The sequence below is a fragment of the Mesocricetus auratus genome, unplaced genomic scaffold (assembly GCF_017639785.1).
Source record: "Mesocricetus auratus isolate SY011 unplaced genomic scaffold, BCM_Maur_2.0 Super-Scaffold_100004, whole genome shotgun sequence".
NCBI lineage: Eukaryota > Metazoa > Chordata > Mammalia > Rodentia > Cricetidae > Mesocricetus > Mesocricetus auratus.
Genome location: NW_024429189.1, coordinates 55,785,200 through 55,848,037, shown reverse-complemented (window position 1 = coordinate 55,848,037; position 62,838 = coordinate 55,785,200). Strand labels below are relative to the sequence as shown.

General features: G+C 35.7%; 7 protein-coding genes and 1 pseudogene across 7 annotated transcripts; 6 read left to right on the top strand and 2 right to left on the bottom strand.

Annotated features, from left to right (window-relative positions):
* Positions 1–2,192: 2,192 nt before the first annotated feature.
* On the top strand, positions 2,193–3,134 carry LOC101843179 (olfactory receptor 5D18). Its single transcript, XM_005065009.1, has one exon. It carries the CDS (start codon positions 2,193–2,195, stop codon positions 3,132–3,134), a length of 942 nt encoding a protein of 313 aa, XP_005065066.1.
* A 5,977-nt stretch (positions 3,135–9,111) lies between these two features.
* On the bottom strand, positions 9,112–9,929 carry LOC101838012 (annotated as a pseudogene).
* A 6,747-nt stretch (positions 9,930–16,676) lies between these two features.
* LOC101843445 (olfactory receptor 5D18-like) lies at positions 16,677–17,645 on the bottom strand. The gene has a single exon (XM_005065010.2). It carries the CDS (start codon positions 17,643–17,645, stop codon positions 16,677–16,679), a length of 969 nt encoding a protein of 322 aa, XP_005065067.1.
* A 7,553-nt stretch (positions 17,646–25,198) lies between these two features.
* On the top strand, positions 25,199–26,155 carry LOC101843725 (olfactory receptor 5D18-like). Its single transcript, XM_005065011.3, has one exon. It carries the CDS (start codon positions 25,199–25,201, stop codon positions 26,153–26,155), a length of 957 nt encoding a protein of 318 aa, XP_005065068.3.
* Positions 26,156–32,345: 6,190 nt separating this feature from the next.
* Positions 32,346–33,302, top strand: LOC121140276 (olfactory receptor 5L1-like). The gene has a single exon (XM_040744971.1). It carries the CDS (start codon positions 32,346–32,348, stop codon positions 33,300–33,302), a length of 957 nt encoding a protein of 318 aa, XP_040600905.1.
* A 9,389-nt stretch (positions 33,303–42,691) lies between these two features.
* Positions 42,692–43,623, top strand: LOC101843990 (olfactory receptor 5L1-like). Its single transcript, XM_013120874.1, is given in 2 exon segments — positions 42,692–43,370; positions 43,373–43,623. Coding segments are annotated over 2 exon segments (930 nt in total).
* Positions 43,624–49,121: 5,498 nt separating this feature from the next.
* LOC101844247 (olfactory receptor 5L1-like) lies at positions 49,122–50,075 on the top strand. Its single transcript, XM_005065012.2, has one exon. It carries the CDS (start codon positions 49,122–49,124, stop codon positions 50,073–50,075), a length of 954 nt encoding a protein of 317 aa, XP_005065069.1.
* Positions 50,076–53,191: 3,116 nt separating this feature from the next.
* LOC101844512 (olfactory receptor 5D16-like) lies at positions 53,192–54,136 on the top strand. The gene has a single exon (XM_005065013.1). The coding sequence runs from the start codon at positions 53,192–53,194 to the stop codon at positions 54,134–54,136; it is 945 nt and encodes a 314-aa protein (XP_005065070.1).
* The last annotated feature ends 8,702 nt before the right edge of the window (positions 54,137–62,838 follow it).

Below are 62,838 nucleotides of genomic sequence, written 5' to 3'. Positions count from 1 at the left end.
TCTTGTTAAAATTAAATGTAGAAAAACGTCTTTGAAAAAATTAAATGCCCATTCATGATAAAAGCCCTAGAGCTTTGGGACACAAAGGCATACCTCAACATAATAAAGACAGTTTTCATTAAGCCCATAGACAACAGCAACTTAAATGGAGAGCAAATCAAAGTAATTACTCTAAAATCAGGAACAAGACAAGATTACTCACTCTCTCCATGCCTATCCCATAGAGTATCTGAAGTGTTAGCTAGAGCTAAGGACAACTGAAGATCAAGGGGATTTACATAGGAAAGGAAGTAAAAGTATCTTTGTTTGCAAAAGCTGGGATAACATATATAAGTGACCCGAAATTTTTCCACTGGGAAACTCCTACCACTGACACAAATATTTCGGGAAAGTTGATAGACACAAAATTAATTCACAAAAATCAGTAGCTTTCCTATATACAAATAACAAATGTATGGAGAAAGACATCAGGGAAGTGGCTTCTTTCACACAGCCTCAAATAATATAAAGTATTTTGGAGTGACTCTAGTCAATAGAGTGAAAGTCTTGTATTATAAAATTCTTAGAACATTGAAGAAAAACATAATTAAAAATAAACATATTGAATCCAATTTTGTTGTTGAAATGGATTGTCTTCAATGGTGAAAACCATGCATTTAAAAGCAAGGTCACTGATTTTCTCAACTTTGCCTATAATTCCTTATCTTCCTTGAGGGGATGCCTAGGAACTACTGTGTGACTAAAATTATATAACTATAAGTAATCAAGGAAAAAAATCTTCACAGTAATTTATTTGCTGTGTTTTGAATTTAGGAAGTGAAACACAGTGATCATTTTGCATACAGTGCTTGTTTTCTTTATCATCAAATACACTGAGATTTCTCTACTTAGTAAAAATTATAATCTTTCTATATCAAAGGTAACAGAAGGAGAAAGTGAATGGACTAGGTGACAAATTTATAGCATATGGAGACACACATTAAAAATAAAGAATGGAGGAAAGGGTGAGATAGATTCACACATAGTGTGAGATACAGACTGCGTAGAGATTCTGCTAGGTTATGTTACAGTTATTTATTGCTGGGTGAGAAATATATCCTAAGTCACTTTCACTTGGTTTTAACTTTAAAGTTACTTCCCAATATCTCTCTGTACCATGAATACTATCCCTGGGCTTCATTTCATGTGATTAGACTCTCTAGTTTGTTCCCTAGTTTAACATGTAACTTTTTTTGTTTTTTTTCAAGACAGGGTTTCGAGCCTGTCCTGGAACTCGCTCGGTAGACCAGGCTTGGTCTCGAACTCAGAGAGATCCCCGGCCTCTGCCTCCCGAGTGCTCGGATTAAAGGTGTGCGCCACCATCGCCCGGCCTAACATGCAACTTTTAATAAACAAACATGTTAGCCTATAGATCTAGAGTAATGATTATAGCATGGTAATTTGGACATGTGTAACTCGCTAGGAGTCTAACAATAAGAGAGATTCAGATGGAGGTTTAATTTTAGTTTTATCTAGATGTTTTCAGGAACCCACAATTTGATTTATAAAGGAACTTAAACTATCCTCTATGTAATAGTTGTGTTATTCCTGTTATAAAGAGAAATTGAGAACTAGAAATCGAAAGGCAGATAACGTGCTTCCTGAAATAAAGATTCACTTTATTTGAGCAAGAGAAACTGCACTAAATTACTGAAAAAACAAACAAATATAAAACAGTTCAAGATGAAATGTCAGAACTGTTGATATCTCAAATACTGAATACAGAATGCATAATGTAATTCCTTTATATATCCATGGGATTTTGTTGTTGATAGTAAGGCTGAGATAGCCAGTCTTCATAATGTATTAGGCTTATCTTCTGTGAACATGAAAGAATACAATACTACTTTAAGCTGAATGTAAATATTAAATTTGAAATAGCCTTAAGTTCATCCATATCTCTCAGTTTACTTACTCATCAGATTTTGTTTTATTTAAGAGGCTATAATTTTATTCATTAATTCATTTTAATTTTAAGTAATTTTACAACAGTTTATATTTTAATAATACGCAAAAGCTTATTATAAGTCCATGAAATTTGAAATATATTATGCTTTAACCTCCAAGCTTTGTGAAGAGCATGAAATAAGCCAGCTACGTCTTCACACTCTATTTTTACTTCTAGGTATTCTAAATTTTCACAAACAGAAGCCATGTGTCTGATAGATGGAAATAACAGTGGGGCCATTTTCGCTCTCTTGGGCTTCTCAGATTACCCAGAACTGAAAGTCCCTCTCTTCTTGGTGTTTCTCGCCATCTACAGCATCACTGTGGTAGGCAATATTGGCATGATCCTTATAATCAAAATGAACCCTAAACTGCACACTCCTATGTACTTCTTTCTCAGCCACCTCTCCTTTGTGGATTTCTGTTATTCCTCCATTGTTGCCCCAAAGATGCTCATAAATCTATTTGTAATAGACAGAACTATATCCTTTTTAGGATGTTTGGTGCAATTCTTTTTTTTCTGTACTTTTGTGGTAACTGAATCTTTTTTACTAGGAGTGATGGCATATGACAGATTTGTGGCCATCTGTAACCCTCTTCTCTACACAGTAGCCATGTCTCAGAGGCTCTGTGCCATGCTGGTGTTAGGATCCTATGCTTGGGGGTTAGTATGTTCCTTGATACTGACCTGTTCTGCCTTGAATTTATCTTTTCGTGGTTTCAACATGATCAACCACTTTTTCTGTGAGTTCTCCTCTCTTCTTTCACTCTCATGTTCTGATACATTTGTCAGTCAATTGTTGCTTTTCAATTTTGCCACTTTTAATGAGGTCAGCACACTCCTTATTATTCTGTTGTCCTATGTTCTCATTGTTGCTACCATTGTAAAGATGAATTCAGCCAGTGGACGCCGCAAAGCCTTCTCCACTTGTGCTTCCCATCTGACAGCTATCACCATCTTTCATGGCACAATCCTATTCCTATACTGTGTGCCTAACTCCAAGAACTCCAGGCACACGGTCAAAGTGGCTTCTGTGTTTTACACAGTGGTGATCCCCATGCTGAATCCCCTGATCTACAGTCTGAGAAATAAGGATGTCAAGGACACTGTAAGAAAAATATTAGACACTAAAGTCTTTTCATCTTAAGTTCATTATGTCAGTGTGTCCTTTATGTAAAGTTTGTCAATAATGGTTGGCTTAATGGATTATATTAAAATTAATATAGTTAATATTACACATTGGAGTAGAAAATCAGTTTTATTCCAAGACAACAAAATTGACTTTTGTCTTTTATGAAAAATAAAAGAAATCTCTGTCCTTTTATTGTAATAGGTTGAAATATGTCATTTAAGAACATACTTGGAAGGGAGGGAGAGGGAGCTGGGATTGACATGTGAAACAAGATTGTTTCTAATCTAAATTAAAAAAAGAAGAAAACAAAAAACATACTTTGTTTAAAAATTTCAATTTCTTGATTTTTATTACCTTACTCAGTATATGAAGACAATTCATTAGAAAATATTACAGATCTAAAAAGAGCTAGAAGGATAATGTTTAATGCTCTCAGTTTAAAGTAATAGTAGAAGTTTCAGGTAAATTATATGATTTATCCAACATTTATATGAAACAACAGACTATACCTTATAGTTTGCACAGAAGTTTGGATCAAAAGTAAAAAGTACCTTTAAAAAGCTTCATCTATTTATTTCATATGTGATGTCAAAACCTCAATCCTCCATTAAAAATATTTGTTATTCCATCATTGAAAATTTCACGTAATTATACAGTGTATTTTGATCATATCCACTCTAAGACCCAATCCCTAACTACTCTTAGGGTATCCCAAAACATCACCATCCCAACTTCATGCTCCATCCTGATTTTGTAAAGTCCATAGAGCCCAATTAGTAGTCTCATATTGTCAAGGGTGAATAGAGTATGTGCAGTGTACCAGGAACCAGGCACTTGGATAAAAATGTCTCTTCCTATCCCAGGAGTGATTAAAGTCTAATAACTTGTCGATGAAGAGACTTCACATGCTCCCACCACATCCATGTTTAAATGTCAAGTGCTTTAATCTTGTGCATATCTTATTACAGTAACTAGATTTACAGTGAATGCAAGAGCTTAATGTCCCTATCATACTGGGAATAATTCACACAGCACCGCCAAAGAATAGTTACTTGAGTGAGATAATGTTGTACAGCAGTTTATTCTGATTTCCAATATCCCTTCCAGAATTGAGGAGGAGATCCATGAGACTCAGGTAGTAAATAAAAATGTCATATATCTCTAACGAAGAGACTTGGAAGATTCTGGAAGACACAAACTTTATAGAGAAAATTAAACTGTTGTTTGGACATAAGATTCTGAAAATCTGTGAGTAGATTCTTGTGCATTTTTGAGTATAAGACTCTGAAAATCGGTGAGTAAATTTTTGAGCATGTACAGTGAGTTATGAAAGAGAGTGCAGGAGTTGCAGTTTTCATGAGTCCTCCCCCGTACTAGCTTGGGCTTTTCAGTGATGAATCTACCTCTGAGTTATCCCTGTTCCTGTAAGCAGTTCTTCAACTTTTGTTTAGTGACTCAATAAAAATTTACTTACACTCCTAGTTTGACTTTAGGCATTAGTTGTTTTAGTTCTATAGTGGGTTTCCTTTCTGGGATGAGTAACCTGGTTATGGCTGTGCCCCTGGAAAAAAATCTGTCACACACCAGAGAGACTGTCTTAATTTGGGTTTCTATTGCTGTAAAAGGACACCATCACCATGGCAACTCTTACAAAGGAAAATTTTTAATTGGGATAGCTCCCCTAAAGTTCAGATGTTAAGTCAATTATTATCCTGGTGAGGCATGGTGGTGTGCAGGCAGACATGGTGCTACATAATGAGCTGAGAGTCCTACATCTTGCAGGTAATAGGAAGTCAACGATGACACTGGGATTTGCTTGAGCACAGAACTCAAAGCCCACAACAACAAAGTCAAACTCCTTCCAACAAGGACATACCTACTCCAACAAGCCATCCCTTCTAATAGTGCCACTGTCTATGAGTTTATGGAGCCCAGTTACATCCAAACTACTACAGAAGTTTTAAATCCACTTTGTATACTCTATGAGTTTATGGAGCCCAGTTACATCCAAACTACTACAGAGATTATTTGCAAACTAAGTTTAGAACAGAAGTTTTAAATCCACTTTGTATAGTGAACTTCAAAATCTCAGCAACCAAGCAAAAACAAATCAAATTAAACCAAATACATACGTACATACATACATACACGCACGCACACACACACACACACACACACACACACACACACACACACACACATACATAAAGCAATGCCTTCATATATACACACAAGTCCCCACCCCAGCCCTGGGGCCCTTGGTTGTTGGATGTACTATGATGAAGAAATGTGTGATGGAGAAATGAAAAAGATATTATATGTGGTGGAGATTTGGGAGAAAAAGAAAAACTGAGCCATTCTTACTCTGTGGATAAACGTCGAACTGGAGACACATAGGTAGTGAGGAGAAGGCCCATATGAGGAGCTGATTTAGCAAGCTGAGGCAATGGTGAGGTCCTAGATCAGACTGCTGCAGAAGGCAATGCCTAAGTCTGTAGTTCCACTGCAGCTGGGTCTTTGTTGACGTCTGATGCCTGTGTTACCACCAAAAGCCATGCAGATATTTGTGGCCAGTGCAGCTGTTTGAAGCCCTGTGCATGGATGACCAAGAGCTAAGTTGAGTTGGTCTCTCCCCTCACCAACAGCTATGCATCACTATAAGCAGTGAAGTGAGCTTGAGGTTGCTGGACCCACCCCATGCAAGGTGGCTTGTTTCCAGTCACTGAATAGCAGTGGCAGTAGTGGTATGGGGGAAAGCTGCCCTGCCTTTGGGTGAGTTATGGGAGGGGGGCTATCATTTGCCCAGGCTGATCAACTAAGCCACCACCCAGGCCCAGATTCAGGGCCTTGATTTGGCCTACTTCAACATCTTCCCCATCTGTGACCTGCTGAAGGGACTGATCCTGCAGATCCGTAGCCACAGGATCCTGCTGACTCGAGGCAATAGAAGAATATCTGAGAAGAGTTTAAGTGTAGCTCCAGGACTGATGGTGCAGCAGGAGCCAGAAGCCTTGAACCAGACTAACACCTCATTGCAATGAACATTTGCATGTAAATCTGGGCAAAAGTGTATACAGTGTGACACAGCACAGCTGCTCATGCCACCACAATGAAAGGATGTGATGGAGAGGAAGTAAGACAGAGGAGCAGAGTAGTGATGTGACAGCTGTGACTGGTCTGAGAGAAAGTTGCAATTGATAGAGGAGCCCCTCATTGCCCAGATGAGTGAGAGAGATTTTTTTCATTTTAATTTTAGTTTTTTTATTTTATTATGGAAAGGAGGTTATAAGGGTAGAGGACAGATATGCAAGAACTGAGCAATGGGAGTGGCATTGGGGCATATGGTGTGAAATTCACAAAAAATAAGTTGAAATTTATGTTAAATAAATATTGACAGAAGAAAAATAAGTGCTGATAATAAAATAACTGAAAACCCAAATAACCATTCTACATAAGAGGACATGCCACAAGTAAGAAATAAAAATTCAAAGTCAGAGAAATGAAAATGTATCCATAGTGGAAATCATCTCATTGCAATTAGAAAGGTTCTTCTCTAACAGAAGGAAAAAATTGGGAATACTGAGAAATGTATGGAAAAAAGGGAGCTTTATACAATGCTAGTAAAAATGTAAATTAGTAAAATAATTAAGGAAAAAAGGAAGAGCTTTCTCAAAATAACAACAGAAACAAACAAGAGGAAGCTTATTGTTACTAATATGATTTCCTAGTACCAGGACTTGGAAGGCAAAGGCAGGAGGTTTTTTGAGTTTGAGAACATGTTGGGCTACATAATGAGATTCCATTTCAAATAAATTAAACAAAGTAAAAGAAAACTGGTGAAACTAAAAACTACACTGTATTATCCAGAAATCCTAATACAAACTAAACATTCTTAATGAAGTCATCATGTCAATCACCAGAGTCATATGGAAGTTCCAGCTCAGTGGCAGTTGAAGTAATGTTCATATTGTCAAGAATATGGTTACAGTACAGTCCGTAGTTAAACAAATAACATGTGTTAAATATGTTAACACAGTAGTGAACTCAGCATCCATAACAACAAACGAAGTATATTATGTATGACACATAGACTGAACTGGAGAGGATCCTATGAGCCATAGTTAGCCATACCTATAAAGACTGACCACCCAGTATCTCCTTCAGGTTTGATATACACCACTGATCTTTTTGATTTGAGTGTAGAATGACCATTGTTGGGGTGTCAGAATAAAAGGTATCCACTTTCATATTTGCTATTTGTCATTCATGTTGAAATATGAATATAATTTCTCAAATGGGACAGAAATAAAAATAGAGTGTATTATAGTCTAATGGCTGTATATGGTTAAAAAATTAAATGATTTCCAAGTAATACATTTTAAAAGACAAAACTGTGAAAACTTAGTAAAACAGAAATTCATATAAAGAAAAGGGATTCCTTCAGAAAACAAATTCCAAAAATACTTTTTTCTTATTTTATTAATGCATATTCATTAAAAATCTGTTCATTTATTTAAAATGTATGTCAAATAAACATTTTAGTAATTACCATAAATGTAAAATATCTTGATGAAATAACTTTATTGAGCTTTTGTAACATTACGTTCCCAATTATATACTTGTTCATTTTTCCATTTTTGAAATATATAGAAATATATTTGCTCCATCAGATGACAGTCAGTTAAAATTATACACATTAATGTTGGGTTCTGAGAAGGACGCTTGTGGTTCAAAAAGATAATTTCTGGTATTTTTTTTTATCACCATGGAAATAGGATATAATGACTTGTTTTCCTTTTTATTTTGAGTAATATTCTATAAGGAATGAATTTGTAACATTTCAGACCACAATCAACTTTTCATTTTAGATAAAGTATAATTATTTTGACAAAGACTCACATTTCCACACAAATTCAGCAAATATTATTCAGGGGTGATAATTTTTCTGTTGTCCTCTAACTAGAATAGTACTGTTACAGACTAGATAGACAAACATGAAAATACAACCAATGATTTAGAAGGTCTTCAAGATTCTATTATTAATTTTCACACATAATTAATTAAGTATATTTAGGATGATGAAATCATCTCTCACAAGTTGCTATTCAAGTCATCCACATACAGGCATCACAAAACTGTATGCATATAGCAGAAAAACAAAAACATTAAAGTAAATAAAACTGTTAGATTTTGAATTAGCACTACATTCTTACCTCATGTTCTCATAATGAATTTTATCTCCTGAATAAAACATCTCTTTGCCTCAAATGGAACTTTGAAACTCATCTTTCATGCTTGCATAATCATGTTGGTGAGATTTCATGGGTGTGGCTTCTTATATTTGGAGGAGACACAATCTTACAGTGAACTTCCCTATCTGCTGTTCCTTACAATCTTTCTCTCCAATGTTACCTGAGTCTTAGGTTTAAAACTGAGTTATAGATGTACCCATTGAAATTGAGCTCTACAAATATTTTTTATAATTGGTTCTAGTTTTCTGTAATGCCCTCCCTCTGTTGCCAAGCAAATTTTTTATAAGGGGGTTGTCTAATACAAAAAAGAAAGAAAAGAAATTTTAAAAGTCCACATCTCTCTTTTTTCCATTGCCAATTTCAAAAGAAAATATTTTATCATTTAAAACATTCTCCTGTTTTTTATTACTTTTAATTAAAAACCATTGTATTTTACATACTAATCCCACAATCCCTTCTATCTCCCCATCCCATCCCCATCCACTCCTCAGAGAAGGTGAGGCCTCATGGGGAATCATCAAAATCTGACACGTCATTTTCTGAAGTCCAATTTTTTCTCAGTCTTTTTGAGAGTAGTTACTGTGTTCACTACTTCACAATGGGCAGGTACTTCATTTATATAATAGCAATACTAATTCTGCATTCTTGAAGACAATAAATATATCTCTTCTAACTGATATATTTGAGAAATTCATTAGCTTCAAGTATATTATGTATTAAAATATGGAATTAATATTAACCTAATTATACAACATATAATTCTTGGAGTTAGGCACACAGTATAGAAAGAAGATTGTTCCATGGAAGACAGTGATGGCTGTTAGGTGAGAAGCACAGGTAGAGAAGGCCTTGCATCGTCTACTACCTGGATGCTTCTTCAGAATGGTAGTAACAATGAACACATAGGACAAGAGGATGAAGAGAAGTGTGCTTACAGCATTAAAGGTAGAAAAAATTAAAAGGAGCAATTGGCTGACTTCAGTACCAGAGCAAACAAGGGAGAGTAGTGAGGAAAACTCACAGAAGAAATCATCAATTGGGTTGAAACCAATAAAAGATAATTGGACAAAGGTACTGGTCAATATTAAAGAACACGTGAACCCCCATGTATAACATCCTACCACAAGCACAACAAGAGTTGCTGTGACATAGTTACTGTGTAAAGCAGTGGGTTACAGATGGCCACAAGCTGGTCATAGGACATCACTGTTAATAAAAATGATTCAGTAACTGCAAGGGTACAGAAGAAAAAGTATTGCACTATTCATTCTAAAAATGAAATATTTCTGTCTTTTGCAACAAGAATCACCAGCATCTTGGAAGCAATAACAGAGGAATAACAGGAATCCACAAAGGAGAGGTGGCTGAGGAAGAAGTACATGGGGGTGTGCAACTTGGGGTTAATTCTAATGATGAGGATCATGCCAATATTGCCTACCACAGTGATGCTGTAGATGGTGAGACACACAAAGATGAGAGGGACTTTCAGTTCCAGGTAATCTGCAAAGCCCAAGAGAGTGAACATGGCCCCAGTGTTATTTCCATCTATCAGAGGCATGGCTTCTACATTCCAGAGTATGCTGTTTGTTCTGAAAAGGAACATAATGAACTTGAAGCTTCCTTCGAGGAGCTTGTATAGGGCCTGAACAAGTGTCAGATACTGTAGATACTGAATACCTATTATCACATATGTAATCTCCTGATAGAGTTTTGAAATATTATAACCTTCTTGCAAACATCATAAGAGAATTCAACTACTGCATTAAATTTTAATTTCTCAAGTACAAAATTTAATCTTAATAAATATTCTAAATTAAATTATAGTAATTATGTTTATTTTAAAATAATATATACTTCAATTCTGCCACAACTTCATACATATTACAAGAAAAAAGATTAGTTATGATGGATAAATAATATTTCAAAAATATACCAATCTCTAAACTAATTAAAATGGGCATCATATATCTATTAATAACAGTAAATGATAACAGTCATAATCAGGAAGTTGAAGCTTCCTTTATATCACTATTTTCCTTGTTGGGATTCACTTTGTCTTACGCTGTGTCTTTCCCAGTGAAATCTGACACCAAATAAAACTTAATATCTTTTTCATAGCTGTTCTTCAACATATAGGTTCTAATTGCAAATCACTGAACATAGCCCAAATGGGTCACAAGAATTTTACAGGATTATAAAGTGCTAGGATTATAAAGTGATTATATTCCACTTCCTTATTGCGGAGGTGAAAAAGAGAAAGCAGAGGAGGCTACATGCAAAATCCAGATTCTCACAGTGCTTGCCGTATATGCATTTATCATTCATATCGCTCTTATCCTCTAAACTAGCATGTATTCCCTATTATGATTTTTTCTGTGCTTAAGGAGCAAGAATTGAAAAGTAACCCTTTCTGGCTTGATACTTGATTTAAACTGGAAAAATCTGGAAATTGTGGCAATCTACTTTCCTGGGTATCTCTGTCCTTGAAAACTTAGCCATGTGAGAAAACTAGAAATTTTATAAAAATACTCCAATGACAGTAAAACTGTCACAGAGATATTCTAGATTATATCATTAAAGCACATGAACTTATATGTAAAGTAAACCCATAGATCAAAGTATCTATAAACTCATTAGAAAAACTTTCTTCAGTAGAAGGCAATACAGGGACCACTGACTGGTCATTGTTCAGAGAACAAACAACTATAGACTCCCAGACCTAAATTAGGCATTTATATTATACCCTTCATCTCAAGGCTCACGTATTCTTAAGGAAGAAGGAATGGGGTATGAAAGATTGTAAGTGGCAAAGCAGATAGATAACTTCAAGGAAATAGTGCTTTCCAGATCCAACATGATAGTGCACATATGAACTTACTGCGACAGCAATCACAAGACCTGTACAAGTTTCAGAGAGACAAAATCCTAGCACAGCAGAAGGAAACTAGAAACTTAAGTCCACCGCATAGATAACTAATTGGCATTCAATAGTTTCTAAGAGAGGATAGTCAGGGGTTTCTTTTGTTTCTTTGTTTTGTTTTGTTTCAGTAATGCGGCTTCCTGCTAGGTTTACCACATGTAATTGCCACACTCTCAAGACTAGTGGGCAGCATAAAGTGGACTTTATTGGGGAAAACCAGTCTCAAAGCTGTGTGGAAAGACATGGGGATTGTTTAAGCAGCTAATGGTAAAAGGCACAACTGGGGGAGAATTTAACAAATCAAAATTCTTTGCATGAATTTCTCAAAGAGGTAATATAATTAAAACAGAAATAATCCCAACAAGATGTAACTTCAGCAGAGTCTGATGTAGAATCATTCTCATGATTTCAGAAGCAAGCTACCTTACTCTCACCTTGTTTCATGGTTAAATCAGGGTCAAGTGAATCTTTTATTCATTCCTGAAAAAGTCTGCTCCTAAAGTCACAAGCATTCCATGTTTGGAACAATATATGCAGCATAGTTACAACCTGGGAGGCAAGACTCCCGAGACTACCTATTGCTCCATTCCCTTGAGGTGTTAAAGAAAGGAATTAATAATCTTTTTTTCTGATATTACACTATTTTATATTATATATGTATGTGTTTTTAATTATCATGTAGTCATGGTATACTTTCAGAACATATTTGTGACATTTCAATAAATACAAACAATATAGAATGGTAATATCTGGATAACTGGCCTGTATGTTATCTCAGACTCTTAGCATTTACTTTTGCTCAGAACATTGAAAATCCTCACCAGCTACGATGGCATTTTTGAAGATGGAGTTACTATTCCACCTGGTCGCACTGCCCTTTAGCTGCAAATCAACACACAGAGACTTAAATTAAATATAAACTGTTTGACCAATGACTTATGCTTTTTACTAGCTAGTTCTCTCTTAGTTATTAACCCGTTTCTATTAAACTGTGTATTGCCACAAGGCTGTTGCTTATCCGTAATTGGGCATGTTATTCCTTCGGCAGTATGGTGTCTCTCTAGCTGCTTCTCTCTGCCTCCTCTCCCAGGAATGATGGGGGATGTCCTTCTGCATATATGTTTCACTTATTGTTTGATGAATAAAACACTGATTTTCCAGTAGCCAGGCAGGTGGCATAGGCAGGGCTGTGGGACGAGGTGAATTCTGGGGAGCACATGCAGAGAGGAGCCGCCAACGGATATCATGCAGCCCAACATGCTGGAACAATCTCAGGTAAGATGAGATTAGGTGGAAATACTTATATTAAAAGAAATAGCTTAATAATTAAAAGAGAGGTAGTCAGTAAGAAGCTCCAGTTCCGCTAAATGGTTTACAATTAATATCAGCATCTGTGTGTTTATTTGGGGCTAAATAGCAGTGGGACGAGGCTGGACAGAAACTAGACTACACATTTTCACCTACATCAACCAGTTTTACTGCTCTAGAGAGTGTGTTTGTCCTTCTGTCCAACTGCAATCATTCACTGTCTTCACTCCCTGCTTTCCCCCACCCTTTTCTAAGACTCTATTCACTGATATGCCACCACAGGATCCTCTTTTTAGCCTCCAAATACAGATGGGGATGTTGAGTATTTTTGTTTGGTTGTGAGGATGCCTTCACTTAATAGCATTTTCTACATACTGTAGCATTTTAAAACACCACTAGTTTCAGCTTAATATTAAATTATAATATATATAAAACATTCCTTTATTTTCTTCTCAACAGCATATGAAATCGTAAAGATAGATCCTATTATCTGCTCACAAGAGAAAAAAATGTAAAAAAAGGACAAAACAAAATAAAAGAAAAAATAGGAATCCATGTCATATACAAAGAATATATACAGTGATCAAATGGTATTTATCCTAGAGACAGTTTCTCAATACAAATATTAGTAATTATAGTACAGTAAATTCACACAAGAAGTATGAAAATTAGGAAATATTAGATCCAGGGTAAAAACAAACCCACACACACACACACACACACACACACACACACAGTTTTTCGAATATCTTCCCAAATAGGGTGATCTGTACAGTGTCTATACCACAGATTGGCTCAAATACACATTTTGTTTAATGGTTACTATGTTCAAAAACTTATTGTCACTGTGAGAACCTACCTGAGAAAATACATCAAGTAAAGAAGAATTTACAAATATATCTCACAGATTCATTCTTTGCAGTTGAGAGATCAGCCTGCTTCCTGGAGGTCAGAAAGCATTAGGAGAAGGCTCTGCCCTAACAGGCTTTTTCTATCCCCTCTTTGATTTCACATGAGAACTTTGAGTGTGGCATGACAGATCTTCCTCTATTACTTACTCCTGTCTAGGAGAAACACTCACAAAGTTAGAGACAAATCTAGAATTGTATCAAAACAACCAAGTTCACAATACAAAATAACTGTCACATATGTAAGTCTGATTACTTGGACATGGAAATGAATTGTTTTTAGGAGATCAATTTGCCAAGGTAAGAAGAGGTGGTATTATTTTAGATATTTTATTCATTGTGTCTCCCTTCCTAGAGAACTGAATGAATTTCATACTTAGACAGCCCCACGCATATGAAAATACACTTCTTTTATGATAAAGGACATTTATAATGGGAAATAGAAATAATGAACTCTAAAGGAGCACAGGGCATAGAAAAGGGGTTACTAGGACAAACTAAAGTGAATAACTTGGTGACAAATTTTGGACTTTTCTATCCTTCCTCCACCTAAGCATAAATGATTTGATCCATGAAAGGAGAAAATGTCTCCTTGATGGAGGGAGGGAGGGACAAAGAGAGGGGGCAGAGAGAGGTGTCCTTATTAGTGTGGGGAAAATTGTCCTTTGTCTTCTGAGATGCTTGTCAGCATCACCACTAAGTAAAAGCACCACTCTCTTGTGCCGAAAACCAATTATGTCATCAGAAACTGAAAAATGTCTCAGTGATAAATGCATATCCCACAGGGAGACATTATCCATAGGGTGTTAACAGTCTGGTTTCTCATGTTTTGATTTGAAAACAGGAAATGGTTTTGATAACAAGATTTGTTGACAACAACAACAAAAAATAGAAAAAAGAAGAAAAGGAATCTCTCACTTTTCTGTTTGAAACAAAGACCACTTACTTTTAAGAATAATTAACTGTATGAAAGCTAGAATTCATTAATTTCAATGTGCAAGTACAGCTTCAAACACAGAAGACAATGTGCGGAGGCACCATGTGACAGACTATAGTCTGGTTAGCTCTCCCTCAAGCAGTGCCTCCCTGGTACCTTTGTAGCCAGATGTTCCCAACAGACTCACAAAGTGAGAGGATATAGCACTTATCCTCCTCTCTTTGATAGAGCTCTGTGTCAAAGTTTGCCTGTCAAAGACATTTTCTCCTTAATAAAGCATTTATTTTTAAATTAAATTTGCTTTTATTTTTGATCCTTTTATTTTTACTTTTTAATTTTTTTATTTATGTTACATACCAACCACAATTCCACCTCCCTCCCCTCCTCCACCCCACCTCTTGTCCATCCACTCCTCAGAAAGGGTAAGGCCTCCCCCGGGGAGTCAACAAAACCTGGCATATAAAGGACCAAGCCCCTCCTGCCTGCATGAAGGCTGTGCAAGGAATCTTGCCATAGGGAGTAGGTTCCAAAAAGTCAGCACATTTAACAGGAAACAGGAATAGATCCTGAACCCACTGCTATGAACCCCACAAATAAACAAAGCCACAACAACTGTCGCACACACATGCAGAGGGCCTAGTTAGGTTTCTTGCAGGCTCCACAGATGTTGATGCTAAGTCCATGAAGTTCCAGCTGCTGTCTCTGTGGGTTTCCCTTCATGGGTGTTGATCTGTGTGTGTGTGTGTGTGTGTGTGTGTGTGTGTGTGTGTGTGAAGGTAAGAACAAAAACATGGAAAGGGGCTGTGAGACGCTATCTTTAGAACATGAATAGCTATTGCAATCATGATATTGCAGCAGCTAATGCTGATTGCTTTGAATGGCAAAAAAACTATGCCTTTTAGCAGATCACTGATGAGTAGGTAATCACAGTATCATAACTCACTTGACTACTGGTAGATTGTGGAAAACAGACAGTCAGTCCAAATATGAATCCATCACTCTCTTTTGACATTTAGAATCACATGGCCCTGGTTGAATTCAACGGATCACAAGACAAAATACAGAATTAAGAATTTTGGAAAAGCACTTTGCTGATAATTGGTGATATCATTTCTTGGAAAGGGAAAGTAAATGGTTTAAGATATATTCCTAATACTGGGCTACCATGTTCTAATTGATACTTTCAAACTAATTTCAGGTTAAAATCAGTGTGTTATAAAGTAAACAAATTTTACACATTCTATTCATGCAGGCTAATTTACATATAGTATATAGAACATATACACAAAACACACAGAATGTGACACCACTTTAGTGCAGTAAAGTCTTTATTGAATACCTGGCACATCATTGCATTCTTAACTCTTGATTATATTTATGCTACTTTCTCTTGTTTCTCTTGAATAAATTATATTCTTAAAATGAGGGATCTGCAAAAATGTCACTCTTTCTCTTCACAGTAGCCAAATTTAAACAAGCAAGCAAGCAAGCAAAAAGTAATAATACAACAAAAACATCCCTTAAAATGTTTCATTTGTTGTTCTTCTGTGTATATGTTGTATTCCAGGGGTGGTGTCATGCATGCCATGGTTCTCTGTAGAAGTCACAGGACAGCTCAGTGAAGTCAATTATGTCCTTCCACATTTCCTCTGGATCAGGAGATCAAACTCGGGTAATGAGGCTTACATTGCAAACACTTTACCCACTGAACCATCTCACCAGCATATTGGTTTCTTTTTTAAAATTATAATAACAAGAACCCTTAAAAGTCCCATCATGCATTTCAGATTTCCTTTCTTTCTTTCAAGAGTCCTTGGGTACTTTCTGTCTTCATCTTATCTATTGGCCATCTACTTACCTCAAACACTAACAATATTAGATTTTGTCTTATCATAGTGGGTATATCTACTTTTTCATCACACATATTCTTTGAAAATTTCTGCTATATGAGATGTCATATAGAACAGGGATGTGGACATTTTATTATATAATATAAGGTATTCCCCATAATACATATCTTTTAATCTTTAAAATGAGATTATAAATTAAAATATTATTTCAGTTTTGGCAATGGAATACAAATGACTAGTGAATTCTCTGATTTATTTCTGGAAAGTGAGTATAAAGAACATGGAATTCTGTTTTTGCAAAAGTTCCATTTCTCTTCAGTTGAAGAAATTATTTATTAATTCCAGTATGATATGGCCACTTACATGTGCTAAAACTCTTTTACTAATGCCAGGGTTGAAGTTCTCGAAAAGATGAATGAAATAATTTAATATTCATTATTTTTGTGATTGTATCCTTCACATCTTTATTCCTCAGACTGTAAATTGGGGGATTTACCATGGGGATCACCAGTGTATAAAACAAAGAGGCCACTTTGAATGTGAGCTTTGAGTTCTTTGAGTTTGGCACAGAGTACAAAAACAGGATAGTGCCATAGAAGATGGTGATGGTGGTCAGATGAGAAGCACATGTTGAGAAGGCTTTGTGGCGCCCTCTGGATGATTGCATCTTGATTATGGTAACAAGGATGAACACATATGACAGGAGGATGATGAGGAGAGTACTGAGAGCATTCACAGTGGAAAGTGAGAACAGAAGGATTTGGTTCACACTAGTGTCTGAGCAAGAAATGGCTAGGAGGGAAGAGAACTCACAAAAGAAATGATCAATTTTGTTGAAACCAACAAAAGATAACTGGACAGCAGAACATGTCATTGTCAAGGAGCATGTCAGTCCCCATGCATATGATCCCACCACCATACAGATGCAGAGTTTCTGGGACATGGTGACTGTGTAGAGCAGTGGGTTGCAGATGGCCACAAACCGATCATAGGCCATAACCACTAATAAAATGGATTCAGTTACCACAAAGATAGCAAAGAAAAAGTATTGTTCTATGCATTCTATAAATGAAATGGTTCTGTCTTTTGCAACAAGATTCACTAGAATCTTGGGAGCAATGGTGGAGGAATAACAGAAATCCACAAAGGAGAGGTGGCTGAGAAAGAAATACATGGGGGTGTGCAGTTTAGGGTTAATTCTGATTATGAGGATCAGGCCAATATTGCCTACCACAGTGATGCTGTAGATGGTGAGAAACACCAAGAAGAGAGGGACTTTCATTTCCGGGTAATCTGAGAAGCCCAAGAGGGTGAACATGACCCCACTCCTATTTCCATATGTCAATGACATGGTTTCTCTTCTGCAGAATATGGGGTTTATCCTAAAACAATAAAACAGAAATTAGGAAGATGAGAGTTTTTTTTGTTTCTTTGTTTTTTGCCTATATAGCCTTACTATGTTATAGTTCTTAGAATAAAAAGCAAATCACACTTTGAACATGTCTATTTTGATCTTTCTGAGGAATGAAAGGTCACACATTTTAGTAATCACAAATCATTTTTAAAGCTTCTCAAGAGCAGTATAATTATTGAGTTAAATTATTTATATTGGAATGTAAGTTTAATTGCTTATTGTTGCAATAACATGTAATTATATTATCTTCATTTCTAGTTACTTTTATACCTCAAATATTAGCCTCTCATGTTCATTGTATATATTAATAAATTATTAGCTTATATAATACGTTATTTTTCTAACCCCACTTCAATAACAACAATCTCAAATGCTTAAACCTATTTTATACCTTAAATATACATTTAAGTTTTACATATATAATATATATAAATTGCTGTGTACATTTTTTGCTATTCCGTATTGGGTCTGAAAATGATTGTGTATCTCACAATGGGAAGCTATTTTCTAAAATCATCCTTACTAATTTTTACAGGAAAAATATATTTATTATTCTTTTCTATATTGCCTTAAAAACAGAAACATAGAACAGAATAAAAGGATATTATACTTTATGGATCAGGGGGGAGAAAAGCAGTCTTAGAGTACTTTACTAATGAACCCAAGGATGTTTATTCCAGTAAGTGTAGGGAAAATAGGTGAACATAATAATGTGAGCTTGTAGTCACTGTACTGGGGAGATGGACTACATACATTTGCTAGCCATTGTAGTCTTTTTAATCTTTCAAACCGGGTAGATGGTATCTGAGGAACATTTCTGAATTTACTCTGTGGCCTCTACACAAATCTACATATGTTCACATGAGAGGAAGAGAGACAGAGATAGAGTTAGACAGAGACATAAAGTTACAGACACAGAAACAAGAAGAGAGAGGTTGAAACACACACACACACACACACACACACACACACACACACACACACACGGCACATACACCAAAACCACAAAATATATATTTCTATGAAAGAAGTATCCCAGTGATGTGAAAATGCAGACAAACCTATACACATATAACTAGTGTCAAGATACTTAGATTCAAAGATATTCATTAATTTTTCAAGTACTATATACCCATTTATTATTCTTCTCAAGCTATTAACTGAATTGTTTTAAGATAATCATACTTTCCTTATGGAACAAAATAAAGATTTAAGCTATCAGCCATAATAAGAACAGTGTAAATAAAATGAATATATACTGAAATACAGTATCAAGATAAAATATTGAGTTAAGACATGAGGGATTTTCTCACACAGAGAAATATATTAAAATATGTGAATATTTCATCTTGGTTTATGATGCCATACATCAAAATGACTTATGTTAATATTGAGGCATTTTCCTGATGCGAATTAATATCTACCTTTCTTTTGCACCCTTAAAGCAAACCTTTTGCAGATCAAGGTGGAATCTCTGTGAGTAGGAGTGGCATACACATTCTTGTATTTATCGCTCCAGTCTTGGAAGCACAAACCCTGGAGATTAAATGTTGCTGATCTTTTAAGACTATAACTTAAGCAATTAAAAATAATTAATTTTATCTGATGTAATAGTTTTAAGATGACAGATACTCTTACTGAGTCTTAAATCACATGTTTCATGAGCTATTGTATGGTACACAGTATTCTAATGCAACATATAATGAAAGGCAAAGCAACTGGTAGGTATAAAAATGCACACATTATCTTTTAAATATTGAGAACATGCAGGAAGCTCTGCAGGAGTTACTTAATATACTTATTAGCTGATGCTGCCCATAGTTATCCTACTGTGCTAGTTATCACTAACAGTTAAATCTCCTATCCAGTTCCAAATAAAGCCCGTGTTTATAGATCATCTTTTCTCCAATATCCTTCCCTTAACCTGCACAAGTTTGAATTACATACTGCTGTTTTCTGCAGCACCCAGATTATTTCACCATAAGTTCTTCCATTCTAAACACAAATAAATGATAGTCAATTTTATACAAATTCCTGTATTTAAAATCTACTTATCCATCATGAACTCCATGTTTTGCCAAATCATGGACTTATATAATACATAACTGAATTCAGATACTTTTCAAATACTAATTCCAATCTTTTTGTGTTTATGTTATATACACACCTTATGGAGCAGGTGGAGACAGAACAGTTGTAGAGTACATTTCTTAGTGATCCCAGGAACAAGAGGTTTATTTAAATAACTGAAGGTAAAACAGCTGTAAATGAAAACATAAGTTTGTAGGCATTGTAGTAGGGAGATAGACCCATGTAGACCTGTGTGCCTTGCTTGCTAGCCATCGTGGCCTTTTTGATCTCTCAAATCAAGGTAGATTATGTCTTAGTAACATTTCTGAAGTTATTCTTTGAACTTCACACACGTGCATATGCATACATGAGGAGAATGAGAGAAAAAGACAGAGAGAGAATAAGACAGAGGCATATTTTTTAAAGTTGTATAATTTAAATGAATTCCTCCTTTCTAAAGAATTATCCATATCTTCAATTACATCTATATTATCTTTCTTTCATATAAATGGCATGTGAATACTTATGGTAGAGTATTGGCCACTAGCACAAATTCACTGGCAAGGCGAGATGCTACTACAAATACTTTTTTTTCTGAGTCTAAGAATACTACAAACTGAACTATGTTTACAGATGTTCACAGATGCCATCTTCCTATAGGGGCAATGTTCTTTATTCTCATGGGTACATTTGACATTGTTCGAGAAATACAATATGGCAACCATGAATGAAATATAAATACCAAAATAATAATCAAATCATAGAATAGATCTTTTATGACACAATAATATAAAAAGAAATAAATAAAATAATTTTCAACAATTTTATAAATATTTAGAGATATACAAAATGTCATGAATGATGTTTGTTCAACTAAAAAATTAATTAAAGAATCCCAGAAAATTGATGGACATGAAATTAAAGCATACAAACACATTAAAAGCATAAATAAAGAGGAAGATTATCAAATACATTTCTACAGCAAATATTTATAGAACAGGATGTTTGAGGAAGAGGCGAGCCATGAAGGAGAAGAGCAATGAAAGTCACTATGAGATTGGGATAAACCTGGTGCTGGGATAATTCCTAAGAATCCACTGGGAAGACCCCATCTAAGACTCCTAGCAATAGTGGAGAGAATGCCCAAACTCACCTATCCATGTAATCAGATGGGTGAATACCCCAACTATCATCATAGAGCCTTCATCCAATAATCAATGAAGCCAGACGCAGACATTTACAAGCAAGAACCAGGCCAACCTCCAGGAATCCAGTCGAAAAGTGGAGGAGGGAATATATGAGCAAGAGAGGTGAAGATCATGATGGCGAAATCTTCAGAGACAGTTGAATCAGCTTGTGGAAACCCATAAACTCTAGACTGAGAGCTACGAAAACTACAGGGAACCAAACTAGGTCCTCTGTATGTGGGAGACAGTTGTGAAGCTTGGACTATCTGCAGTGCCCCTTACAGTAGGGCCATGATACAAACCTGGTACATGAACTAGCTTGTTTGAGCCCATTTCCTATGGTGGGATGCTATGTTCAGCCATAATGCATAGGAGATGAGCTTGCCCCTAATCCAACATATTGTGTCAGATTTGTTGACTCTTCATGGGAGCCCTTAATTGTGAAAAGGAGTGGGACAGGGATATGCTGGGGGAGGAGATGAGGGTAGATGGAGGAGAGATAGGAAAAAGAACTGTGGTTGGAATGTAAAATGAAATTTAAAAGACTAAAATGAAAACAAAAGCAATGCTCCTCATCCTTGCCAGCATAAGCTGTAACTTCCGTTATTGATCTTAACCATTCTGATAGTTGTAAGGTAGAATCTCAAAGGAGTTTTTACTTGAATTCCCCTGATGGCTAAGGATGTTGAACATTTTTTAAGTGTTTCTTATCCACTTGAGTTTCCTCTATTGATATTTTTGCATTGGGTTTTCACCCCATTTTTAAATTGGTTATTTGGTTTTGTGTTACACATTTTCATGAGTTCATTATATATTTTAGAGTTACATGTGCACTTGATAAAATCTTTTCCCATTAAGTAGGTTGCCACTATGTTCTATTTATGGTGTCCTTTGCCTTATAGAAGCTTTTCAGTTTCATTACGTCCCATTTATTAGCAATTGATCTTAGTGCCTATATTAACAGTGTTCTGTTAAGAATGTTGTCTCCTGTGCCAATGAGCTCAAGACTTTAACCCACTTTCTCTTCTATCAGGTTCTGTGTATACGGTTTTATGTTGAGATCTTCGGTCTAATTGGAGTTTAATTTTGTACAGGATGGTAAGTATGGATCTATTTGGATTCTTCTATATGCAATCATGAAGCTAGATCAGCACTATTTGTTGAATATGCTAATTTGGTTTCCAGGGTATATTTCTGGCTTCTTTAACAAAAATTGAGTGTCTAAAGGTGTATGGATTTATGTCTGGGACTTCATTTTGATTCCACTGAGCAGCATGTCTATTATTATGCTAATACCATGCTGTTTTTATTAGCATAGATTTGTAGTGCAACTTGATCAGGAATGGTGAGACCGGTTTCTCTCTTTCTCTGTCTCTGTCTCTGTCTCTGTCTCTGTGTGTGTGTGTGTTTGTGTGCATATTGCCATGTGAAACTGATAATTCTCCTTTGAAGCTCTATAATTAATTGTGTTGGAATTTTGATGGGTATTGAATTAAAAGTGGAAACAGCTTTGGGCAGGTGAAAATATACAAACATGGGTTAACTGAAAAACTTACTCATGAACAGTCAAGGAATCAAAAATAAATCAAGAAAAATGGAAGGTGGGCTTGAAACATCTGAAAAGTAAGGATAGTAAGCACTGACTTTGGGATACTGCAATAGTACTATGATGGGCATTTGTCACAAAAAGGTCAATACCAGATGCAGAATGATCTCACATGGATAGTTAGTTAACTGCAGATTCAGGAATTAGAACTGAAACACAAAACACACTTGGAGATGGAGAAATAGCTTTGTGATTAAGACTACTTGCCACCATTCACATGGTACCTATCAAGCATCTGTTACCCATTGATTGGAATATGGGTCATGTTTGGGTCATGTTGACATGTGATACACAGATATATATGCAAGCAAAACAACTATAAATATAAACATAAATAATGAAGAAAAAATATATAATCCAATATTGGTAGAATAAGAAAAATTGTAAAATCAGAGTATATGTTGTGATTTAAAATTTTGAAACAAAAGGAAGTTTGAAACTTTAACAATGTTTTTCCCAAAAGTTAAATATAATTCAGACAACACACATGACAACTAAATTTACATTAAATGAGGTGATCAATTTCCACTGCCTACTTCAAGATCTCAAGAGAATTGGACTAAATTATCCTAAAGGCTTGTGCCCCCAAGGTTGTAACTATGAATATAATACAAGTCTCTCAGACAAAAGACATACTACAATTTTACAATCAGGTGGAAAATTCAAACAAAAGATTCTTTTCTTCCATCCTTTCTTTCTTTGCAATAAAAATGACAATTTTTTTAAGGGAAGAACCCAACTCTTGCTTCTCCCCTGGTTTTGGCTTATGTGAATAAAAAGTAGAGTGCACATTTCTGCAGGGGTTTTGCGAGACTCATATCTAAGCTCATCTGTACAGGTAAAGAAGGACAAATGGTATGGAAGGATAGAAGATAATGGTAAATCTGAGAAATGTTAGTTGCCTAGCTTTGAAAATGGGTAGAATCACAGAGAAGATAATATAATATATATATATATATATATATAATACTTTTAATAGACAATGAGAGAGTAAAAGCAGTTTTTAAGGCTGTTGAGTGAGAAGTGCAGTAAAATGCTTTTGGATTGAAAAATGAACACAAACATTGGGGCTAGATAAACTACAATCAGGATAGATAGTGGGATGAAAAGAAGACAGGAGGAAGAGCTACAAAAATAAAATATTATGGAAAATTTCATAAGGAAAGTCATCTGTTTGGGTTAAACAAACTAACTGAAGTGAAACAGTTTATACTAGAGAAAAAATTTAAAGTACGGGTTCCCTTTTAAATTGTGAGCCCTGGGAGCAAAGAAACAAGAAACTTACATGGGGAAAGATCATAAGGAAGATTAATAGCATTTATGTGCATTCTAATAACAGGACCGAGACCTTAGACTGACTGTACTCTGTGCAATGCAGGCTTACAAGAATCGCAATACTTCGGAAAATGAAACATTAGAAATATGTGCAAGTGACATGTAGAGTCCCTCGCTTACTGATAGATAGTTTTGAGATGTTGCTTTATTTTTTACAGGAAATCCCTGCATAATGTAACGGCAGTTACATCGTTTGAAAGTTAGTTACTTAGTTAGCCAGTCAATCAGTTAGTTATTTAGTTAATTAGAAAGCTAGATAGTTGTCAGGTGTTTAGTTTCATTCTCAGGTAATTGAGGGACAAAATGAATATATGAAGTGTCTTGAATGAAGAATAGAGATACAGAAAATGAAAAAGGCTAACAAAGAGGTATACTGGCCTAGAAATTGGAAATTTCTGTTAGTCTTCATGAGAGTTAGTATTCTGCTTTTTGGAAATGGTGTTAATACTCTCTATTTTCCATCATAAATGCACTGTTTTCCAGAGTTTTAGATCAAGAGTACTTCCTAATATGTCATCATCTGGGCCTATAACATGGATCAATCTGACGTAGGAAAGTCTATACTTGGGTAGGTGTGTGAGGCTAAGAGGTATACACAGGAAGATTTAGGTGGATTTATACATATATTCTAGTGAGAATTTCAATCTTAAAAAATACTATAAAGTAGTAATACAACATTTTCTTCTCTGTTTTTATTGTTCTGTCTATGTGCATTGATTAAAAAATAGAAATGTCTGATTTGGAGACATATTAATAGAGAAATAATTATCATGCCTCTAGTTTTAAAATATATTGAGTCACAGGTTAAAGAATAAAGATAAGATTTAAACAAAGAATCGCAAAAAGAATTGTTAGGACTATGTAAAGGTAAACCAAAAATGAAGTCCAGAAATTTCTCATTTGTAATAGTGAGTATCAGATTAAGATGTCCTTACACTAACATAACTCCTATCATTAAGGAGCTTATAGTATTTAAAGAAGAAACATTAACTAATTTGAAATAAGTATACTACAACCTTACTGTATTATCATAAATATAAAAAGTCAAGAATTTGCATTTTAACTCAATACATCCTTAAGAAGGAATTTCAAACATGGTATTTTCTTTAGTGTGTCCTGATCCTTCTTTAAAATACCTTGTAGTCCTTTTATGACATTAGGTTCCCAGAAGATGAAAGTATAATTTTCTAAACTATCCAGCTATCATAGGTAAATAAATGCTTTGTAAGTAATCTCTTTCTATTAATTTTTCTCATTTTCAGGACTAGCCTTAATACTCTTTCAAATCAATGATGTTACTGTCAAAAGGAAATAATAGTGGGGTCATGTTCACCCTCTTGGGCTTCTCAGATTACCCGGAACTGACAGTCCCTCTCTTCTTGGTGTTTCTCACCATCTACAGCATCACTGTGGTAGGCAATATTGGCATGATCCTCATTATTAGAATTAACCCCAAACTGCACACTCCCATGTACTTCTTCCTCAGCCACCTCTCCTTTGTGGATTTCTGTTATTCCTCCACCATTGCTCCCAAGATGCTGGCAAACATTGTTGCAAAAGACAGAACCATTTCATTTATAGAATGTATAGTACAATACTTTTTATTTTGTGTCTTTGTGGTAACTGAAGCCTTTTTATTAGTTGTTATGGCATATGACCGGTTTGTAGCTATCTGCAACCCTCTGCTCTACACAATAGTTATGTCCCAGAAACTCTGTGTCACACTGGTGTTGGGATCATATGCATGGGGCTTCACATGTTCCTTAACACTAACGTGTTCTATTGTACAATTATCTTTTTATGGTGTCAATAGAATTGATCACTTCTTCTGTGAATTCTCCTCACTGTTAGCCCTTGCTTCCTCTGATACTCACATGGGTCAATTGTTGCTCTTCATTTTTGCCACATTTAATGCTGTCAGCACACTCCTCATCATACTTTTATCTTACCTGCTCATTGTTGTTACTGTCCTCAAGATGCATTCAGCCAATGGGCGCCGTAAGGCTTTCTCCACCTGTGCATCCCACCTGACAGCCATAGCCATTTTCCATGGTACCATTTTATTCCTTTTTTGTGTGCCCAACTCTAAGAATACCAGGCTCACAGTCAAAGTGGGCTCTGTGTTTTATACAGTGGTGATCCCCATGCTGAACCCCCTGATATACAGTCTTAGAAATAAGGATGTCCAAGGCACAGTCAGCAAAATAGTAAGCATGATACCACACATAAAGAATGATAGAAACTATTAAAATTTTCAGTCACTTGGAGTCAAATAATTTCTCATTGGACATCCATTATTTTGTGGTCTTTTATGAATATACAGTCATCATATATAATGTTAAACATACTTTTAAAGTTAGCTGAGTTAATATCATTCATGGTTAAATTAATGGGTTTAACTTGGAAAAATAAAACTTAGTTGTTTTAGCTTCTGAAAAAAATCAGTGACATATGTTAACACTTCATTCCAAAATGGGTCATGCTTAATTGTTCAAAATATAATTACTCAGATTATATGACGATTTGTTTGCTATGTAAAAATACATGTATAATCCAATAAATGTTATTCTATCTTCTACTCTTGTCATATATTTAAGACACAGGAACACCTTAAAAACAGAACGTTTTCATTCTCACATAAAAATGGAAATCTTTGGGAATATGAGAATAGTAGTTGCCTTTAAAAATATAGACACCTAATAGTGTGGCAAGGATGAATGTGACTATTACATGATAAAGAAGATGATGACTTCCATAGAGATTTTTATAGAAGAGGATATTGTAATTGACTAAGGAATGATAGGATAGGATGATGCTTTCATAAAATATGTATGCTTACAAAATCATCTCAGTGAGGAGAATATTTGCATTTTGTATATAACTTTTATTGAGGAATTGATTTTACTCAAGAGAAAATAGAGCTATAAAATCAGGAATATTGTTATCATATCAATAATAAAAACATTTTTGAGAGCTAATATACTGTTATTGAGGTAAAATTATATGTGTGCATATACTCAGAAATAAGTGTCATTTAAATAACTTATTCTAAGTATATTTTAATGGATATCTAGTGAGATTCAAACAAAATGTAAAAGTAATCAAATGGATTAAAGATAACAGGGTTCATGTGGTAATGCTCACCTTTTATGTTATACATATATTGTTAGAAATTGCAAGAAACAGGAATCAGAAGATTTTTCTCAAATATTAGACAAGCAGCCACAATTAGTTGCTTGGGAGAAGGGATTTTCCAAGTGACCAAACTTTCTGCAATTCATGCAAGTATCAAATGTCTATATTACCATCTTCCATGGTACCATTTTATTCTTTTTTGTGTGTGCCTAATTCTAAGGAACCCACATTCAGCACCAAAGTGAATTCTGTATTTTACACACTGCTGATTCCCATGCAGAAACCTCCTTGTCTACAAAGACTCCACTGATACTACCTCTTGTACAAGACAGCTATACAGTGACATGAGTAGCTTTGAGTTCATTCCACAGCCCTGGTCCTCTAAGTAACCTCAGTAAATTCATTGAGATGAGTGATGTTATTACTTTTCTGTGCCCTTTGTGCCTTTTCTTCGAGGAATACATGTTTAATCACTGTTTTAAGAAAATGAAATGAAACAATATAGGGTTACTTTTATCATACTTGTATTAAAAATGGCTATATTCTATTTTAAAAATCTATAAAGTTGTTTTCCTGCTTTATACTCACTAATAACTCACTGAACCACAAAATAGATGAGGTTCACAGTCTCATTTTCATACTGATATATGAAAATTTTATGTTCGTATTTGCTTTGGGGTTATCTGGGCAAACAGAACATGTTTGAAGTCAGCCTGCTCTATGTTATGAGTCCACAGTAAGCATGGGATACATATCAGCATAGTATCTTAAACCTCTCATAAACCAGATAAATTGTCCAGAAGCTCAAAATAGTAGGAGGAGGAAAGGAAAAATAATCCAATCACAACAGAACCTAATTTTAAAAAGAGAAAATAGAAAACCCCTCTCAATAGTATTCATAAATGCTATAGATTCAACAAACGTTTTTAAATTTTAAATGTAGACACTTCCCTCATACAATGCATCCTGACAGTACGTTTCCCTCTCTTCACTTCTCCCAATATCCCCCAACCATGTCTAGAAAGATACCCAAATAGACACTTGAACATGCATGTTTACTGCTGCAGTGCTCTCAACGAAGGCAACATTCAGTGTAGATGACAACAAACTTATGACCACATACATGACATGTGGCAATAAAGAGAATGATTTTTTCCACTTTCATAAAGAATCAAATTATGTTCTTTGTAGAAAGACAGATACAACTGAGGATCATGTTAGTAAAATACATCAGAGCCATCAATAAATAATTGAGTTTTTCCCTCTCATATGCATGTCCTTGATTTCTGTATTTATACTTGTACATATATATTAGCTTGCATTCCATGACACTGAAAAAATAAGGCTATGCAACAAGATGAAGGAATCTTAAGTAGGTAGGGCTAGAATCAGATGAAGAGAATGGAATACACACTACACAGGAGTGAAAGGTGGGACATTGCTGAAAAGAAGGGAATCCTTGTTGTGTAGACCATAGTACATGGTTTAAGACTCATGGGCAATTTATAAAATTTACAAACATAAGGGATTAGTAATACAGAAATCACAAAGAGGGGGGAAGACCAGGTCCAAAATATACACGAACATAGAGAAAATCCACAACAAAATATAATAAAGAGCTGGTTTATATGATGTTTATGAACAATGATTGTAAAGAAATACCAATTATTTTTAAAACAATGAAACAAGTCCTATAGTATTTCTCATATGTTTAGGTCTAAATTAAGTGGAGACGCAAAAAACCTCTTTAGTGAGGCATCTACTAGGATGATATACATCATAGGTACCAGGACTACACTCCGTAGGGGCTCTTTCCATTTTCCTGTTGTAGGGTTCTGTCTTCAAGAGGCATAAATACTTTCATATTACTCCTAATGTCAACTAAAAAACAAGTCGAAGTACATTACATATGATTTCAACATGTTACTACACAAATATGCATAAAATATGATTATTGTCTATAAAATGAACATACAGCATGAAAGAGAAAGAAGAGAGCTACAGATTAAAATTGTCTTCATGTAATGTCAAAAGTCAAGCTCCATGAGGAAATCTAAAGTAATTTGGCTTTGAGCATTTACTCATGATTTCCTTAGTCAAGTGGTTTAAACAGATATAAATGGACAAAGAAAATCTGAAGTGCTAAATGAATAAAAAAAGACATATCATGATACAGAGCATAAAGGAAAATTAAGAAATTTTCATAGTAATTTTAGGCGATTATATATAGACAGTTGAAAACTGGAAACTTTTGATTCTAATTACACTCATACAATTTTTGGACACTTTCATGCATCTATAGGTGTGCAGACTGCTTTGAATGCAGCTTTGGAAGCAACCTTGTACATTTAGGAAAAGATCAGATGTGGGACGAGACAAGTGCCCATGTCCTGACCTCCCAGAATCTCTTCAGCAGCCATGCTTTTCCTTTACCATCTGTTTTCACAAACTAAAAAGACAAATACTGAGATCATGTTGTTAGCTGAGGATAGGATTCATCTGCTCAAGTTCAGTCACCTCATCTATAAGGTGACATAGAAATTCTGTCCTCATTCAGGTTGGTAACTTTGATTGTGGTAATAACTATTCTAAGTGTACTATTTGATGGTGGGGGGCTCAGTAATATTCATTTACTTGTCTCTATGTTCTTTGGGGAAACTCAGTGGTGACTTCCTGCCCTTTATTGTGTGTGTAGGGGGCTGTTGCAATGAGACAAGCATCTCTTATGCCACTTATTCGCCTATTACACAGAGGGAATGCTCAGTAGTAGCATACAGTGTTCATCAAGAAATTTGAAGTAAATTATATTATATTATGATATACTGAATCATTCCAATTAATCTCCCCATTTTATATCTCATTATACTAATAATTGAATCTCAAGAGGAAGTAATTACCTGCTGTCACAACGATGTTCCACAGAGATTGGTACTTGTTTTCAGAAACTTAGGATAACAGGCTTTAAGGATCCACACTCAGATTACCATTAGGTGGAACATAGTGACATAATAGTTTCTAAGAGTTCAAAATGTGAATTATTCTCCACCAGATAATAATATTATAATATTATATGAGAAAGGTTTCTTTTTTCATTTTATTCTTTACTTTTTTCTTTTTGTTGTTTTGTCTGAGACAGAGATTCTCTCTGTAACAGTCATGGCTGTCCTGAACACACATTATGGATCAGGCTGTTCTGAAGTTTGCAGAGTTCTGTCTGTCTGTGCCTGCAAAGTGGTGGGATGAAAGGAAAACTCCAGAACTTGAAACCTTTGCTATTTTGTGTTTTGTACTTTGCTATTATAGTGTGCATTAGTAGATACCATGCTGTGTGAATGCAAGTGAGAGAATATACACCTTCTTTGGTAAGGGATAATTCCTTGGTAAGGGAAATGCTATCAATTTATTCTGCAGAAAGGCATAATACAGCTACTGGTCTAAGAGGGAGATAATGTGAACAAATTGAAGTGGATGTTTTCTTCGTCGTCATTTATTTTGTTCTCACTCATGCTAACTTCACCCATTCCACTTGCAGAGGCTGTATAGAGACAGTGTTTACAGTCAGCCCAGCACCAGAAGTAGCAGTAAATAACCCTAGTAGTGTTCATGTAAGAACACAGACATATGAACCATGTATGGAGTAGAAGAGGGAGAGTTCATTTCAGTGTTGAGATAAGATGTGTGATATGCCTCACTTATGCAGTTTTCACAGTTATAGGCTCAGGGACAGTTCAGTCTAGATCATACTTTATATGTATAATGTATTTAATGTGAAATTTAAAGAATAATGAAGAAATCAGCAGCCCTTTCTGTTAGGTGTAACCAGACACCCTTTTAGTTGTGACTTCAGAGAGTGACCTTGGGTTCTGATGCATACCCTCTTGCATCACATTCCTTATTAGCTAGCAAGCAATGCTTCAGAGGCAACCAGCAAGGCACTTTATCATGAGTAGACTTGGCAATGGTAAAGAATTTTCAAAATTATCTTTTTTTAACTCAGAGAAAGAAAAAATACTTACTTTTTTGTGTATTTGACACATGAACACCTTCAAGGCAAAAAAAGTCATGTGCTAAAATGACACATATTAATGAATATGTCCTAAAATCTTTTAAATCAGGTGATAAATTGAGAAGAGCTTGTTTGTGGTCTTCTCTGCAGTCTTTCCTTCACAAGCACCTGATTGGTGGCACAAGGATGTTTCTGTCAAGGATCAGGGCTAGTGGGCAAATATGGGACTCTCTATATGTTTGAACTTCAAATTCTGAAGTAATCCCATATTCTTTCACAGCTATAGCCTGTAAATTTGCTTTAGAATCTGGTCATTATTCTAAGTTCTTTCTTAAAACATGAATAAAATTATTTATGCTCAAAAGCAAAAACAAGCATACATTTATGTGTAAAATGCTGGCTTTATATGCATCAAGTTTTTAACTTCCATTTATATTAATTCTACTCTGTGATCAAATATGCACATTATCAAATTAAGTGATTTTTTTCAAATCCATTGCAAACTTTTCTATATAACCCTTAATTTTCCACTTGATTTATAAAATGTTAACACCTTAAACAAGTCACAATAATAAGGAATCAAGTGTCTTAATAATACTGCCTGAATCTTTCATTTGTTTTCCCATATTTAACACAACATATTTGTTTTTAAAAGGATTTTCATTAAAAAGCTGAAGAGCCATCAATAGTAGAAGTTAGCACGTTAGAATATTTATTATTATCTGAACTATGGCTGAAATTGAATCCTCCAATTAACCAAATCAGTGTAAAAGGTACACAGAGGTAATTGACAACATAAAGAATAAGCCAGATCTTCTATTTTAAAAGAGCTTAGGAGAGCAAATACCTCATGACATTAGTCATGTAAGTATCATTGGAGACAATAGATGTTATCTCCAATCTTAGAAGTCATTTCCCAGGGGTCTAGTATTTAGAAGACTGGCTGATGAGACTTCTGAGTGAATGGAATTTTAACTTTACAGATATGAGTTAACTAACAAGTAATAATTAATGTTTCTTTTTAATTTAAGGTATGTTTACAATTATGAAAAATAAGACACTACAATTAAGTAAAATGTACAGATTTAATTTTGCTGAATTAAACCATGTACTTTCAGTATTTTATTATCAAGAGCTAAGTCAAAGCTAATATAGCTTCAATATTTTTTCTTTTTTACAGATATTTACTAAGACCCTGTATCCAGGAACTTTTTCTAGGAGAGAGGTCAAACTACATTTTCAGTCATACAGTCAAGAATAATATAGCTTTCATCTTCATAAACTTTTAAATGGAAGACATGGTTGAGAGAAACTGCACCACTGTGGCACAGTTCATTCTGCTAGGATTTTCAGATGTTCCTGAGTTGAGTGTTGTGCTTTCCTTGGTGTTTCTTCTCATTTATGGGGTCACTGTCTTGGCCAACCTGGGCATGACTGCACTAATTCAGGTCAGCTCTCAACTTCACACCCCCATGTACTTTTTTCTCAGCCACCTGTCCTTTGTGGATTTCTGCTACTCCTCCACCATTGTTCCTAAAATGCTGGCTAATATCTTCAATGAGGACAAAACCATATCTTTCCTGGCATGTATGGTCCAATTCTATCTGTTTTGCACATGTGTGGTCACTGAAGTCTTCCTGCTGGCTGTGATGGCCTATGATCGCTTTGTGGCCATTTGTAACCCACTACTATACATGGTCATCATGTCCCCAAAGCTCTGCATGGTAATGGTGTCTGGCTGCTATCTGTGTGCATCACTGTGTTCTCTGATGCACTTGTGCTTAGCCCTTGAGATCCCATCATTTAGTTCAAATGTGATCAACCACTTCTTCTGTGATTTACCTCCTCTCTTAAACCTTGCTTGCTCTGATGTCACTGTTAATAAGGTGCTGTTGTTTGTTGTAGCCACCTTCAATGAGAGCTTGAGTATTGTGATCATCTTCACCTCCTACCTGTTTATCCTCATCACCATCCTGAGAATGCGCTCTGTAGAGGGGAGGCAAAAAGCTTTCTCTACCTGTGCTTCCCATCTCACAGCTATCATGGTCTTCCATGGAACAATTCTTTCCATTTATTGTTCTTCTACGTCAGAGAACAGTGGTGATGCTGACAAAGTGGCTACAGTGTTCTACACTGTAGTGATTCCCATGTTGAACCCCTTGATCTACAGCCTCAGAAACAAAGATGTGAAAGGTGCTCTCCGGAAAGTTGTGAACTCTAAGTTAAGTTTGTCTGTGTGCAGAATTCCAAGGTAGAGTTAGAAAGAGGGATTAATAGATGAATCAAGTTTGGGTTGAGGAGAGAACTAAGGAGCATGATAGCTCCTAGTGAGTCTTTTTGTTTTGTTGAGTTTTATGACTCTTTCATTTACAATTATAGCATTTAAAAATTCTACAATTAAAAGTTTATTTAATCATTTGACTGAACTCAGTTAGTTATGAGTTTGCCCTACCAAGGCAAACAAATTTCACTTTTGCAATATTTCCCCAAATGTATTAAGAAGGATTTTTTAGTTTCTAATTTTATTTCTTATCTGTAATAGTTATTATGATCCATTTCAAAATAGGGTAACTGTAATTCATGAAAATCATTAAACAAATCCACATACACAGTGAGAAAACAATGGATATTTACTCAAGATTTTATTTATTTTGCTATTCAAGGCTCATTGCTTTCCTTACTTTCCCTTTTCTAATGCTTCAGCATTCAGTGTTTTATAACTGTTGAATAACATGTACTCTTTTAATGAAAATATTTTAGCAATATTGTGTTATGAAAATAACATTTTAAAGGAAGGAATTCTATGAGTATGTCTGTGATGTGTATACCTGAGAGTAATGCCCACAAATGGCATTTAGAGTCCTTGGGTCTTCTGGAACCGGAGTTGTTGCCTCCTATAATCCACCTGATGTGGGTCATTGGAATTGAAATTATGTCCTCTGGAAGAGAAAAAGCAATCAAACCTACTGAGCAATTTCTCTATCCTCTTTACAGTGAATAAAATATGCATATGAAATTGTGAATTACTAGAAAATAAACAGATCCATTTTTTCATTCTGTCTAATGGTTATTATCATTATAGACAACAATTCAGAACTGTATATTCCCTTATTTGGTAATTATGCTAACTCTGCTACTGATGAAATGTTTGTAGTCAACTCTGTTTATTCTCTCTGCTTATTTACATATATGCTTTCATTTCATTAAAGTTGAAAATTTAAGGTTGCATAAATGCATATATTGCTTTCTCCTTACTATCACTCCATTCTATCTGAGTCCATTTGCCCTTTTATTCCCATCTCACTGCATGTCTCTGTTCCATGTTCATGCTTTTTATCTTCTCTTTGTGAAACATGAACTTCAGTCAGGAACATCTGTGTGGTTATATGTTTGAGACTATCAACTGCTCATGATACTTCATCAGTAGGGTTGAAATTGCGACAGTATCTTTCCCTCCTCTGTCATCTATAGAACATAGTTCAACATACATAACTTCAGGAACACTTCAATACTTACAAATTTATCTAATAAAAGAGGATATATACCTTTTGTGTGTAACTTTCATTGAGTGATGGATTTTAGTCAAGAGAAAGTAGAGCCATAAAATCAAGAATATAAAATATTGTTATTGCATTAATTATCAAAAACTGCTTTTTTTATCATTTTTTATTTTAATTTTAAATAGCTTGTTTTACATGTCAATCCCAGTTCCCTCTCCCTCCCCTCCTCCCGCACTCCCCTTCCCCCCCTCCCTCCCACCCTATTGCCAAATCCTTCCACATAGGGGATATCTAGAGTCTGTCATTTTACTCTTGGTAGGGTCAAGGCACTCCCCTAAGAGTCCAGGCTGAGAGAGCATCTCTCTTTGTGCTATAGGCACATGAAGACAGTTTGTATACCTGGGATAGACACTGATCCACAGCTCAGGGCCCCATAGGTTGCCCAGGCCTTCTCACTGACACTCACATTTGGGGGGGTCCAGATCAGTCCCATGCTGGCCTCCCCACTGTCGGTCTGGGGTCCAAGAGCACTCCCCTGTTCAGATCAGCTGTCTCTGCTGGTTTTGCCAGCCCATTCTTTGCCAATTTGCTCATCACTCCTCTCTCTCTGTCACTGGGTTCCTTGGGTTCAGTTCAGTGCTCAGTTGTGTGTTTGCCTCTGCTTCCATCAGTCACAGGATGAAGGCTCCCGGATGGTTATAGACATCAAGTTCATTATCAGGAATGGGCATTCGAGGTGGTCCCTCCACTATTGCTTAGCTTGCCAATTGATGTTATACCTTTAGATCACTCGAGGTCACTCTGGTGCCTGATCTGTCTTCGATCCTATGATTCCCTCTTTCCCCTATTCTACCCCCACCCCCTCAACTTCCTGTTCCCCCATGACCAACTCCCTTCCTCTTTACCCCTTCTATTCTTCCCAGGTCCCACTCCCCCCCACCCCTCGCCGTGTTCCCCATCAGAGGATCTTGTCTCCATCCTCTTCTCTTGGGTACTATGCATATATGCATATCTTTTAGGTTCTTTCCTGTTTCCCAGACTCTCTATCTGTGGAAGTGCAGACTGGCACTATCCTGATCCATATCTAGAATCCATATATGAGTGAGTACATACCATGTTTGTCTTTTTGCGACTGGGTTACCTCACTCAGGATGGTTTCTTCCAGTGCTATCCAATTCGCAAAAACTGCTTTGAGAGCTAATGTAATCTTATTAATAGGTAATTATATGTGTGTGCATGTACTCAGCGATAATTATCACTTTCACTTATTATCGGTATATTTTAAGTGATATCAAGTGAAACTCAACCAAAATTTAAAAGTAATTTATGGGATTAAAAAATCTAATATCCAAGCCGGGCGTTGGTGGCGCAAGCATTTAATCCCAGCACTCGGGAGGCAGAGGCAGGAGGATCTCTGTTAGTTCGAAACCAGCCTGGTCTACCAAGCGAGTTCCAGGACATGGTCCAAAAAACAATACAGAGAAACCCTGTCTCGAAAAACCAAAAAAAAAGTCTAATATCCCATATCAAAGTTTATGTAGTCCTGTTCATCTTTTATTTTTTACGGATAATGTTAGAAGAGGCAGGAAACAGTAATCAGAAGGTTTTTCTCCAAGTTAACTGCTGGGAGAAAGTATTCTCTGACTGAACAAACTGTCTTCAATTAGTGCCAAGAGCAAATATCTAGATTATTCTCTTCCATGGTACTATTTTATTCTTCTTTTGTGTGCCTAACTCTAAGGACTCTGGGTTCACAATCAAATTGGGCTCTATATTTGATACACTCCTGATTCCCATGATGAAACCTGCATGTATACAAAGACTTCAGTGATGCTTTATCTTGTACAATAGATCTTTATAGTGACATGAGTGGCTTTGAGTTCATTCTACAGCTATCTTCCTCTAAGTAATCTCAATAATTTCATTAAACTTGAGTTGAGTGATGTCATTACTTTTTTCTACCCTTACTGCCATCTCTGCATGAATACAGGTTTCCTCAACTTTTCTAGGAAATTGAATGAAACAATATAGGTTTAATTTTATCATACTTGTAGTAAAAGTAGCCCTATTTTATAAAAAAATCTATCAAGGTGTCATCCTCCTTCATAATTGCTAATAATTCAGTGAACCACAAAGAGATGAGTTTCAGAGTCTCGTTTTCATACTGATATTTTATTTGCTTTGGGAATATCTGGGCAATCAAAACATATTTGAGGTCAACATGCTGTACATTATGAGTTCACAGTAAGCACAGGATACATATCAATATAATATTTTATCTCTCAATAACCAAATAAATAACACAGAAACCCAAAACAGTAGTAGGAAGAAAGAAAAAAAACACAAAAATAATCCAATTAGAATGAAAATCCATTTTTAAAAAGAAGAAACAGAAAACTTCTCTCACTAGTATTCTTAAATACTATAGTTTCAACTCACTTTTAAAGAAATTTAAAATGAGGTTCTTCTCAAATACAATACATCTTGACAACAGTCTTCCTTCTGTCAGCTTCTTCCAGTACCCTACCACCCATCATGTCTAGGAAACAACTCAACTTGATCCTACAATACAGACACTTTCACATGAATGTTTATTGCTGCACTGCTCTCAACAAAAGCAAAAGTCAGTGTAGATGTCAACAAACTGATGACCACATACATGACATAAAGAGAATGAAATTCATGTTTCTTAGAGAATCGATTATGTTCTTTGTAGGAAGATGGATTCAACTGAAGAAACCCTAATAAAGTAAATCAGAGTTATCAATAAAAAACTTTTTTCCATCTCATATGCAAGTCCTGGATTTCAATATTTATATTTGTACATATATATTGGTTTGCTTTTCATGAAACTAAAAAAATAAAGGGCTACATGATAGGATAAAGCAATCTTAAATAGGCAGGTCTAGGTTCAAATGAGGAGCATGGAATACATACTACATAAAAGTCAAAGATGGGGCATTAGTGAAAAGAAGGAAACCAGTGTGTGTAGACCATAGTACATAAAATAAGGTTAAAGGAATAAAATAAGTAGAGAAAACATAGTTATGAAAACAATGACAAAACCAGATGCTTTCTATGCTCACTAGCAGACTCTAAAATAAAAGTAAAAATAGAACCTATGAAATTGTCACAGATAAAACGTAAAATGAAAGTTAGTGGAGCATGTGGGAGTAAATCCAAGAGTAAAAAATGATTCAGCAAATTCCCAAGAATAAGGATATAGGAATATACTGCATAATATAGTTAATAAAGAATCCAAACTGGTTCACGACTTGTGGCCAATTTATAAAATTATAAACATAAAGGTTTAGTAATGCAGAAATCTAAAGAGAGAACAGGTCAAACATATTCAGTTTTCATTATTAAGTAAATCCACATCTACTCTAAAAATACACACTATCCAAAAGAAAACCCATAACAAAAATACAATAAAGAGGCAGGTTTATGTGGTGTTTATTAGTATTGCTTGTAAAGAAATACCAATTATTTCTAAGACAATACCTATTGTATTTCTCACATCTTCAGGTCTAAGTCAGGTGGAGACTCCAAAAGCCTGTTATGTGGGACATCTTCTAGGGTGATGTACATCATAGCCACCAGGGCAATCCTCCATAGACACTCTTTCATTTTTGATATTGTAGAGGCATACATAGTTTCATATTATTTTTAATGTCAACTAAAATCAATTGAGAGATACTATATGTCCATTAACTATATTGCATCTGATTTCAACATATTACTACACAAGTTAAAATATGCTTTAAATATAATATTTTATGTAAAGTGAACACACAAATACCAAAAGATTAGAATTGTTTTTATGTAAAGGAAAAGTCAGGGTCCATGGAAAATCCTCGAGTAGTTAGCTTTGAGAATTTAATCTTGATTTTCTCTGTTGAGTGGTTTAAACAGATGAATATAGTCTAAGGAAATCTTGAGTGCTTAAATATTAAGAGAAAATACATAAAATGATACAGAGCATAAAGACACACTGAAACTTTCTTCAAAATTAAGAAATTCTCATATTAGTTTTAGGCAGTTATACATAGAATTGAGAATTGGTAACTATTTCACTATAATTACACTCATACAATTTTTGGACACTTTATTGCGTTTGTGGGTGTACAGACTGCTTTGAACACAGTTATAAAGTCAACCTTGTATATTTAGGAAAATACCAGATATGGGATGAGAGAAGTGCCAGTGTCCTGATCTGCATCAAAGCACATGAAGTCTCCTTTCCCAGTATCCCTTCACCAGCTGAGATCTTTCCATTGTCAAATAGTTTTACAAATCAAAGACAAATACAGTTTCTTGTTACAGAGATCACCTGTTTTTAGCTGAGGCTGAATTCATCTGACTGTGTTTCAGCCACCCCATCTGTAAAGATACATAGAAATGCTGACCTCATTTACTTTGAAAACTTGAACTATGACAATAATTTTTCTAAGTATATTACTTGGTGTGTAGGGAGGGCTCATCAATATTCATCACTGCTCTGTTCTTTGGGGGAAACTCAGCGGTGACTTCCCACCCTTTATTGTAACTGTAGGGGGCTGTTGAAATAAGACAAGAATCTCTTACCTGTTCACATGATACACTGAGGGAATGCTCAGTAGTAGCATGCAATGTTCATCAAGAAATTTGAAGTAAATTATGTTACCTTCTGATACACCAAATCACACTGATTAATCTCCCCATTTTATATCTCATTATACTAATAATTGAATCTCAAGAGGAAGTAATTTCCTGCTGTCACAATGATATTTCACAGAGATTGGTACTTGTTTTTAGGAGCTTAAGATCATAGACTTTGTGGATCCACATTCATAAATAAAGACTGTAGCTTATCTGTAGTGACATCACTAGGAGCAGAGGGTGGCATGGAATGATTGTTTCACAGGTTGGTTGCTTGGATCATCATAAATATATTATATTGTGATGGAATACACTAAAATAATAGTTTCTAAGAGTTCAAACTTTGGACTTTTTTCCTATGGAATAATATTATTCCATTCAGATATGCAAAAGATTTAATAAATGGAGTCTACAGAACTGTAAACCTTATTTATTTTTATTCTATGCCTAGACTCTCAAGTGTTCATTAGTAGATACCATGCTATGAGAATGCAAGTAGGAGAATATACTTATTCCTCAGTAAGGCATATTCCTGGAAGGAAAGGCTATCAGTTTATTCTGTAGAAAGACAGTACAGCTGCTGGTCTAAGTGCTAAAAAATGTGAACAAATGGAAGTGGATGCTTGTTTCTTTGTCATTTAATCTTTTTCACTCATGCTAACTTCACCCATTCCATGTGGCAGAGGCTATATTGAGATTGTGCTCACAGTCAGCTCCACACTGGGATTATCAGTAAACAACCCTCAGTAATATTCATGTGGGAGCATAGACATTGAACCATATCTGAAGAAGAAGACAGAGGATTTTTTTCACTTTTGAGATAAGACATTCCATATTAAGAAAGAAGCAGTGCTTGGGAGGCAATCAGTGAGAGCATTTTTCATCATTAGTCATGGTAATGGGAAAACATATTCAAAATTTAAACTTCAAAACATGAGATTTCTTTTGAGCTGTGTGAAAGAAAAATTACTCACCTCTTTTGTATATCTGTGGAATGAAAACCTTTAAGGTAGAATAGTGGCATGTTGAAAATGAGATATAATAAGGAATATTTCCTCAAGGCTTTTAAATCAGATGATAAACTGAGAAGAGCTTGTTTGTGGTCTTCTCTGCATTCTTTCCTCTAGAACACCTGATTTGTGCTTCAAGGATGTTCCTATCTAGGGGCAGGGAAACTGGAAAAATAACCCAAACATCTTCACAATTATATTCTGTAAATACACTTTAGAATCTGGTGATGCTATAAATTATTTATTAAATTACAATAACAACAAAATATATTATGTTGAAAGGAAAGAGCAAAGCATGCAGTGTAAGAGTAAAATATTCACCCTATATCCATCATGTTTTGAAATTTTAATTTTTCTTCTATTTTGTGATATCAAATACACAAAATTATCAAATCTAGTGATGTATTTTCTCAAACAGATTAATGGAATTTTCATCACCCTTCATTTTCCACTGGATTTATGAACTATTTTTGTTTTGTTTGTGTTATTTTGTTATTGTTTTTGTGTCAGACAGGATTTCTCTGTGTAACCACCCTGGCTATCTAGGAACTCATTTTGTAGACCAGGCAAACTTCACACTCACACAGATCTGCCTGTCTCTGTCTCTGAGTGCTGAACATAAAAGTATGATCCACCATGACATATCTGATTTATATACTTTAACACAATAAACAATTCACAATTATCAGTAAGTAACAGTCTTAATGATTTTCTGTCTACATCTGTGATGAGAAATTCTAGCTATGTCTTTGAATTTTTGGGGAAATTCAAAGCAATGCACTTAAATTAGTTTTACATATGCATGTTTTATGTATATATATGTATATGTAATGTATATATTCATCCATAATATATATTTAAGCTAAAGAGCTATGTACAGATAATGGGAGGTAGCACTCAAGAGTGTTATTCTCTGAACCATGATTGATATTAAATCCTAAAATTAACTAAATCAGGGTGATTATTTCATAGAAGTAAATGACAATGTAGAAACTAACCCAATTCTTCCATTTTACAACCCATTAGGGAAAAAATTGACTTTATCCATATCAATCATTTAAGTTTTTCTAGAGATAGTGGAGGTTCTCTCCAAATTAGGAGTCATTTCCCAGTGTCTTAATATTACAACATTGATTAGTGAGTCTTCCAGGTGAGATCCTGGAGATAAGTAAATAATACTTAATGCTTCTTTTTATTTGAGGTCATGTTTACAATTATGATAGTACCATTATGTATGATGCACATATTTTAATTTTGCTATAATTTCTGAATTTAACAGTGGACTTTAAGCACTTCTATTATTGAGGCCTTAGTCAAAGCTGAATTCAGATGAATATTTTCTTTCTCTTCATAGGTACTTACTATACTCATTCTTCCAAAATATGTTATTAGAACAGTCAATGTACATTTCAAATCATGAAGTAAAGAACAGGGTAGCTGTTTTTTCCATCATCTTTTTTTTATCATTTTTTATTTTAATTTTAAATAGCTTGTTTTACATGTCAATCCCAGTTCCCTCTCCCTCCCCTCCTCCCGCACTCCCCTTCCCCCCTCCCTCCCACCCTATTGCCAAATCCTTCCACATAGGGGATATCTAGAGTCTGTCATTTTACTCTTGGTAGGGTCAAGGCACTCCCCTAAGAGTCCAGGCTGAGAGAGCATCTCTCTTTGTGCTATAGGCACATGAAGACAGTTTGTATACCAGGGATAGACACTGATCCACAGCTCAGGGCCCCATAGGTTGCCCAGGCCTTCTCACTGACACTCACATTTGGGGGGTCCAGATCAGTCCCATGCTGGCCTCCCCACTGTCGGTCTGGGGTCCAAGAGCACTCCCCTGTTCAGATCAGCTGTCTCTGCTGGTTTTGCAAGCCCATTCTTTGCCAATTTGCTCATCACTCCTCTGTCTCTGTCACTGGGTTCCTTGGGTTCAGTTCAGTGCTTAGTTGTGTGTTTGCCTCTGCTTCCATCAGTCACAGGATGAAGGCTCCCGGATGGTTATAGACATCAAGTTCATTATCAGGAATGGGCATTCGAGGTGGTCCCTCCACTATTGCTTAGCTTGCCAATTGATGTTATACCTTTAGATCACTCGAGGTCACTCTGGTGCCTGATCTGTCTTCGATCCTATGATTCCCTCTTTCCCCTATTCTACCCCCACCCCCTCAACTTCCTGTTCCCCCATGACCAACTCCCTTCCTCTTTACCCCCTCTATTCTTCCCAGGTCCCACTCCCCCCCACCCCTCGCCGTGTTCCCCATCAGAGGATCTTGTCTCCATCCTCTTCTCTTGGGTGCTATGCATATATGCATATCTTTTAGGTTCTTTCCTGTTTCCCAGACTCTCTATCTGTGGAAGTGCAGACTGGCACTATCCTGATCCATATCTAGAATCCATATATGAGTGAGTACATACCATGTTTGTCTTTTTGCGACTGGGTTACCTCACTCAGGATGGTTTCTTCCAGTGTCCATCATCTTTTAAATGCAACACATGGTTGAAGGAAACTGCACCACTGTGGCACAGTTCATTCTCCTGGGATTTTCAGATGTTCCTGAGTTGAATGTTGTGCTCTCCTTAGTGTTTCTTCTCATTTATGGGGTCACTGTTTTGACAAAACTGGGCATGACAGCACTAATTCAGGTCAGCTCTCAACTTCACACCCCCATGTACTTTTTTCTGAGCCATCTGTCCTTTGTGGATTTCTGCTACTCCTCCATCATTGTGCCTAAAATGCTGGCTAGTATCTTCAATGAGGACAAAACCATATCTTATCTGGCATGCATGGTCCAATTCTATCTGTTTTGCACATGTGTGGTCACTGAAGTCTTCCTGCTGGCTGTGATGGCCTATGATCGCTTTGTGGCCATTTGTAACCCACTACTATACATGGTCATCATGTCCCCAAAGCTCTGCATGGTAATGGTGTCTGGCTGCTGTCTGTGTGCATCACTGTGTTCTCTGATGCACTTGTGCTTAGCCCTTGAGATCCCATCATTTAGTTCAAATGTGATCAACCACTTCTTCTGTGATTTACCTCCTCTCTTAAACCTTGCTTTCTCTGATGTCACTGTTAATAAGGTGCTGCTGTTTGTTGTAGCCACCTTCAATGAGAGCTTGAGTGTTGTGATCATCTTCACCTCATATCTGTTTATCCTCATCACCATCCTGAGAATTCTGTAGAGAGGAGGCGCAAAGGCTTCTCTACTTGCACCTCCCATCTCACAGCCATTATGGTCTTCCATGGAACAATTCTTTCCATTTACTGTCCATCCACATCAGAGAACAGTGCTTATGCTGACAAAGTGGTCACAGTGTTCTACACTGTAGTGATTCCCATGCTGAAGCCCTTGATCTACAGAAACAGAAACAAAGATGTAAAAGATGCTCTCAGGAAAGTTGTGAACTCTAACATACATTCATAATGAACATTGTCTTGTCAGTGTGTAGAATTCCAAGGTAGATCCTGGTAGAGGATGAGCATGTGAAACAAGTTTGGGCTGGAAAGGGAACTAAGGTGCAGAGCATTTCCAAGTGACACTTTTGTTGTGTGTGTGACTCATAAATTTACAGGAATAGCATATAATATATTCCACAATTTATAACTAATTTCATCATTTGACTTAAATCAGTTAGCTATGAGTCATGCTTTACTAAGCCAAGCATATTGTATTTTGTACAAATTCTTCCCAAATCTAAAAAGAAGGGTTTTTCAAAGGTTCTAATATATTTTCTCTCCATAGTGAACATTATGATTTATTTTCAAATAGAATGTGTGTAATTTATGAAAATCATTCAACTACCAAACCTGCCTGCACAGAGTGAAAATACCATGAAATTTTGATCTGAGTTAATTTATTTTGGTAATCTGGGCTCATTGCTTACTTTTTTCCCATTTGTAATGATGCTACACTACTCAATGATTTTAGACTATTGGATATTATGCAGAACTTTAAAAATATTTAGTAATATTGAATAATGCAAACAATATCTTTCAACTATATTGAAATGTTTGAATCTGTGTGTGATGTGTGCAAGTTAAATGCAATGCCCAGAGAGGATCAAAGAGTCTTGGATCTTCTGAGTCACTTAATGTGTGTCCTCAAAATGGTACTCATGGTATCTGGAAGATCAGAAAGCCCTCATAACTCCTGAGCCACCTCAACATCCTTTTTGCAGAGCATAAAGTATGCATAAAAAGTTTGAATTCCTAGAAAATAACTGCTTACAACTTATTTTTCATTGTCTATTCAGAAATGTCATTGTAGATATAATTAGTGAAATGTCTCTTCCTTTGTTTTATGTCTAATTCTGCACTCATCCTGACACTGCTACTGATGAAATACTTGTAGTCAACTCCTTTCTTGCTGTGTGATTATATACACACATATAGTTCTCATTTCATTAAAGTTGTACTTTGATGATTGCATACATGTATATATGACTTTCTCCTTACTTTCAATCCATTCTGTGTGAGTCCCATGGCCTTTAAACACACTGCTCCCTGCATGCCTTTTCCCCATGTTTAGGAAACATTTTTGTTCTTTTTGTTTGTTTTGTGACTCATGAAGGTCAGTCAGGGCCATCTGTGTGAGCATGGATTTGAGACTATGCACTGGAGCATGATGCCTCATCAGTGGATTTGAAACTAAAGACAGTATTTTTTCCCTCCCCCATAGTACATCCATAATCCATTGTTCAATTTACACATCTTCTGTCATGATGTAAAATCTTTCATTTCCCAAATTTTTGTTTCTCAACCCAATTCATTTTAAGTTCTATGTATAACCCACTTTTGTATTATAACTTAGGATTTACTCCATTTTGTAAAGTGTATTCAGTTGTTGATAGAAGCCTCTCTCCTTGCATCTACGATGTTATAAAAGCAATGGTTTAGAGTTCAGTGAAGCCCGGGTGGTATCTTGACTCTGATTTTTCTTTGTTGTCAATTTTTAATCATTTACTTTTGAAAATTGTACAAGAATCTAACTTAACACAGCAATGACATATGATGGAAAGGAAAGCATATGGCCAACATACTTCGCAGACCTTTGCAAACACCACCTCAGTCCAATGAATGAATTGAGCCCTTTCTCAGCAGACAAAATGAAACCCAGTCAGTGTCTAAGTGGCTTCAAGTGGAGAATACAGGAGAGACATTTTACCTGTTTTCACAAGAGTGCACTGTTCTTTTCTTTATGTTTGAGCATGCAGCATAAAAGTTATTTCTCCAACATTGCTCTAAGTTTTTCCTTTATTTGGTTACAGTCATGTGTAAGGAGACACTTAAATCAATCTATGAAACTGAGGAATAATATCTATATAGGAAAATTATGTGAAAAAGTCACTGTATTCTCCACAATTCTATAAATTAATTTACCTTATCTTTTCCTGAGTTGTATGGTGAGCTCACAGAAGGCAAAGCATGATCTAGAACCTGGGAGGGATGCATAATATTTTTTGTATATACAATTCAAATTATTGTTTCTCTTTCCTGCTGTCTTATAAATTTTAAATTGATATTTAGGAAATAATCACCAAATGAACATTTCCAAGATAAATAGCATCATCCATGGCATTATATTGAGTTTAATGTTTGAAACACTTCTGAGAACAACAAAACTGACACTCCAAGTCATCCCTTGTTATCACCAACAGCATTTATGGCTGGACATAATTCTCCATATAATGACTTGATAGACTACCCAAAGTCCCTAAAGATGTGTTTTTGGAATGCTTTTGTGTTAAAAGTTGCCTTCCTTGACATGAGTTTTTGTACATGAACATTTTGAGAAGACATTACATCCACCTAAAAATACACAGAAAAGTTCAGCGTAGAGCCCTAGATTAACATTTTAAACCCAGAAAAACACTTTAGAAGATTCTAAGTGTGTATTATTATTAACCATTTCTACTCAATAGAATGTTGTCCCAGCTGTGAATTAAAATGTTACTCTGTTGACACAAGAATGTCAGTATTCAAAATCATCCATGAAGTCTGAGATACAGTGTGCTTTGATTTTTAAACTGTTTCTCATTATGTATTTATTTATATGTACACACATATATGTCTCTGTGCACTTGCACATATATAAGCAAGGATATATGTATGTGCATATGTGTATGTGTGTGTGTGTGTGTGTGTGCATGCACACATATGTGTGGTATTGTATATAAGTGAAGGTCACAGGAAAATGATAGGAGTTAATTTGCATTTGCCCTTTGTGGGAATCTGGGAGAATAGCTTGCTCATGACTATATCCCATGAAGCATCTAAACAGTATAAATGCTTGATGTTACATGATAGTTTCCCAAACTACGGTGTTGGAAGTTATTTTTAAACTTGCCTACATTTAGAAAACTTCACATGAGAACTGCATTTTTATCAATTCTATATCTCTCTTGCAACAATCTTCTCTTATGCTCTATCCTATTAATTTTTGTTAATATGTATTAATGCTAATATATTATTATATTAATAATATTGCTATATAATTAACATTAGTGATCATATTATATATTAATTATGTATGATATAATAATATAACATATTATTTTGATCATATAATATATATTAGTATAATTAATATAATTAATACATACACACATATATGTATATTACCTATTGATCCCATTTAATGTTTCTTGTATGTACCCAGGAATGATAATTTTGCATACCTCATGCTCTTTTCTGGAAGGTAGATTTTTGGTTTGATATATACACTATAATTATACATACTTGAAAGGAATCTGACATTAAGATTGTCAGTGCAATGTACCTACTCAGCGTACAATGCAAGTTTTTCTTTATGGTGAGAACACTGTTAGATTCTTAGCTACAGCAGTGGAGTAGAAGCCAAAATGTCCCACTGTTCTCTGCAGTGCCTAATATATCTTTTTAGAAATTTTCTCTCAGATGGAACTGGGAGTCTTGACTTCCCTGAAGAAAAGAATAGTCTGATGTGTTAGTATAAAGCAGAGTTGGAAATTATTTGGTGAAAGTTTCAGCATAAATTTATAGAAAATCTTGACAGAGAGAGGTACTCAGACAATGAATAAACCACATATAACTGTGGTTGATTCTCTAGAGAGTGTCCCACTCAATTGTATTTATAAGGATTTTTGTGTCTTCTGAAATTTCATCTCAAATCCTTCCTACAGAAACTTAGATCTGATCATGTTGTTAGTCACAATATTCATTAAGTAGGTTTACTGTGTTTCAGGTAAATCTCTAGGTCTCTTGGGTTGTACAGAAAATTTGATATGTTTCCCTATGAAATGTTCAGAGCTTTATTCATGAGATTTCCAGACAATTTCTAGGGAATTTTTGTCTAGGAAACAAGTAAGTGGCTCATTGAAAGGTTCACAAGAATAGCTCATTAGTATTTTAATCCTTTATTTCAAAATACCTCTGGTTAAAGGAATGTTATTTACTCTTTATAATGGCAAAATTTAGCTCAAATGACATATTCTCATACACATTATTTTACATTATTTTAACTTTATTGCCATTGCTGTTCAATAGTTCCCTAAACCTGTGTGTTTGAAAAACAGATTTCTGATAATGTTGCACAGACAATATTTTTGAGTCTTCCAGAACAAACATCTTTAGTTCAACTTTATTGCCTCTCTTATGGCACAGGAATTTATTTTTGTTTTACATAAGGGATGCTTTTCCCTGGAGCTTAATTTATGGAAGAAACTCTGCTCATGAGAAATGTTTAAAATCGCTAGTGCTGGAAAGAAACGTCTCAGGTTTGTTCACATGTACAAGGCTCTAGTCACCTGAACTTGGAAATGGACACAGTATATTGAGTAAATTCATTTAAAATGTATGAAAGTTTTCTGTCTTCTAAAGCAGATTATACATGAGAACTCTTCAACTTTACAATTGCCAGGGAAAAGTCACTTGGTGTTATATGGATAGACAGCTGATGTTAAATGAGAATAGATTCTTCTAATATCAAGCATTTTGAGCATGAAAAATTTCAGACTACAGAAATATAACATAGGCTTTTTTCTCTGTCTCTGTCTGTCTCTCTTTGAGCGAATTTTGCAACTTAAATGTAACATTGATCCATAATTTAGCAATTTTTTCTTTGACAGATTTTTGCATTGATATTCTATAAGTACTCTAATATAATTTGGTAAATGGTTTTAAATAATTTAAATATGTTTATATTTGATGAAACACTAAGGTTACAATCTTTAGAATGATTTAGCTTTTAGATTTTTATCTATTGTCATAATAAGATTTTGAGTACTTTTTAAAATTCATTTACTCAAAAATATTTGTTTTATATGTTTGAGTTATTATAGACATTGATTGTAGTGAATCAAGTAATTTTAATTGAGATTTATCATTTAGTTATCTAAATTTCACTAATTTTAATATTATTAAAATTCAGGATCTTTGCAAGGCATTCATTTCAGATGAAACTTTATAGTGCCACAAAGTATAAATGTAGGTAATTTTGCTTCACATTTTATACTTTTAGACTGAGTGAAAGTAGTATAACTGTGTATAAGACATTGCCAAAATATACCACAAACAGCAAGGTCAGCTCTTATATAAAGGTTTCGATGAGAAGATTAAATCCCCATTATTTGTTATTTTACAGCACTGAACATATTTTAGACAAAAATCATACCGACATCCTCAGATATCTGCTTAATTGTATTTTAGATGACCATGGTTTGTAGTAACATGTATGAAAGGTGTTGCTGAGATAAGTTTTTTTATGAATCAGAACTTCGGAACTACCCAATATTTTGAAATTTTCATATTTCTCTTTTGCTTGTACTCTAAATGTATGTCTTTGACATTAATGCTCCATTTCTTTTCTTCAGTTAACATAACTCTCTTTTTTTTCTTTCTCTTTTTCTCTTCCCAGAAATAACACAGGGCTATCATGTAGCAGTCATGGGTGAGGAAAACTGCACCTCTGTGACAGAGTTCATTCTTCTTGGCTTTTCTGATGTCCCTGAGCTGGCATTCTTTCTCTTCCTGGTCTTTGTTCTCATTTATGGAGTGACAGTCATAGCGAACCTAGGCATGACTGTGCTGATTCAGGTCAGCTCTCAACTTCACACTCCTATGTACTTTTTCCTCAGCCACCTGTCCTTTGTGGATTTCTGCTACTCTTCCATCATTGCGCCAAAGGTTTTCACTAACATCATTAACAAGGAAAAAGTTATTTCTTACCTGGAATGCATGGTTCAGTTTTATCTATTTTGTACTTTTGCTGTCACTGAGGTCTTTCTGCTGGCTGTGATGGCCTATGACCGCTTTGTGGCCATTTGTAACCCACTGCTGTACATGATCATCATGTCCCCAAAGCTTCGCACAGTACTGGTGTCTGGGTGCTACCTCTATGGATCAGTCTGTTCTCTGATTCACCTTTGCTTAGCCCTTGACATCCCATCATTTAAGTCAAATGTGATTAACCACTTCTTTTGTGATCTGCCTCCTCTCTTAAGTCTTGCTTGCTCTGATGTTACCAAGAATGAGTTATTCCTGTTCATCATTGTCAATTTCAATGAGATTCTCACCATTGTAATCATCTTCATCTCCTATTTGTTTATTCTTATCACCATCCTGAAGATGCGTTCTGCAGAGGGAAGACGCAAAGCCTTTTCCACCTGTGCCTCCCATCTCACAGTCATCATTGTCTTCCATGGAACAATCCTTTTTATTTATTGTCAGCCCAACTCTGGAAATAGTCTAGATGTTGATAAAGTAACTACAGTTTTCTATACTGTGGTCATTCCCATGCTTAACCCCCTGATCTACAGCTTGAGGAATAAGGATGTAAAAGAGGCTCTCAGAAAAGTGTTAGGCTCTAAAAAGAATTCTTTCCTAGAGTTTTTAGCTTAACAAAACTTAAGGAGCCATAGTAAAGACCCATGTATTAACAAATATATAAGCTGAATATGGAGCATAGAAAAAATAGCAATTATACAAGGATAGTTATTAATGACTCTTAGTATTCACATATATTTTTGAGTTCTCAATTTGTAAAAGTAGGAATGAGGGTTTTCAATGGTTGTATTTATGTGTTATGTTAAGCTGATATGAGTTATAATATGCTGCAAGTAGCATTTTTCATTGTTATGAATATTTATTTAAGCATAATTTATGGGGTATATAATCAATTTGAAAATTGACTTCTGGTACTTTATAATAAATAACAAAACTTTATCAAGCAGCTTATATACAAGTGTCTGAAGTTTATACATTAGTATATATTGTATATACGCTAGGCATTTTGGTATTTCCTTTACTCTTTGGTATTTGTGTCACTGTATTTTTTAATTATTTGTTTTTCAAGACAGGGTTTCTCTGCAGCTTTGAAGGCTCTCCTGGAACTCTCTCTGTAAACTAGGCTGGCCCTGAACTCACAGATATCTGCCTGCATCTGACTCCTGAGTAGTGTGATTAAAGGTGTGTGCCACCACAGCTTGTCTGTATCACTTTATTATTTTTAGAATTTCATTTAGTATCTACTTGGAAAAAATAAAAGCAAGAATAAGATTTATTCTCAAGAATCCATGAAATATTAATTGCATGTCACAACTCAAGGAGCTTTGGATCCATCTTACTTTATAATCCTTTGTGTTATTTTTGCCTTTGTGTTTCTCTGTTTTGGGATTTACCATCATTGGCTTATTTTATCAATGCCTGCATTCATGACTCATCACTGACTTCTTCATACTATATCTTAAATCCAGTGAGAATAAGGCATGCACTTCACCTCTAAGTGTATCTCCAGTCTCTGTTAGTTATTTGCACATGTACTTGACCTTAATAAAATATTCCTTTTCCACTCTTTATAGCTACCTAACCCATGTTTTTTCATGTACTTTTGATTATTGTTTCACTTCTACAATTCAGGATGACTTATAGCATCCACCTCATGTTTACTTATTCAAGTAAAACACTTATCCTAGTATCTATAAAATGTGAGAATAAAAGTTGGATTACAATTAAGAAAGCATTGCTGGGCATTGGTGGCACATACCTTTAATCCCAGCACTCAGGAGGCAGAGGCAGGCTGATCTCTATGAGTTCAAGGCCAGCCTGATCTACCGAGCGACTGCCAGGAAATGCTCCAAAGCTACACAGAGAAACCCTATCTTGAAAAACAAAATAGAACAAAATAATGTTTATGAATAGTCATTGAGGGATTGACAATAGAGTTCCAGATGACATCACCAGAGCTAATACTCACAGGTAACACTGCCAAAGATGCTGGAGCTTTCCTTCACATTTTCTATGAAACAGCAATTATGTCACAAAACAGTATTTAATTTTAATTGCTTGTTCTGACTTCCTAAGAGAATACCACAGTCAATTATTTCTTGACTATAATGCCAGTGGGATCAGCAGTAGACATAATAATAGAATTATCATCTCCTTCATATAAGCTTTCTCTTATATGAAACAGAGGCAGAAAGGACTACATTTACCACCAACAGGTTTGTCTTCAGATCTTAGAAAATATTGATAATATTTTTTCTGCAAGCCATGTAAAATACAACATGGCTTTTTATCATTACTTTATGAGAAACATAATTTAGGAGAATTTTTGAGAGATTAAAGGCATTTGCATCTGGACATACAGTCCTCTTTGTTAAAAGTTTTATTGAAGCTAGGCAATGGTGGCTCACGTCTTTAATCCCATCACTCAGGAGACAGAGGCAGGTGAATCTATGTGAGTTCTAGGTCATCCTTGCTCTACAAAGTTACACAGAGAAACCCTGTCTGGAAAAATAAAAGATAAAAATAAAAGTAAAAAGGAGTTTTATTGAAAGGACACAATTCAGTTATATGCATGTTCAGAAAAAGATAGGTCATGAATGTTTTTAGGTATGTATATTTCCTTATGTATGTGGCAATTCAGAATAATTCTTACTTCAGATAGACACTTAAATTGTTGAATCAAAATAAATAAAGTACACATTGTGGGATAACAAATCAAGAAAGACTTTAACAGACCCTTACATTTTCTTCTCAGGATAGGAGGCATTGAATATTCAGTCTAGGTGATTTGTAGGGAGAAAAAAGTAATGTATAAAAAAAACACCATTGTCACTGTGAGATCTTATTCCTTAATGAGGGAATTCCCTTCCTTCCAATCTGTGTGTTTAGCTCAGTGTAGATATTCATAATACATTTGAAGCCATCATTATATTCAGTGGACTAATTTCCATAGTTTATATCTTAAATATAACAAGTAAAGATAATCTAAAAGACAATCAAAACATTTGAGAAAATTGGATTTCATAATTTCATATCTTGAAATATTTCTGTAATGCAAATGAACATTTGACTGACAATGAAAGAAAGACCTTAACATACTTACATATTTTTTCTACTGGAAAATTTTGTTAAGTTTCACTTTGATCATCAGCAATAAAAGGCAGCACAAAAGATAACTTATTTTTACATTAAAGGCAAAAATAATCATTGAGATAGTTACTCAGTAGAAATAATACTAATTTTACAGTGATTTCAAGTGACTTGGGTGATTTTTTGATACTACAATATCTAAGAAATATTACTATAAAGTAGCTATTATGGATGATATTTTCTAAACTTCCTTGTTTCATGGATAATTCCAAGACAATTAAAGTAAATTATTTCATTTGACTAAGGTTTAGTAGAAAGAGCTTGAGACATCAGTAAGATTTGAATGCTACATACTTGATCACATTTTTAACTATGTTCTTAATTATTGTATTGCACAATAATGATTTTAAATCATACTTATAAATGTGATTAGAACCATCTAATCATTCATCATATACTAATAATTTAATTCCAGAATCTCTATTTATCCTGTCTTGATATTTCAACCTTCAAAATCACAAAAGGGATATATTTTGCTTTATGTGTAGTCATGCAGACAGTTCACTAGGCATGCTTCGTGTGTGAACCTGTTTCCCTGTTGTATTTCCAAAATCAATTTTCAGATCTCACCAGAAGGAATCATGCTTCTGCCAAACATAAATCTAACTTCTGATGTCACATTCACTCTCTTGGGCTTCTCAGATTATCCAGAACTGCGGGTTCCACTCTTCTTGTTGTTTCTATCAATCTATAGCTTCAGTGTGGTAGGGAACCTGGGAATGATTATGATCATCAAGATTAACCCCAAACTGCACAACCCCATGTACTTCTTCCTCAGCCACCTCTCCTTTGCAGATCTCTGCTATTCTTCCATCATCGCTCCCAAGATGTTGGTGAACCTTGTAGTAGAAGACAGAACCATTTCATTTTTAGGATGCATAATGCAATTCTTTTTCTTTTGTACATTTGTCGTCACTGAACTAATTCTGTTTGCTGTGATGGCCTATGACCGCTTTGTTGCCGTCTGCAACCCCCTGCTTTACACAGTTGTCATGTCCCAGAGGCTCTGTGCCTTATTGGTGCTTGGCTCATATGCATGGGGTGTGGTGTGCTCCTTGACACTCACCTGTTCTGCTTTAAAATTATACTTCCGGGGTTTCAACACCATCAATCACTTCTTCTGTGAACTGTCTTCCCTGATAGCCCTCTCTTGCTCTGATTCTCATCTCAGCCACCTACTCCTTTTTGTAGTTGCCACCTTCAATGAGGTAAGCACACTGCTCATCATTCTCACATCGTATTTGTTCATTATTGTCACTGCCCTGAAAATGCATTCAGCTGGTGGGCACCGCAAGGTCTTCTCCACCTGTGCTTCCCACATGACAGCCATCACCATCTTCCATGGTACCATCCTATTTCTCTACTGTGTGCCCAATTCCAAGAACTCCAGGCACACTGTCAAAGTGGCCTCTGTGTTTTACACAGTGGTTATTCCCATGCTAAACCCCATGATCTACAGTCTGAGAAATAAGGATGTCAAAGACACAGTCAGAAAGTTAATGAATGTAAGATATTTTTCTCAGTGATTTTAAGATTTAACATACAGTTAGTTTTGTTATTGTGTTTCCTTTTTGAATTAAGTAACTGTGCAATAACAATTCATTTTAATTTTTTTGGATTTTTTAAAACAGAGATAAATTTTTAAGTGAAATAAACACTTTAGGAACAACACATGATGCTATGCTTTGGCCTGAATGTACTGTACAAATTTGGTTGACCTTGACTTCAATACTTGTCTTTAAAGTTTAGTGTAGTTTAGTGCATGGAATGATTCTATGCAACAAATGAAAATGTGTAAGAAATATGTTGTTGGAGGTAATAATGGTTATTTCTATTAAAACTGGCAGATAAGAGGTTCAAAATCAGTAAATAGTCAGTTAAAGGAAGGAAACTGAAATTTTACCACTCTCTAGACACCAAAATGTTCATCAAATATTTTAAAATATTTACCTTTTTTATTTAAATTAGAAACAAGTTTGTTAAAAAAATATATATATATAAAGAAATATGTTGTTGGAGAAACTACAGTCATCCTACCCAGGCCAGTCTGCATGAGCATGCAAGGCAGGCACTTCCTCCCTGAGCCAAGCCTGCTTCTATGCCCAGAGACTGCTGAAGAAGAGACACCTGACCCAGAGACACCAGTGGGGAAAGAACAACACAGCAGAGTCAACAAGCTGAGCCAATAGGACCTTAGGAGAGGGGTATAAAGGCAGCCCTAACTTCCTTAATAAAGGAGTCTGCAGCATGCTCTTTTACTCACTGACTCCCAGTGCCTGAGTCTTCAGTGCTGCATCTTCTCCCTGTTTCCCCAAGGGGTGTCCAAGCAGGGTAATCCACAACAATATGTGGTATACTATATGCATGTGGCAGCATCCTACACCTTCAAAGGTTTATTTTGTGACAAATGAGGCTGGAGTGTTAAATGATTTTCATTTCCAGACTGTGGGTTTATTGAAATAAATGGTAGTTAGGAGAATATGATTTCATCTTTTCAGGACCTCCAAATCTAGTGCTGTTGTTAATTATCAAATATCAATATATGTGTGTACATATATATTGCAGATTCAATTTTTATTCCTATTAAAATATTTACATTTGAAAAATAGTGACAAGTATAAACATGATGGTTTAATATTTTTATTCATATTTGCATTCATTTAAGTGGAAGACATATGGATTTGGAGAGATGGCTCAATGGTTAAGAGCACTTAATAATCTTACAGAGGACCACTCTCATGATGACACACAGTCATCTGCACCTCCACCCCTAAGCTACCCAGTACTCTTTTCTCACTACTTCTGATACTAGACATTCAATGTTGTATAAGTACATACATGCAGCCAAACACTCATGCACAGAAAATTTAAAAACTGAATCTTAAATTTCAAATAGACAAAATATTCAATGTATGTCACAATAATTTTATGGTCAAGATGATTAAACGAAAATGAGTTGGTGGTAGATTTAATATTTCCCTACCTATGAAAAACACTTATATAATACTTACATTCTGTGTTCATCTCTTTTGTTAAGCCTATGAATATCTTTTGTGAAGCCAAATTGCATGGAAATTGATGCTTACTTACTTTTATTCACAAGAATAACAATCCGGTCATGATTGCCTTTATAGAATGCATTGGTCAGAAGACATGTTTCTGACAAATGACCTTGCTCAGTCTGGTGGTCAACCCAGGAAGGAATGTTTGCAGAGACCAGCTCTCTCCTTTGAAGCAGACAGTTCAAGGAAAAAATACAGAACAATCCTAGCACCCTATGGCTGCATCCTAAACCCAAGGAAATTTTTTGGATACAAAAAATTCTCTCATCCCACCTTGATAAGGAGTCACAGCCAGCTTTCTTCCCTCACAGGCAACGCTTTTTCCTGTGAAAAAGTGTACATCCTTCACAATTTAAAATGAATAGTTCAGTCTTTTGAGATCAGGTTCTAGCCTCTTTTCTGTCTTCAGTCTCTTCACATTGCCTCATAAATCTAAGGTACTCTAGTTCTATGAATAATTTCTATTAAATATTTAAGCATCAAAAACTCAGGGCTGTAGAGATGGCTCAGCAGTTATGAGTATTGTTAGCTCTTTTCAGAGTACCTCGATTCAGTTCCCAGGACCCACATGGATCACAACTGCCTGTATCTCCAGTTCCAGTGGATCTGATTCCCTCACAAGCATATGCAGATTAAACACCAATACACATAAAAGAAAGAATTCAAAAAGTCATAAAATATATCTTGACACATATTCCTTAATCAACACATTACCTTTTAATTGGCATTCTCTTAAATTGGTAAAAAAATAATAAGGCATGGATATTTATTATTGAAAAATTACCCAGGATTCAATATTTGATATTTTTGATTATTTAAAAACAAGTTTACAAAACATGTTATTTCAATTTAGAGTTATCAAGCACCACAGAAAGAGGATTGTACCAATACTCCTATCTTTTGTAATACAAAATTTCAAAAATGCAAAAGTAGAATTAATATCCTACATATGAAGCTTCCAGATATAACAATTGCCTAATTTGTTCCAGTATAATAAAACTCAGCAGTCAGAACTTGAGATAAAACCTGATAAATCCAAGGAAAGCAGAGCAGTTGGCCACCCCTCCTCCATGTATCCCCCTCCCAAACTCCCTGCCTGTAAATTTCCTGGAATTCCTCCCCCCTCTCTTCCTGTCCTCTCTAGATACTCTCTGAGTACTCCAGGGACTTTATGGCTAATCCTGGTCAGCCAGCAGCTGACCCTGTCCTTTGATTCAAGGTTGCTTTCTTGGCACAGTGGACTGGCTGTATGTGCAATTATCTTGCAACACACATAAGTGACTAACAAGAAATGAAATGTTTATAAACTGAGTGATTAACCTTATACAAAATAATTCAAGAGGACAGCTTTCAAGTATCATAAAGTAGACGACAGACAGATATGACAAGTTAGAAAAAAAGGAAGAGAGTGGATGAAGAAAATAATATAGAAGGAATCAATCAGCCATTCAGCAATAAATAGAAAAATATCCAAGAATGCATCATGGATTTATGTATAATGATATAGAAATATAAAACCTAATTTACCTGGGATGAAAACTAAATTCCTCAAAGTTGTTAGAATGAAACTCGTGTGTGTGTGTGTGTGTGTGTGTGTGTGTGATTATGATTTTGTTTCAATAAAGTAGGAAATGAAAAAAGAATGAAGAAATCAATTTTGTGTCAAAAGAAATATGGTAAGCAGAGCAAAGCTTGAATATAAAATCATTAGCATAGGAGTAAAGACCATTAAACTGAAAAACGTTCCTGATCAAGTAAACAGAATCTTTGGCCTAGATGGAGAACTTACATTCCAGTCAGGCACGGTTAATCACCTAACCAAGGGTCTATCTCCTAGGAAGACGGGCTCACTAAAAACCATATTAAAGCAATAGGAAGGATAATTATTATTTAATGGGATACTGTAGTTTCCTTCCCAGATTTCCCACCTCCAACCACAGCATAGAGAGTGGGATCCACCATGCAGTTAAAAAGGAAAGGAAAAGACGTAACTTCTCCTAGGTTTGATAGAGGAGAAGGTTTATTGTAGATAAAAGGAAGAGCATTTCCAGAGGAAGAAACATCTGGGAGGGTCCAGAGAGGTCATGGCCCTGAACCATGTCAGCCCAGGTAGGTGGAGAAGAGAAAGTGAAGAGGTAGAAACCAGGAGCAGCAACAGCCGAGAGTGCAAAGGCACAAAAGAGGCAGGTAGCCAAACTGGCTGGATTATATATGGGAAAGCTTCTAAGGGGAAGGGCATCCCAGCCTAGGGCTGAAGAGTTCAGGTTAGGAGGTAGAGTATTCCAGCTGGACCCTGTAACAGGTTCGGCTGAGGGATTCTGGCAGAACATGAAGGCCAGATCCACTTCGATATATTAAATAGACATTTCAGCCATTAGTCCTGTGGTTTGGGACTTAACAAAGTTCCTCTGGGTCTGCTACCTTTAAGGACTGAGTCAAACAGGGCAACTTTTTCTTCTTCTTATCTTTTTTTCCTGTCTTTTTCATTCTGATACTGGCAAAACCATTAATATGTCTTTTCTGCTTCTTTGGACTTCTTTCCCTTTTCTCTAAATCCCCCCCCCCCATCTGTGACCACGTTCCCGACAAATGTCTAACATTGAGGCCGTATTCAAAGAGGGGACTTTTTTCCTTCTTTTATATAGTCTCTTCCTCCAGGCGCCTACTTAGGTTTACAGCTTGTATTTCCTTGTTTTTTTTTTTAACCTGTTATTTTGAGACAGCACTTCTCTGTGTAGCCCTGGATGTCCTGGAACTCACCCTGGAGACCAGACTGACCTCAAACTCAAGGGTTTGCTTGCTTGCTTAAACCTACTGAGTGCTGGGATTAAAGGCATGAACCTCCAATGCCCTGGCTTTTTTCTTTTAAAGTCAAGTGAAATGCCTCATGAATCCAAGTGTGTGCCCAAATTCATCCTTAAATTATTTGATAAATACGACTAAGAGCCCCAAGGAAGGACCCTTGCATCAAAATTACAAGATTTTAGTGAATTATTAACAGCCCTCACTAGATGGAGAGCTCTTCTACTGAAACTGAGAAGCTTCTGTAAGGCAAAGGACACAGTCAGCAAGACAAAAAGGCAGCCCACAGAATGGGAAAAAATATTCACTAATCCCGCATCTGACAGAGGGTTGATCTCCAAAATTTAAAAAGAACTCAAGAAGCAAGTCTCCAAAACACCAAAGGACCCTATTAAAAAGTGGGCTGCAGAACTAAATAGAGAGTTTTCAATAGAGGAGTCTAAAATGGCTGAGAGGTACTTGAGAAAGTGCTCAACATCCTTAGCCATCCGGGAAATGCAAATCAAAACAACTCTCAGATACCATCTCACCCCTGTCAGAATGGTTAAAATCAAAAACACCAATGACAATTTATGCTGGAGAGGATGTGGTGAAAGGGGGACACTCCTCCATTGCTGGTGGGAGTGCCAACTGGTTCAGCCACTTTGGAATTCAATGTGTGGAGATTCCTCAGAAAAATGGGAATAAACCTATCACAAGACCCAGCAACTCCACTCTTAGGCATATATCCAAAAGATGCCCATTCATACAACAAAGAGGTCTGTTCCACTATGTTCATAGCAGCTTTATTTGTAATTGCCAGAACGTGGAAGCAACCTAGATGTCCCTCAACGAAGAGTGGATAGAGAAAATGTGGTACATCTACACAATGGAGTACTATTCAGCAGAAAAAAATAATGGAATCATGAGATTCGCAGGCAAATGGATGACACTAGAAGAAACCATCCTGAGTGAGGTAACCCAGTCACAAAAAGAGAAACATGGCATGTACTCTCTCATATATGGATTTTAGACATAGATCCGGGGAGTGCCAGCCTACAATCCTATGGCCAGAGAGTCTGGGAAACAGAAACTTTATTTAGTGGCTGATCGAAGAAGAGGCAGACTCCCTTGGTTAAGTACTGAGCTGAACTCAAGAAAGCCAGTAACAGAGAGGGAGGACTGATGATCAAAGGGATTAAGACTGGGCTGGTTTAACCCCAGAAACAGCTGACCAGACAAAGGTTAACTCTTGAATCCCAGGCATTAGCCTGGGAAGCCAGCATGGGACTGATCAAGACCCCCTGAATCTGGGTGTCAGTGAAGAGGCCTAGGGAATCTATTGAGCCTTGGGCAGCAGATCAGTACCCATCCCAAGTATACACACGGACTTTGGACTCCAATAGAACAATGTGAGGTGCACTCTCACCCAGAACTCTTGGGAAAGGGTCTAGGCCCTGCCCTATATGAAATGACACACTATGGACACCCCCATGGAGGGCCTCACCCTCCCTGGAGAAATGAGAGGATAACGGGGGGGAGGGGAGGGCACGGGAGGAAGGGAGGGAATGGGAGAGGGACCTGGAACTGACTTGTGAAGCAACCTTGATTCTTATCTAAATTTAAACTGGAAAATAAAATTAAAAAAAAAAGAAAATTAGTTGTAATGCTATATATCTCTGTCAATTTCTTTCAAAAGTAAAGGAAATTATTTGTCATGAATGCATACTAACTACCACTGAAATTCATGTTGTTTTACATACATAACAAGTGACCAATAAAATCAAAGCTAGAGAATAATTGAAGCAATTCATGAACAGTTCAGACAGAGGAGAGGAAACACATACTAAAGGTAAAGAAATTTGAAGTCACAATGCCAAAAGTTATTAATGAAGGAAACTCTTGATAATTAATATTGTGGAAAGTGGCATGATCAGCCTTAGTGTCTAAAAGTTAATTTGTCTTTGCTTGCCTGAGTTTTGTAAAGTTGTTCAGGAAAATTTAGTCAAGAAACAAAATATGTTTTTTTAAAGCTGATTACAATTAATCTACAAAGATAAGTCAAACATCAGTTATATGTGTTATATAGTGGTTTCCTCCAAATTGAAACTAATTGGTCCCACCCCTGATAATACATTTCTCTGCAAATGCTGTAAGCCATGCCAAGCCAAATTGTAGAAGTATAACAACAAGTATGTTTGAACAATGCAACTCGCAGGTGGATCTTCAGGCCCAGAGATGGTGTCCAGAGGAATCTTACTCTCAAAGGAAGGCAGGAAGACTTTATAGGTTGTAGGCCAGGGTGACCAATAAGTCTACCACAAACTGGGTTTGTGCCCAGCTTGTGGTCAAAACTAAGCTCTTAGGTGGGGACTTTGATTGCGGTAATGTATTTTTTATGTTTTAATAAAGTTTGCTTGAAGATCCAGAAAGCAAAGTCAGCCACAAGCTATGAAGATCAGGCACCTGGAAACTAGGAGATGGTGGCACACACTTTTAATTGTAGGATTCAGGATTAAGAGATAGATGGATCTTTGTGAGTTCAAGACCACCCAGGTCTACACAAGGATGATCCCGTCCTAAATATTAGTAGCTCACATAAAGATAATCTCAGCATCTTGAATCATACTCCTTTAATCCCAGCATTAGAGGAGTATAAAAGATAGGAGCAGGGTCTTCAGTAGTCATTATCAGGCTTTCATTTTTTCAGCCACTTGAGGATAGAAAGACATTGAAGGCTCAGGATTCTCAAGTCATACTCAGTAGAGGCAACAGTCTAAGGTTTGGTGGAGTCAGGATTGCTTTTCAGTCTGAGGTAGAGTGAGAGCTAGTGACCAGCTGTTTTGCTTTTCTGATCTTCACTATGAAGTTTGAATCCCAATATCTGCCCCTGAGTCATTTATTTTTGTGTGTGTGTGTGACATTGGGTGACTAGCAACTTCAGGGGAGAAATCTGCAGTGACCTTCAAGAATGCAGAACTGGATTTTTGGTATCATTCCTTTATTCTGAGGCTCTTTGAGTGGGTGGGGTTCAGAGAAAAAGTAGGAGATGGGGCTTCTCACACCTTGTATGTGCAAGTCAAAGTTTCCAACCTAACAGTAAGATCATATGAGCACCATATTTTATGTTACTCCTCCCCAACCTCAGGCTCTTACATTCTTTTTTTTCCTATTTTTCAGTGAGTCTATTAAAACCCATGAAACAAGAACAAAACTCTAGCACCCATAACCCCAACTAAAGCACATGCTATGATTTCAATGGCCTGTAGTCTGATGGGTTAGTTTGCTGTTGCTTTCAAATCACACAGAAGAGGAATTATTCAATTTGTTTTCAATATAAACCCTGTCCAATATTTTCAAAATCCAATACTTAATTTTAGACTCTACTGACAACATATAAGTCCTTTGTTCTGTGAATCTATGTATATCAACTAATAGGTGAAATTAAATTTGTCATTTATTTCACTTTTGTGCTTCTTTAGGTGAGTCTCAGTAAGGCTCTGATATGTGAGCTTCAGTTTATTGAACGATTACAGTTATGTAGCTTTTTCTATGTAAGATTACACCTGTAAAGATTAATTGGAGGTGGAAGAGTGTCAATGAGGATCTTTCTCTGCTCACACATCTTGCCAATACTATGGTTAAATTGTCATTTCAGACCATATATGTCTTACAATATAACATGTAATTTTGTTTCCTGACCAGTTTCTTTGTCAATTTTATAATATTTTTGGAAAAGTATTTCTCACAGTTAGGGTAGTTTTATATGAAAGCAGAGTCATAGATTTGGCTAACAATAAAACAACTGGTAATGACCTACAATAGCCATCTTCTTCAGAGCAGGTAGATATTCACTGTGGAAGCATGAAAAACTAAATGACTGTGTGGTGGTATAATTAGAAATGTTACCCATATGTTCAGATATTTGAGCTTGTGAAACACATTACACTGGGAAAGCTCTGAGAGTTGTAGTTGTTCTCAGCCTTCCTAAAGCTGCAACCCTTTAATACAGTTCTTCATGCTATAGTGAATGCCAATCATAAATTATTTTTGTTGCCTATTCATAACTATAATTTTGCTACTGTTGTGAATGCTAATGTAGATATCTGTGTTTTTAGATGGCATTGGATGACTATAGTGTAATTATTAAAAACCCAGAGACAGATATTGGTGTTCAAGCTGAAAATCATAAAAACAAAGCAGCCAAGCTACCAGAGAGCTCTTATCTCTATGAAATCTTCAGACTAAAAAGAGAGACTTCCAGTCTCAACCCACCTTGTATTTCTCTCTGGTACTGGTATTAAAGGCATGAGCTCTGTTTCTCTTTTAGACTGATTCACTTTCATGTAACCCTGCGCTGCCGTGAACTCACAAAGATCCATCTG

Excerpts from the sequence above, each read along its gene's own strand:
- LOC101843725 (XM_005065011.3), top strand. The coding sequence starts at position 25,199 with ATGTTACTGTCAAAAGGAAATAATAGTGGGGTCATGTTCACCCTCTTG.
- LOC101843179 (XM_005065009.1), top strand. The coding sequence starts at position 2,193 with ATGTGTCTGATAGATGGAAATAACAGTGGGGCCATTTTCGCTCTCTTG.
- LOC101844247 (XM_005065012.2), top strand. The coding sequence starts at position 49,122 with ATGGGTGAGGAAAACTGCACCTCTGTGACAGAGTTCATTCTTCTTGGC.
- LOC101843445 (XM_005065010.2), bottom strand. The coding sequence starts at position 17,645 with ATGTCATTGACATATGGAAATAGGAGTGGGGTCATGTTCACCCTCTTG.
- LOC101844512 (XM_005065013.1), top strand. The coding sequence starts at position 53,192 with ATGCTTCTGCCAAACATAAATCTAACTTCTGATGTCACATTCACTCTC.
- LOC121140276 (XM_040744971.1), top strand. The coding sequence starts at position 32,346 with ATGGTTGAGAGAAACTGCACCACTGTGGCACAGTTCATTCTGCTAGGA.